This window comes from Scardinius erythrophthalmus (genome assembly GCF_964197995.2).
Source record: "Scardinius erythrophthalmus genome assembly, chromosome: 19".
Classification (NCBI taxonomy): Eukaryota; Metazoa; Chordata; class Actinopteri; order Cypriniformes; family Leuciscidae; genus Scardinius; species Scardinius erythrophthalmus.
Window position 1 is genome coordinate 24,034,550 of NC_138239.1, and position 72,089 is coordinate 24,106,638.

Sequence of the window (72,089 nt, forward strand, 5' to 3'; positions counted from 1 at the left end):
TGACAACATGGTAAATGAAGTGTGTCCAGATTACATTCACACTACACACATTCATACTATATAGAACATACTTTTTAGTGGATGTGAAATAATTTAAAACAAGTACCTAGTATGCAATTTCGGACGCAGCCACTGACTCGACCAATGGCGTGAGTTGGGGGCGGGGTAAGCCCAACTTTTACATTTCCACTAGGTGGCGCTAGTAAACGACATACTTCAGCTTTAAAAAAAAATAAATAATAATTTCTGAAATCTGAAGGGAGGTAGGCTACAGGTGATTTTTTTCCTTGCAGCAAAATGAAATGTTGTACACATTAAAATAAATATGTACACATTTGCATAGCCAATTGCAAAATGATATACACCCTACAGAAAATATCACAAATTAAATTTTTATTTAAAGTGATTTGAATAGTGATTGTCAGTTCCTTTTGTCAAAATCTTAATTGTTTAACAAAATAGCCTATTTAGTAATACACTTTTCATGTAATAAACATGTGTTTAAGCTCTTTTAAGATAGAATGACCCATAGGAAAGAAAGACATTAAGGGTTTCTGGCTAAAATATCAAGAAACGGTCTCTGGTATATGCAAACAATGTGAATGTGATATGCAATCATACAAAAACAAAAACAAAATTGTCTATAATGTTGCATGTTTCCACTAGTTAAAGTAAAGGTATTGCAAAAATGTATTTGTTGAATCCTTCCAAAATCAATTTCTTACAGCATAAAAATGTAGGTAATAATGTCATTGCATTAGAAAAGAAAATCAAACCAAGTGGAATCTGAGACTCCACTAATGTCCAAATCCAAACTTGTTTGTTAAAATCTTAAACCTAACAAACTTCTCTTTGTTTGTGCTATATGTTTGGTTAAAATAAATTCCACATGACTTGATTTTATTATCCAATGCAATAAATTTAATTATAGAATTTTAAGTGTGACCCAACTAAATTTTTGGGCCCACCTGTAGCACCTCCCTTCGTTAAAGTGACAAAGTTACTTTATTTATATAAAATTACAAAGTCATCATAAAGTGTGAGCGTATTACAAACTGGTGTCAGCAGTCTCAACTTTGGGCACCGCGGGTTCAGTGATTGTATCCGGATGCGCGTCTCTGCAGAAGAACACCGCCGGGTTTTTACAGGCCCACATGGCCACATCTCCCCCGTTGGCCGGGCTGGAGGAAGACAGGCGGCTGTTTGCCCCGTGCCGGCTCACGTACCGGTCCCGAATCCGGTCGGCCCGAGTCCGGACCGTGTCCCTGCGCTGCGTCTGCGTGGACAGGTACGCAGCGATGTTTCTAGTCCTGTATCCCTCCTCTCTGCTCCGGCCCAACAGCATGGATATATTCGGGTTCCTTATGGCATAAATCAACGGGTTGATGGCACCGTTAGCCCACGCCATCCAAATGGCCAAAGTATCCATAGCGGGGTTGAAAGAGTATCTCCCGAGCGCGGTGATGATGCCCATCAGACAGTAAGGGCCCCAGCAGAAGATGCTGAACACGATCATGATGAGCACGGTGGTGGCGGTGCGCATCTCGCTGTAGAAGCGCAACAGGTGCGCGTAAGTGGTCACCGGCCGCACCCTGATCTCCGACAGCCGGACGGTTTTACAGATGTTATAGTGGCAGAAGCACATGAGGGCGAAGGGAAGCAGGTAACACACTACTATTAAAGCGATACTGTAGGTGGTGCCCATCCTGGAGGTGCCCGAGTGGAACACATACATGCAATGGTAAAAGCCCTGTTTGTGCACCACCAAGCGCCCGGAAGTCTCCATAAGCAGGTACCAAGGAAACGAGAAGAGCACAGCGGAGAACCAAACGGCCACCAGCAGCTGGATCGCTCTCCTCCGGCCGATTTTGGCTTGCGGCTGCCTGACGATAGCGTAATACCTGTCGAATGAGATGAGAGTCATGGTCAAGGTGGAGATAATGCCGAAGCAGGTGTTAAAGAAGCCGTTGGCGATGCAGAAGGGCTCCCCAAACATCCAACTGCCATCCTTGCTGAAGAGCATCATGAAGGAGAAGGGTAAACAAAGAACAGCCGTGAGAAAATCAGAGAGGGAGAGGGACATGATGAAAGCGTTAGTGACCGTTCTCAACTGCCTGTGTTTGATTATAACCACCACGACCGCTGAATTACCCAGACTGGACAGTAAGAAGATGGCCAGGAGGAGCAGCGCCTGCGCGGCCACCGCGATGCCCTGGAGAACCGAGTTCCCCTCCGAACTCCACACTGGGGGGTTGCGGGTCATCTCGGCCCCGGCTGTATAGTTGCTGTTTACAACGGGTTTGATGCTCACAATCTCTAAAATGAAGCCCGAACCTGACATGTTGTCCACGGTCGTGTTGCTGATGCCGGGGAGATCCATTGGACACGGTTAGGGCGCATCCACAGGGTGGAAGAGAATTCATCCCTTGTCAGTATCTCCCGTGTCCGTATCACAGTAAAATGAGTATGCGTTACGATGTCACGGATGGTCCCTGTGTAGTTTTTTGATGCCATACACTGTGCTTGGAGTAGCCTAAATAATGCTACCCCGTGCCCTCCCCTGTTACAGACTGAGCTGACAATACCGCTCTCTTGCTGTTAATGCGAGACGAAACGCGGTCACTCCGCTAGGGGGCGCTGGGAGGCCCAGAAAGCCAATTCACCATTGAGACGCATTCAGATTTTACGATAGTTTGTGTTTCACTGGAAACATGTTTGCTCTAAAGTTTATCATCTTTTTTAAGAAATTTTATTCAATGGATTGATATCGGAAATGGACACGGATATCGGTTGTATCAATGTCTATCAAATACATTTTAAAATCGAATGTCCACCAGCATCTGTGATTGGTCGATTCTGACAAGCGCTGAGAAAAGTAATAGACACCGCTGATAAAGCATCGTTTGCTCTACATGTCAACCTGATTGAAATTCTCAATTGAATCAAAATACTTATTGTCAGACGAATTAGGATTAGTTTACTTGCATACCAGCCTACGACTACTGATTCTGCCTAATAAACAAAAACAGCAGCGTCCTAGAACATATTTTACACTTCAATGAATTGTGAGACGGTGAAACTTGATCAACCAGCGAAATAAAAAGGTGTTTTATTTTTTTTCTGTCCCGTTGTACCTGACAAACGCCAGCCCATTTTTAGACTCCGTTTCATTGTAATCGCCGCTCTACATACTTGTTTTATTTCTAGTATACAGATGCAGGGCCCTGCACCTCCCCGTGACGTTTGAAGCCGTTGCTATGACACCGGACCAGACTTTTTTCCAGCTGAATTACGCACTTTCTGTCTGTCTGTCTGTCCGTCTTGCATTTTGGGTGTGTTTAAACAGCCATTGAAGATGGTTGAACCCTTTCAATATTAAAATTCTATAATTAAATAAGTGAAAGACGAAATCATTCCACATAAAAATACTGTTGCAGTCATGGTGATTAAATTAAATAATGGTGATGATGCATATACAATACACTACAGTCAAACACTTCAAACATTATCACAGTTTATTCACTATAGTTTAGAAATTGGTAATAACATATGTCAATAATTTAGAGTTATCAAATCAGTTGATATTTCACTGTTTTTGGCCATCCTTCTGTTAGACTGTCTCATAAATAATACCAATAACAATAGCAATTAAAAAAAACAAACAAAAAAAAAACACTTAAGCAAAACATGGTCAGGTCAGTGTCTGAATAATGTTTGGTCTCAAATTTTTATTCATTTTACTGGTCCACTGTATGAAAAATATTTGGGTATATGACACAGTTTACTTTATTTTGCTATCCTCACTTACATAAATTAACCATAGTGTCCTGCACCCACTTGTAAAAAAATACCAAACATACATCTGGTGTCTGGATAATTTTTGAATGACTGTCAAATGCATTTACATACTATCTAGACTCAGTACATCTGACCAGTGAGTGGCGCTGTCAAACAATTCACCTTTTAGCAACACGTCTCACATTCGCTTGAAGAAGAAGAGTGTGTTTATTCTTCCGGTTTCTGTTGCGTCGTTTAGATTGTTGAGGTTTAAAATCACTAACCAACAAACTGGGCTTATCGATAGCTTTGTAATGCTGCATATGACATGGGTATGTTAAAACGAAAAATATTTATTGCAAACAACTAATGACAATATCGTATTGGTTTTCTGCTGTTGATAGAATCGCTAGTTTACAACAACACACTGCAAATTATTACATGTCTAAGGTTATATTTTGAATTAAAGGATGTCTTTTAATGATGTTTCTCTGGATGTAATGCAGCTGTATCAATGAGCTCCACTTGTCCTGGGCTGTACTGTGGAAGGACCATCATAAATGAATCTATTGAAGGAGAATGTGGGGTAAGTGCATCATATTCATGTAACTTAATCGGTCCGAATAAAACACACAGATTGCGTAACTGCCTGATTGCAATGGGAACTCATGCAAGAGGTCATATTGACACCACAGTGGTGTATATATGTACTCTGATGTGCATTTTACTAGTTCACACTTGTGTATTTCTGTAACACTGCATTAAGGTTTCATTTATTAACATTACTTAAAGATTCCCTTTGGTCAGAAATCAAGCTTTTAATGTTGTTTATATGTCTATGTGGTGTTTTTAAATATGCTTTAAGACAAACCATGTATAAATTCATAAGTCAACACCATTGCAGAGTATTTTCTCCTTAAAACTGCAGTGAACCAAAGACAGTCTCAAAAACGGTTTGAAATCTCTGGTATTTCTGACGTCACAAACTACCTTGTCAACGAGTGAATCTCTGAGCTGGTGTGAGTGTGTGGAGGCGGGGCTAATTAACATATTCATAGAACGGCATATACTAAATGAGGCAAGGGCGTAGTTATATTCAAGCCATTTTAAAGCATGAAGAATTTGTTGTCCAGGAAAAAAACATTTAAATATGTAATTTTCGTGATCAAAGATGAGTTTTAAGGGATAAAATGACTACTTAAGGGGGACTTTATTCTAAATGAGTTAACATGCACTAACAATGAACAATACTACAGTTTTTATTAAAATTAATGTTAATTTCAACATTTACTTATACGTTATGAAATCAAAACAAAAGTTGTATCTGTAAATATTAGTTGATGCACTGTGAACCAACACAAACAAACAATATAATTGTATTTCTATTAACTAGTCTACCATTAATTAACCAATATTTATAAATGCTTCAAAATATATTGCTCATTGTTACTTTGCTCAGGTTTTTCAAACTGGGTTCACAAGGGAGTGACAGGGTGTCCATTGAAAAGTCTAAAGAAAAACTGTTCTAAATAAATAATAAAATAAAAATAAATGACTATTAAAAATAAATAAAACATTAACAGTACATTCTTAATAGTGAGTAGAAAATTGTATGATAATGTAACTTAATAAAAGCCATTTTTAGATTTATAATATACATTTTTTAGTATAGAAATTGGGTGTTTATTAAAGATATTTGCCTTTTTTTACACAAGGATGATCATATTTATTGGTCCATGGGATCTAACATATTGAAAACCATAATGCATTAGCTAATGTTAACAAATGAGACCTTTTTGGAAAGTGAAAGTGTCACCTGGTCATTCGAGAACAGTTCTGCTTGTACTGATATGTATGATTGCAGTTAGTGGTGTTTTGCGGACTGTATGTATTGTGTTCATATTCTTTACCGTTCTCATTATAAAGGTCTGTCCTCGTGGCCAAAGGACAAACCTAGAGAAGATCTGCATGAGATGCACTGGCTCTCCTGAGCTGTATGACTGGCTGTACCTGGGCTTCATGGCGATGCTGCCTCTGGTCCTGCACTGGTTCTTCATTGAGTGGTATTCTGGGAAGAAAAGGTAGTTGGCAAATTTTCTTGTGCTAAACAATAGTAAGATATATGAGGCAATATTATTGTGTGGATCTGATTTTGTTTTGCAAAGCTATGCCTTAAACTTTGATAATGCATCTTTCCAAACTAACCGATGCTCTCCTAATGTCATCTCCAGTTCCAGTGCCCTTTTCCAGCATATCACGGCCCTGTTCGAGTGCACGGCAGCTGCCGTAGTGACTCTGCTGCTCAACGACCCCGTCGGCCAGCTGTCTATTCGTTCCTGTGAGGTTAAGATGCTTTCTGACTGGTACACCATGTTGTATAACCCCAGTCCCGACTACGTCACCACGCTGCACTGCACGCAGGAGGCTGTGTTCCCTCTGTGAGTGCCCTTTACATTTGGTTTGATTTGAGGCTCCAGTTATTTCTGTTGGTTTCCAGGGGTGTAACTAGAGCTGCGTGATTCTGGATAGTTTGAGAATCACAGTTTTTTTGTTTGTTTGTTTAAAACAAATCACGATTCTGAATAGACAACTAAACAATAACATGATTTACTAGAGGTTCTGACGAAATTGCTGCAGTCTATTTACATTTTTTAAATTCATTTTTAAATCAGTCTGAATGAATGATCCATTTGCAGACTTCATTTGCTTCATTACTGGATGAATCAGTGTTTTTGAACAAATCTCTTGATTGAATGAGTGATTCAATTAAATACGCCACCTACTGGTGTAACGGTGTAATTGATACAATCTTTATTCGAAACCTCAAGTTACTTTTAAGGGTGATTTACTCTATTTTGATACGCTACCGTAGACATCAGTGTTTATTTCCGAAATATAAACGTTTATCCCAGTACTTCTTTGTTAATGTGAATTATTGTCACAGAGAAATAATGTTACTGTATGGCTGTTTGTGAAGCTGTTTCATTCTCACACATGACCACTGCGCTCTCTGACTCCGAGGCATCGCCGTACTTCTAAAAAGTTTTAAAAGACATGGGCAAATTGTTGTCATTTAGGAATAAGATTGTGATTGTGTGGGTGTTTGAATTGAGATTGCGATCTTTTAACGATTAATCGTGCAGCTCTCGGTATAACAGTACACTCATGTCAAGATTCGGTTTGATACAATACTGATCTCACGATACTCTCATGATATTTAAACAGAGCCAAAATAGTTCAAATGTTTTTTTTTTTTTTCAAAGACATGATAAACGGTTAAGAAAAAGTACAGTTCATTATGTTAGACACATATTCTTATGTCACTGACAGCATATATTTAAAAAGTATATATATTAATGTATTTAATTTTTTATTTACTAATAATCATTTATAAATATGTAAGCTCAAATGAGTGAACTTCTGTGTTTACCATATTTAGCCCCCCCCCCTTAAAAAAAAGTAATTAAATAAATATATATATATATACACAGTACTGTGCAAAAGTCTTAGGCATGTTAATACCCCCCCCCCCCAAAAAAAAGGGTTTTAAGTCAGTTATTTATATCTTTTGCTCTAGTGTGTCAGTAGGAAATATCAGTTTACATTTCCAAACATTCTTTTTACCATTAATTGTAATAATCCAGTGAGATTTGTGTATGCACAAGGAGTCTGACAACAGTCGGTATGATCTGATCTCACCATCATTGAGTCCGTCTGTGATTACATGAAGAAACTGAAAAAACTGAGACAAACTAAATCCGAAGAACTGCGGGAACGTCTCCAAGATGCTTGAAGAAACCTTCCTGCATAAATGAATTTAGTCTGATATTTAGTCATTTAGCAGATGCTTTTGTCCAAAGCGACATACAAATCAGGACTAAGTTAAGTGAGTCATAGCAAAGAGGCAAAAAACAACGCAAGAAGTGCTCAAAATACGAAGTTCAGGCATTGTTCCAGTAGCATAAGCCCGATAAGCGAGGAAATAAAGGAAAAGAATTTTTATTTTATTTTATTTTTTTTATATGAGGTTAAGTGCTCACAGAAGAGAAGGGTTTTCAGTTGTCTTTTGAATGTTGCCAGGGATTCTGCAATCCAGAATATTAACATGCCTAAGACTTTTGCACAGTACTGTATATATATTCATTCTTGATGGATTCTGAAGTGATCACAGGAGAGGCATTTGAAACGTGTGTTAGTACCTGGTGTAAACGGTAATGCGTCTTGCCTGACCACTTGTGATCGGATCATCGAAAACGCATGTTAATACCAGGTGGAAACGGCTTCTCCCACACTCGCTCGATTTCCGGGATATTGTATGTGATTTGAGGGCATCAGGCAGAAGCTAAAAATATGCGGGAGACTCCCGGAACGCCGGGGAGAGCTGGGATGTCTGTATTGTTGCATTTTTTTATTGCAAATTTACAATACATTGTGACACAATACATTATTACAACCCTATTTCTTTCTGATTCCCTGTTTTTTTTCTTCAGGTACACCATTGTGTTGATCTACTACGCCTTCTGTCTGGTTTTCATGATGCTTCTGCGGCCACTTTTGGTTAAGAAGATTGCATGTGGCTTAGGCAAGACGGATCGTTTCAAGAGCATCTACGCAGCGCTGTACTTCTTCCCCATCCTCACTGTCCTGCAGGCGGTTGGAGGAGGACTTCTTTGTGAGTGTGTTTTTGCTCTTTTTTTAATGAACATTTGAAAATGTACCTAGTTGACATTTGTGTTTTTATATCTCCCTCTTATGTTTTCAGACTATGCATTTCCATATATTATTTTGGTGTTATCGTTGGTCACGTTGGCAGTTTACATGTCCGCTTCAGAGATACAGGTAAATATATTTATGCACTATATGTTTTTTATTTGTGTCGCAGTGCTTTTTAGTTCACGTTCTTAGACAAATATGTTAAAATATTTGTGGCTTCTCTCCTGCAGTCTTTCAAAAACCTTGTGGCTAAGAAGAAACGCCTCGTGGTTCTCTTCAGCCATTGGCTCCTCCATGCATACGGTATCATTTCCATATCCCGACTGGATAAACTGGGGCAGGATTTGCCTTTGTTGGCTCTGGTGCCCGGACCCGCTCTCTTCTACCTGCTAACGGCCAGGTTCACAGAGCCGAACAGAATTCTGTCAGAGGGTGGGAATGGACACTGATGTCACTTCCTTTGTAGGAGAATCATGCATGTTAGAGCTGCATGCCGTGGAGCAACTTTTAATTAAGTAACACCTTTGGCATGGACACCGAAAAGCCATAAATTAAACATTCATGATATCTTGCCATAAAAGTTTTCTGTTACGTCTGTGAATATGCTTTTTTGGGGGGGTTGCTAGACTGAACAGAGATTTCACTTTTTCTTTACTGTTTTCCTTTGAATCCTGAAAACGAGTTTTGGAAAGTAGTCAATGTTTTTGTAAATTGATTGTAACCTAAGTATATATTATTCATTATAATTTGTATCTATCGTCAAGAATAGTTACAAATCAACAATATTCAGCAATGTATTTTTTGTGTGATTATATATATGAAACAGCTGGTCTGTGAATTTCTTGAGTGCCCTGAAGTAATGTTAACCATTTTCGTATGACAAACTTTCTTGTGCCAAATATAATTGTATGTATTTTCCGGTTTCTTTTCATGTGCGGTTAAATCATAGCTTAACACTATAAAAGGAATATCTTGACAAATCATATTTGCATGTTATGAATGTTTTGCTGCTGAATATGTAAATCTGCACACACATTGTATTGTGAGAAGAATTCTATGTAGTTTTCAATGTTCTCAGACACATCCTCACCACTTGACTAAAGATTTTTTTAAACGTATATTTATAAGTTCTATAGGTATTTGTGGAATATAACAAACTGATTAGAGACATTAATGTTTTAAACAGTTTTATTGAACGTCATTTAATATGGAATAATGTTTTACATGTTGGTGGTGAGTTATGTGCATGGCCATCAGATCTATGAAAATGAACATTTGTCAACCGTGTTTGACTTGTTGAATAAATTATTGTGACAGATTTTTGCATAGATGTGGTATTTTTTTAACTACTAACAAAGCAAGTGTTAATTTTTTTCAGCTTTCAGAGTCATGAAAATTAATAACATGTTACACTAGTTAACATGAACTAGCAATAAACAATACAGTTTTTTTAATCTTAGTTGATGTCACGCATTTAACTGTACATTTTTTAAATCAAAAGTTGTATTTGTTAACATAAGCAAATGCATTGTGAGCTAAAATGAACACGATGAACGATGGTATTTTATTAACTATCATTATCAAGGATTAACACAAACTGTACAAACTATTTGTACCATTTTTACTAATAATCAATATAAATGTTTCTAGTAAGACTGTTCTAAGACATTTCAAATCAGCTAGAAGTTGCTTGTAAAGATTGAAATCTAGGTTGGAAATAGTGGAAATGCTGTTCCATATTAATATAAAGTGTAAATGTTTATTTCCTGGCTTTTCTAGTTTGGCTTCTCTAACATGGAACTCATCCCCACTAACTCTTTCTCCAGCCTGTTGTTGACGTCACTGATGTGATGTTTTCTTTCTTGAATCCTTACTATGAGACTGTATATGCTCTCCACAATCTTCTGGTCTTTATCTGCAGATTCCTAATATAAAAGACTTGTGATTAATTCATTTATTGTAAAGTAAATTTCATCAAAACATCAAGGTCAGACAAAACGTTTCAATAGCCACAACATAAACATGCAAGTTCATCAGTTAAAGGAACATTCCAGCATCTGTCGTCGTCCTTCAGTTTAAAGGAGAGCTTAAATGCAGGAATGTGCAGCTCTTCCATTAGACTTTCACTGTATTACTTTAAACACAATTTTGTATTTTTGTAACAAATGGAGGGAGAAGTCAAGTAATAATCGACAGCATACCAACAGTGCTGTTGATTGAGCTTAATTTGTATATTTTGCTTGTTTTCTTGTACCTCAGTAAGCAGCATATCTGTAGTCCAGGTGTCTATTAGACTCTCTAGGGATGGAAAAGACACATGATTGGTCCTGGATCATTAAACTAAGAGCACTATACTTTAAAATGGCTAAGTGATTGTCAAAAGACTCACTAAAGAGGGACTGATTTCCCTCCGTCATCCACTTGGCCTCCTGCATATACTTTTCCTTGTCTTTCTCTGCATCCAATATTTCCTCCTTCATTTGTTCAATGCACTGCAAGTACAGAGCTGTTAGAAAGCACTGTTGCAAAAAATCTCAAGCGATGTGCTGATTAGCGCAAGTTTTCACCATATGCAGACGACTGTTTTCCATCTGAACTTGCTCAAGCATGACCCTGTTCTCATAGATGCTTTTTTCCACTGCACTGATCTCTGCAGCGTTAGAAGTTAACGTCTCCATATGCTTGGCCCTCAAAGTCATCAATTCTTTCTTCAGATCCTCCTACATGGCAGCAAACATACAAATAGACTCTAAGGCAAATAGACTCTACATACACTAATCCAGATACATTTGAAAACGCATATTTTTCTCTACGGTTTAGCCTTGCGTACACTAAGATGTTGGTTTAGTCCTGCAAAACTTTTTGAAAATGCTTTCCCAAGTGGATACATTTGAAAACGGCATTGTAGTGTGAAAACAGACGTATTTGAAAACAATTACGTGTTTAGTCATGTGATGCACACTGAGATCTCTGTTTATACCAGTATGTGCCTAGCCTGGTAATACCAAACTCTGCTACTTCACTTTGCTGAAGTTTATCACAAAATCATTGGTTACCCGTAAGCCAATCACATAACGTTTGGTTATGACGTGTGTTATGCGCAGGCTCAGCCACATCTAACTTCCGCTGTAAACACATGTATGATGCGATAACAAAACCATCAAGCGAAATACTGGAGTGAACATGGCTGTGAACGACTTTTGCAGATTATGTGAAGTAAATCTACGCATCCACGGTACAATCAGCGTCTACGTCACGGCTCTCAGCCCGCCCTCTGTTCGTTGATTGGCCGGCTGTTTTGAGGCGGGAAGATAGGTCGCTATCTCAGACTGAGTACAGAAGCGAATTGAGCGGAAGTACGAAGTCTGACATAGTCAGGCTAGTATGTGCCTGCTATCCCAGACAGCAACATAGTATCGGCCCAGATCTGTCCCTCATCTGGTACATGTGGAACCCACAAAACATACTGTTTTTCGCCTACTATGTAGTATGGAAGGCATAGTAATCATATTCAAACACAGCGTCAGTGTGGACGAGAACATTTTGAAAAACACATGAAAATGCTAGAGTCGTTGAAAAGAGATTTTGAAGCGAAACCAGCGTTTTCAAATCTATCCGGATTAATGTAGACGTAGCCTAAAACCATCAATTTAGCACACAATTTGGAAATGTGAATGCTGAGTAAATATGAACCTTTGGTTGTAGGAGAGCCGCACTCTGCTCTGTGACCTTCTGAATAGAGAGCTCAAGATTTTTCTTTTGGGTTTCCAACTCTGGTAAAAAGGGAAAAAACACAAAATCCTTACAAAAACATCTGAGTTAACCTACAAGTGCCATTAAATTTGACCAAACATCAATTTACTGTGCTATGCTAATCTCTATTCTTTCTCATTTCAATAATTTGCAATTATAGACCCAGACTGCAACATGTTGTCGGCCTAGATCCGGGCCACATCTGGTACATGTGGATTCAACGCCTACCAGATATGGGACGGATCTGGGCCGACACTATGTTGCTCTTTGGGGAATGACCAAGTATTTTAAATACTATCTCATAAAGAAACACAACACTAGCTGAGAAACAACAGGTGGCCGGTTCATGACTCCATAGTTCAGTGAAGTGTTGAGCTACATGAGAAGAATTGAAATGAAGCCAGTACCTGTTATGAGGTTCTTTAAAGTTTGATGTTTGAGATGGTCAATGTCCAACTGAGACTCCACTGCCTCTAAAACCGACTCCTTGACCTTGAGCTCCTGCTCTTTCTCCATATGAGCTTGAGCGATCGGTTCTGCATCCCTCTTTTGAATCACAACAAGACATGCATTTTTAGTTTGCAGATGCAGCTATGCACGCTTAGCTAAACCACATCCATCTAAAAATGTTTTATTGAGCTTATAGTAAGTATACAAATATGGATTTTCTCTTGTACAGTGAGCTGTAGAATTTCATGCTGGTAGTTCATTTCCAGTTGTTTTCCCTCTTCCTCAGTGTTGGACAGCTCTTCTGTCAGATCCTCGATCACTGAATTCAATAATATATGGTCTTGGAGTTTCTTTTCCTGCAAAAACAACAGCATGTTTAGATACAACTATGTCTGTTTGTATTGCCACCACTACTGATAAGTGATTCTGTCAGACCTCCTCGAGAAGCTCTCCATATCTCTTCTCTGTTTGTTCGATGGATGCATTCATCTTCCTTACATACTCCTCGTGTTCCTCTTTTAGAGTTTTGAGAGACTGCTTTATTTTCTCTCTTTCAGCTTCAATTACAGCCCTGGATACAAATATGTTAATGTCATAATAATGACCATTTCCCAGCCATTGATGGAATTTCCGGCAATACATGCTTTCACTGTTATATGGTAGGGGGCGCTATAAGGCATCTTCTGAAAGAGTACAGAATCTCCGGATCAAAACACAGACGAAGAAGAAGCATGTGTTGTAGTCTTTGACAAAAAATGCGATATTCTCAGTTTGCTTTTGTTTTTTTCAAAATGTTGTGTTTTTATGGAAATTATGGAACTTTTTCTTGTTTAGAAGCAGAGACTCTATTCTTTCTTTTTATTCATACAACACAATTTTCTGAAATGAAAGTTTTGTGAAAATGATCAAAAACGCTGGCTGACAACTAAAAAAAAGGAAAGAAAAAACGCTGGCGGGGAAAAGGTAATGATGATTTGAGGAGATAACATAATTTATTGATTTCTCATGGTCAGCTGTCTAATGATATTTAACTAAATTTGCAAATCATATTAAACACTTGCAAATACTATTGCAGTATTGTTGTCTTTTATTTGTCCCAGATAAAATACCTAAATATCCTTAAGATCAACTGACGTGAGAATCAAAATAAGAATGCAGAAATTAATTTATAAACCCCAGATAAATGGAGACAAAACCCACTGCCAATTGCATGATAAAGAGAAGCTTTACTCAAGATAAACTGCTTCTTCTATTCAGAGAGTATATCGGGTTTCTCTTTATTATGCAATTAACAAATTTACCTGGGTTTTCTCAAGTATGTTTTTCAGGTTAGTCTTCCATAGAAGATAGATATAAGTATATAAGAAGTATATTATATCATCATAAGTAATATTAAAATAACATGTTAGACAGACCTGATCATGTTCTGTTTGGCCAATTGACTTTCCTGTTCCTCAAGAGTTTTTCTGAACATATCTGCACTGATTCTGAGAGACAACCATTCAAATAAAGGCATGAAACAATTTAGTTGTAATGTAGTAAGACAAAACCATAAAACACAAGACTGGGCCATACATGTTAGCGTCATGAAGCTGTATCGTCTCTTCTTTCATGTTTTTCATTTCAAATCTGCATTTGGCAATGGATATAATGTCTTCATCATGTCTCAGTTTATTCTCCTCTAACCTGGAACAAAACAATCATTTTAAATATACATTTCAAGTTAGTCATCAGGATGAAGCAAAGAAGAAAGAGGACTAAAGAGACAAATGTACCGTTTGGACAGACTGTGTTTTTCAGCAATCATGTCATCTTCCTTTTTCCTCTGAGTGCTGAAGATGTCTGACAGTTTAGCGTGCCGTTCTGATAGAGCAATTTTCACTTCTTGTTCCTCCTTGATCTCATTTTCAATCTGAGGAGAAATCACAGTCTCAGACTTCACCCTGCTCTTACAGATGGCTTAGATGGGCAATCCAAGTCACCCCAAAATCAAACCATTTGAAAATCTATTATATTAAATATTATATAAAAATTAAATATTAAGTAATATTATATACATGAAAAATATTATGTATTAAAATAATATATCATTAAAAAAATATTTTTGCATGACAATCAAGCACCGCACCACTAAAATATCAGTTTTATTACTGTAAAATTCAGTATACACCTTACTGATGATGTATACAACAAATAGACGTACAGATGAGCCCATAAAATGAACGCAACGGTTAAATGGCTAAGCGTTTTCTTTATGGTTTTCCATGGGAAAATGCTTAACGAGAAACTGTGTTGCAGTTATCTGCCTATATATGCTTCATCAATAAGGTGTATATTTAAATTGGTCTTTTATCACTGTCTACTACATTACACTACATTAAAAATGACTGGCAGGCAATGAAGGAAAGCTTTGTTTTGCCCTCCAGGTGATTGCTCATACACTAAATGTCGCCTTGTCTACGGCAGTTCATTGGAACGAATGTCTTTAAGGCGACATCTAGTGTATATATCTATGCACCAGTCTGTGTACACGTCACACACCAGGATGCGCGAACGCCCTCAGATCACTTGGACGTGGCTGTGTTACAAGAGGTATAAACGATATAAATACTGTTCGTTTTCTCACACAAACCGCTCGTTTCGTGTCTTAGGCCATCAATGTGTACTTACGATGGGGAATTGTTTAATTTGGACGATGGGGAATTGTTTTAATTTGGCCTCTGTGCATGCTCTTTGATAGCATGACTACGTCAGACTTCGTAATTCCGCTCAATTTCATTTCGCTTCTGTACTCAGTCTGAGCCAGCGTCATAGCTTTCCGTTTTCCTCTGGCCTGAAAACAGCCGGGCCAATCAACGAACAGAGGGCGGGCTGAGAGCCGTGACGTAGACGCTGATTGTACCGTGGATGCATAGATTTACTTCACATAATCTGCAAAAGTCGTTCACAGCCATGTTCACTCCGGTATTTCACTCGATGGTTTTTGTTTTCGCATCATACATGTGTTTACAGTGGAAGTTAGATGCGGCTGAGCCTGCGCATAACACACGCCATAACCAAACGTTATGTGATTGGCTTACGGGTAACCAATGATTTTAAACTTCAGACAAGTGCCCCCCCCCCACGAGAGAGAAAACACTTCTCTATTATGCCATTCCAGACTCTGTCTACGAAGCAAAGCGAAGTAGCAGAGTTTGGTATTACCAGGCTAGCTCTTTGAGACAGTGACCATAGACCTGCATTATATGACTGACAGACAAGAACGGTTTGACCTAAAAATATAAAAATTTAAACTACTGCGGAAAAAAAGACATGCTTGCTGCCCTTGAGGTAAGCTAAAACATACCAAAATTTAATTTCAAAGTGAACTATCCCTTTAACGAAAGTTTTCGTTTTAGTTAAAAACAGTACACTGGCAGCCTTTTGCATAACCAGTGTCACCATATACCGTTGCAAGGTAGGTAGGTAGATAGATAGATGGATAGACAGATGGATGTTCAAATATCCAGACCAGGCGCACACCTATTGACTGCTTGAACTATATAACATCTAAGGGCAGTCCAGCACTCAGCTGTATTAAAGGTCATCTATGCACATTGTGTCTTTGAAGAAAAGCATTATAAAAAGCTCAATGTGATGGCTGCTCAGCGGGACCTGCCAGAGGCAGGAAATCGATGCTTCAGATCTGACATCTAAAGACTGAGATTTGAGGGTTTTGATCCCTTTACGAAAAGAGTGCATTAAACACGGAGCAGCCATTCGTTTATTGTCAGGAGTTTTACAAAGATGTCTGGCTCTACTTACCTCTAACATCTGCTCCTGAATGGCCTGAACTTTCTGTTCAAATGCTTCTTCCAATTCAAGCAGTTCTCGCTCATGAAACTCCCTGTTGATCATTAATAACAAAGCTGATTTCTGTTGACCAGAGGTGAAGAAAACAGAAAAAGACAACCGTTTTGCAGTAAGTTACTTTTGTCGATCAAGTTCTTCTGTCTTACTGCTCTCCTCATGAAGCCATTCTTTGCACTTTATTTTAGATGCATTCAGTCCAGCAATGTTCTTCTCCAAGTGGGCGATGTGCTGAAACCAGATAAATGAATAAAGCCTGCCATACAAATCATCCCATACCAACATTATTGTATTATTGTTTTGGCATTTTACAACATGTGTAGATTCGTTTACATTTTCACACTGCGTGACTGTCTCCTCCTTGTCTAGGAGTTCTGATGTAATGATATCCAGTTCCTTGCGTGTTTCTGCATTGATTTTTCTTTGTCCTTTAATCTTAAGAACAGTTTCCTCAATCTAAACAGGGAAAATATGAATTAAATCCCAGCTTTTGAGTGAAAATCTATCCTGTTTGAAAAAAAATGCTCAGTCTACCTCCTTTCCTACAGTGCGTTTGCTTTCAGCAAATGTTTTCCTCTTCTGAATCATGTTTTCTTTTAGGTCCCGTTGGGCTGTTTCCACCTGGACAATTTTGTCCTTCAGTGACTGGATCTCATTCTGTTTTTCCGTAAGCAGTATCTTTGTACCAGCTTTTTTTGACAGCTGCTGATTCATCTGATCAACAGCATCTCCATAGTTTCCTTTAATGTTTTCTTTCTCCCGACTGAAATATAATGAAAAGAAAAAAGTGACGTGAAGGCCAAGTATGGTAACCCATACTCAGAATTTGTCCTCTGCATTTAACCCATTCAAGTTAGTAAACATGGATTTTATCATTTTTTGTGAGTTATTAATGCTAAAGTGTGTCATTTCTATAGCACCAAACAGAATTGCAAAAATAATGACAAATGCTCATCATTGGTCAGACAAAAAAGACAGCCCCGGATTGAATGCCCTTAGGTGTGTTCGACTTGATATGATGTCTTATTAGCAAAGTTCGGGAGAAGCACGCTCAGATAATTAATATACAGCATAGTATATATACAGCAGTTTTTACCGCTGTTCTATGACAGTTTTCCAGCACCCCCACCACCCCCCACCTCCTCACTTACTAGTCCTATCCCAAACCTGCAGTAGCACCTCAATGCAGTACATGAGATCCGGGGGGGCGGAGTTGGATACAGATATAAGGGGTGGAGATTGGTAGGTTTAGGGGTGGGTTTAGGGATCAGGGGGTGGAGACTGGTAGGTTTAGGTATATATAAGGTGGGAGGAGTTGAATTTTATCCAACTCCTCCCCGTGGATTTCATGTTCCGCAGTGAGGACCATCTCCAAACCTGGGATGGGGGAGTACTCTGGGTTTGGGCCATATTCTAAGCTCGGAGCCCTCTCCCGGACAGCACGCCAAATACGCATAAATTACTACATCTGATTTCATGTAAGTGTGAACTCATGAAGTGTCACTTCGCAGACCAATCGACTTTCTAGAAATTTGGTCTAACTTAAAGGGACAGTTCACCCAAAAATGTCTGTCATCATTGACTCACACTCAAGTTGTTTCAAACCTGTATGAATTTCTGTCTTCTGCTGAACACAAAAGAAGATGAAGGATGTCGGTATACAAACAGTTGATGGGCCCAGTAAATGGGGCCCATAAACTGTTTGGTTACCCATATTGAATACCTATTTAAAATTTTTGGTGAACTATTCCTTTAAGATGGTACAGACGCCATGCGACTATGACATATATGTCATCAAAGTAACGCAAGAGCGATTCGAGAGCAATTCTGCGCAGATTCTCCAGAGCGGCTGCACAGGCTCTGAAGAAGACACAGCTGTTTCATGATTGGCCGGATTCACAACGATCATGTGTGTTTTGTGTTTATTCTGATACATTCAGGTCAGATTATGCTCACAAATTTGTGTTTTCATACCAGTAAAAACTCTTTTCATGTAACTATAATGTTTTATTGTGTCTTGTCTAGCAAAATAAAACCAATACAAATATATATGGTATTTTAATAGTATAGGCTTATGTTGAACTTTATTCTTGCATATGGCGCTTAAGCAGTAAAGTACTGAATGAACACTGTTTCTGCTTCATGAAAACACCCGAAAAGGCTGTGTATTTGACAAATATTATATCTTATCCACTTTCTCTGTGATACAGTACGCAAACACTGCGCAAGCACCACTTTCCGGCTGTCCAACTTTATGTCTCCGTTTTCAACTCCTCCCCGACTGCAAGCGATGGGTTACATGCAGCCAAAGCTGACGTCGAACACACCTATTGCTTTTACAAGAAAGTTAATGTTGAAAGAAATGTGCACATGCATTTCAGCTTTAAAAATGGTACAAATAATAATGGAAACTAGTACATTCCCATGATCCCCATGGGTCAACATGTTTGAAGACTCACAGCAGAACAGCATTTTCTAGTTCAAAGATTTGTTGCTTCTCCTCCATGGATTGTATGTCATCTACTACAGATTTCAGCTCAGATTGAAGTTGATTCAACACCGCAGCATTGTCTTCTCTAGCTGCAGCTACACAAGCTTTAAAAACATCAACAAACATCTTTAGGAAGTTACAGTTTCCCATTAACCATGAGTTGTTGCCACAGCATTTAGACTTTTATTTCATGGATTCAACAGGTTGCCAAAGATTTGTGGATGAACTCACCTGATATTTCATTCTTGATTTCATCCTGTAGGTTAATTTTTTTATGTCGAAGCTTGCTCGTCTCAATGGTTTCAACCTCAAGTTTCTCGCGTGATGTTTTTCTAGATGATTCCTAAATAAGATTGCCACAGTGATATGAACACCTACTACATTGATCATTCCTGTAATGCAGTATCTGAATTTTATGTGTAACTTTAACAGGATGGAAAATTATATTGAGGTTTGATTGATTACTAAGTAAAATGATTTGTTTTGTTTGAAGCATTTGGATTGGAGAAAGGAAAATAAGAAGAAACACACTGATTTTTAATGTTAGACGGTATGATGGCAATTAAAATTGCGACATCACTCAAACTAGTCATGATGAAATTATGTGAATTCACCCTTATGTTGACTACATTTTGACAAAAGAAAAAATCTGTTATTAATTCCATCTCTAAAAATTGTGAATTTGATCATTTATAGCCTACTATCTTAAGAAAATTATTACAGGGCATTAAAATACTGCAAAACAGAAATGACACATCGGATATGAGCCGAATATACTGACCCTTTTTTTGAAAACCACAGTAAAGAATGGACCAGTTTAGACGAGGACTCAGTTAAATGTAAATACTAGTAAATACCAGCTCTTTAATGGCTTCAGCTGTCTCTCTCAGGTGGTGACTTGCTTCTTGACTAAAAGAAACCCCTTCTTCCCTCAGTCGTTTATCTGTAAGGTGTAAATGAATCTACATTTATTCACTGAACAATTAAAACTCGATTCTTAATATGTAACGTTAGGCTATTATATAAAGACAGGACATATTGAAATTGGTGTGACTGAAGCGATCCTAGTATTTAACACCCTTACAAAGACAATTTCTTACCTAACTCGCCCAAATGTTCTAAGGCAATTCTTACAGCTGGGAAATCCGGTACCAAACAAGCCGCCATATTATTAAATATTATTTTATTTTTAAACGGGAAAAGGACGACAAGCGATTGGCAGAAGAGTTGAAAACAGCAGTTTGACTCGCACGCAGTTCATCTGTGTAGTGTGTCCTGCACACGTTGGCATGACGACCGTCACTCACAGCAAGTGCACGGACCCCCTGTGTGATCTGAATTTTCCTAGAAAATCGCAGCTTTGGAGTATGTAGAAAGATTATGACGTAAGCAGATCTCAAAGTCTTACCCTGAGGGGTGTGTTCTACATGAAATCCATTTACTATTCCTTATTTATTTATTTGAAGGAATATGTTCAGTTTGTACAAAGGCTATACTATTTCAAGAAAAAATATCCTGGCTAACGTTACTTTTTTATTTAGTTATTTATTGTAAAGTATCCTGTTTTAATAAGTATTTTTTTCTTATTTTCTTAAAAAATAATAAATAAATATGATTTTTTTTTATTTAAAGTCTTACAGAACGTACAGTTCTTACAGTTCACACAGAACGTGTTTTTTTTTTTTAACCATTGTCTTTCAATGTAAACACACACTAGACAGACATCTTTAACCTTTGCACTTGTTCTGCAGCGTCTCGCACATGAGAGGACATTCTAAAAACGTGGCGCTCAAGTAAAAAATAAAAAATAAAATTCAACTTTTAAAGTCCCCATGAAATTAAAATTGAAGTTTTTTGACATTTACTGTTATATAACAGCCTTACTGTTATCTATGAGGTAGCCTAGTGTTTCAAAACAATGACAAAAAGCGTACCGCCCACATTATAGCAGGCTACAAATTACAAATTACTTCATAAAAAAAGTATTCAGTAACGTAATCCAAGTACTATAATATGAAAGTAATGTAACTGATTACTTTTGGATTACTTCAAGGTCACGTATATAAATAAAGTCAAGCAAGAAGAAAATTTATATAAAAATATGTATTTATATGTTTTTTATTTTTTTATTTATTAAGAATTTGGTCCAGTGTACAGTATTTGCAAAATATACACACAGGCCTGAATATATATTCATGTAAAGGGCTATACAGACATCTAGTGGCTAATGTATGGTATTACAGGTTATTTTGTTTTATTTTTAACAAATTTTTAACTAAAAAATAAAAACACAACATTTAAAATTTCTAGACAATCTACATATTAATTTATTTTAAAATAGGCCTACATGTTGACTAAAGCCGTGATCTTTTTTAATTTGCCTGACTGAACTTGGGGCGTTGGCAGTGGGAGTTTCCCTACGTTACCTAGACAGCGAACATCCCGTTAAGTGAGAAAAAATTAAGAAAGGACGTTTAGGGTAGCCTACTAAAAAAGCCACTCTCCTAATTTCTACAAAATAGCAGCGGAATTTCCATGAATTAAAAGCGATTTTACCCGCAGGCAGCATCGTTTCTACCAGCAGCAGTGATTCAATCTGCGTCTGAGGAGATTGTAGAAAGCTGTTATTTGCGCATGCACCAGCGCGTGGCACACGTGAGTCATTACTGGCAACAGAACCAGGAACTACTGTATAAATAAGCAGCACTTAATATAGTGTTATTATGCCAAAATACTTATTTATTTAGTTTTAAATGAAACCATTGTAATCGTGAACGTATTACCTTTTATCAAAATGTAACTATAATCTGATTACTACGTTTTTTGACATGACTAACGGATTACAGTTAGGCTACTGGATTTTTGTATCCTGATTACATAACGCCGTTACATGTATTCCGTTACTCCCCAACCCTGTAAATATGGCACATAGTGCTCTATATAGGGGATTGGGAACGATTCAGACTATAAATATGCTTTCCATTGGGGTGAATGAAGTCTGGTTTCATGTTAGTGTCACGCTAACACACAGTCTGCTCTGGTCCAGAGACACGATAGCACAGAGCGGATCATGTGCTCGAGCTGGCGATATGAAAAAAAAAGCTGGATTTTTTAAAGCGATATGGAGGAGATCTAGCCTAGAAATCTAGACGCACCCTAGCGGCAGCAAAATGTATTTTGCAGCCAGGGCAGTCTAGCAACTCTCCATTGACTTTCGGAGCTGTAAAAACCTAAATTGGGTCAGGCCAATCACATCATGTATAGAGTAGGCGGGGCGGGCTTAACATAATGACGACAGAGTTGCGACGGTTCCCTGCTACTTAAAAACAAAGAATGGCTGCTGCTGCTGGCGAACAGTCTTTCGAATCGGCTTTGGCCGCGACTCTGGAGGACTTGGAGTTAAGTTTTTCTTTGAGGAAAGAGCAAAGAACGGCACTTAAGTCATTCTTAAAAAAGGAAGATGTGTTCGTAGTTTTGCCGGCCAGATTCAAAAGTTGAATCTATCAACTAACGTAAGCTCCGCTGTTGGGAAAACGCTCTGGTTTGTTGAAGCGCTGTCCTATTGCGTGCAGAGGGAATTTGAAAGACAGCCGTTTATCCCGCCCCTCGGATTGAGCCGTGTCTATGGTGAGTTGCCAGACCTAACATCTTGATGTAGGTCTGGCTTGCCAGGCTAGAGGAGATCAGGAGGAGAAACGGTTAGAGATTAGGAGGAAACTGCAGCTTTACCAAGCTCAACAGCTCTGGCCAAGCTGTGATATAAACAAAATGCTATTGGCTATTTTTTTTAAAAAGGGGAGGAGCTAATCAATATGTCAAGTCAAGTCACCTTTATTTATATAGCACTTTTTACAATACAGATTGTTTCAAAGTAGCTTTCCAGTTATGACAGTGGAAAAAAGTATTGTGGCAACCAGTTTCCACCAAAATACTATTGTTGCTATTGTAAAATCCATCTACTGTCTACAATAAACAGACTATAGAAGTTTGGCTAAAACTATGGTTATGGTACATTTTTGTATTATTTTTCTCATGTGGAAGCTGGTCAGGATATCAGTCCAAGCACCGTCATTGATATGATTGCTAATCCTTTGTATTACAGCACTGTAGACAGGATGTGCTTTGATGGATCACAGAAGTAGCTGAAGCAGTGCTTCTTTTGAGGGCCTGTCTGAACCTGATAGCCTTTTGTAATCTTCTGAGACAGTGAAAGGAAAGGAGGTAGTTTGATGTGGTTCATCAACTCTTTGAGAGTCTGTCCTTTTTAAAATGTCCATTAGAGAGCACTGTTGGTCCTTGTAAAACAGTAGACAGTGAGCCCAACGTCCCTGACTTGAAATGCAATTAGAATGGGCTGGAACTGCAGTGTTGCTATTGATTTCCTTACCACAGCATCTAGAAAATATTGTGTGTATTTTTTATTTCTTTTCACAATGTATGGAGTTTCTGTCTCGGTCCAAGGCTGTGGATTTGAGTCTATGAGCTAATACGCTTAGGCCAGAATACTATCAGCAAAAGTCTATTAACCATACACCTATAATTGATTTTCACAAGATAATGTTTGTATTAGTGCTGAGATGGCAATCCACAAGCTGCTACAACACGTCTTTGTACACTGTAAAAAAAAAAGTTGCTGCCTTAAATTTTTAAGTATAATTTCAACTTAAATTACATTAAACTGACTTGAAAATTGCTTACATTTTTATGAGCAATGTAAAATCAAATATTGTCATAACTTATTGATCATATAATTTTGTTTTACAGTATACCAACAAAGGATGATATTCAAAAACATATTCAAAAACATACTCTGAATCGTGCAAATAATTTGTTTCTGAAAGACGAGTGCTTTGTAATGATCTTCACCTTTCAAATCTAAAAAAAAAAGTAGAAACATCAATTATGCTAGTCTTGCTGAATGAGATTGCACTCGTTTTCATCTTTCCCAGTCTGAAAGTTAGAGCTCCCTGCCAATGCAGTTGAACTGGGAAACGGTCCAAGCAGAGTGATTTTAATTGGACAGAGTTCCAACATACTAGCTGATGTGGGCAGCAGAGTGAAGGGAAGAGCCGAGGCCCATAGTTTAGCTTGTGATGGGACCTGCTAACCGTCTGCTGCCTCTTCACAGCAATAGTAGCCTTTTTGGAGGACTTTAAAAGGGATCACTGAGGTCTTGAGTAAAGCTCTGACTCGTAATAAAGCCTATCTGATGGAACATATAAAATCTTCCTTCTTGATTCTGACCCCAGGGGCCACAAAAAGCCTCTAAAGGGCCCCAACCTGTAATTTCTGACAGCTGCAGCAGTTGCAAAATGGACCAGGCCTGCTTCTAGCTTGCTTTTTTTTTTGTTGGTTCAAGCACATCTCTCAAATTACAGTCATCCCTACACATTTGTTCAGGTAGGCCTTTGCCACGCTGTTAGGATCGTGTGTGTCCTTCCCTTTTGTCCTTGTATACACCTCTGGGGTGCCACATCCAGGCCAAAGAGTGTTCGGTGTCACACGTGGCTGTCTGTTGTTTGCAGACAGGCCCAGGCTTGATTGTGCATAATGGAACAGGTAGCCTATAGTGCTGTTACGCTGTTAAAAATTACTTGGCTTTGCTTCAGACCAGGGTCAGGTTACGATTCACGTGCATAATTTATCTACGATTCAAGGTCAAAAGCCACTGCAATGGTATGACTTTTAACATACCATACGTGAAGTGGGTTTAATGTTTAATGCGCAGACAATACTTTTTTGCTGGTTTTGTGAAAAAGAGGAAATAGGGAAAAATAGATTACGGTGTAATTGTTGCATGTAATGGGGCTTAGTTCTCTGCCTGATAATGTAGCAGGAGGATTAACTCGATGGTACAGTAGGCTGTATTAAAACACATGACTCATATTGCATAATCCACTTATTCAGTATTGCACATTCTGTTTTTATAAAAGCATTTAAATTTTCTTGAATCAGCATGCAAACAGTCACACAAACTAATGTATGAACTAGGGATCTGTCAGGACCACTATCGTCAAATACAACTGACAGTTAGCATTAGGATTGGCGGTCTGGTTCTGTTCTAGGCAAGAACTCCTTGCGTATCCATGCAGCCTGGCATGGATAAGAGAAGGGAGAGCAGCAATAACCTCCTTAGGGTAAACAGAACAGAACCAACATAAATGTATTGCAGAAATCATTAATTAATTTTAAAGTACAACATTAGAGAATTTTAGTCTGATTCAGGGGGAATCATAATGCCAAATCCTGGCTGACGAGAGGAGGAGCTGGGGATGGAGGAGGGTAATTCGCTCCTGAAAAATGCTATAGCTGTTGATAATACTGATGAGCTTATATATGTATACAGTGATAGGCGTTGTATTCCTACTGGTTGACGAGTCAGCTGATGCGAGTTGACTAACATGACCTGCCAGAACTGACGCTATGCTTAATGTTTCTTTCATTTCTGAATAGAATGATTTTTGAATTTAACAGAATGCAAAAGTACATTTTCAATTTTATTGTTTTTGTCAGCATTAATATCAACATTCTTTAAATACAACATTTTATTGGTAGATATTTGAAGGAAGGCTCTCAGGCTGCATTTATTTGGTCAAAAAGACAGTAAAAATTGTAATATTGTGAAATATTATTACAATTTTGAACAACCGTTTTCCATGTTAATGTATTTTATAATGTAATTCATTTCTGAGCTGGAAAGCTAAATTTTCAGCAGCATCAGTACTCCAGTCTTTAGTGTCACTGTCACTCTTGGTAGAAGATGAAAAAAGTCAAACTCAAAATAAAACATGAAAGGACAATGAACTGAAAGAAACACAGAGCTTAAATACACAAGGCAAACCAATCAACAAAATAGAGAACAGGTGCAAAACTTAATCAATCAATGAGAAATCATAGAAACCGACTGAAACACATGAAACTGAACAATACGTTTATACAACAATGATGTACTAAAAACGGAGAATTTTTTGTGTACAGACAACACTATTGTCAAAATGATCCCCTTTCACAAGGATCCGTGAAAGCGATTAATATGCTGTAATAGGCATGCCAGGCCATTAGTTGGCGTTGTCACTTTGTAAAGAAACACTACGAGCCTAGTCTTAAACATGTAATACACATGTGCATGATGTCTCTGTTTTCACAAATTCGATAACGGTATAGGTTTCAGAAACTAGCACTTTGAATCCCGTTTTCAAAAGTTTTTTTCAGGACCCTAAAATGCCGTTGTATACTACCAAAACGCATAAAAAGTTTTACGTTTTTAGTTGAAAATGGTGTCGTGTAAACAGCCCCTCAAGCATGTGTCAAAACAGAAACGGGCACAGATTACCTATAACAGTCACATGATCCTTCAGAAATCATTAATTTGCTTGTTAGGTGCTCATGTATTTCTTATTATTAATGTTTAAAAACAGCTTTGTGGAAACTGTCATGCATTTTTTTTTAGGATCTTTGATAAATCCAAAGTTCAAATGAACAGTCTTTATTGAAATGTAGATCTTTCGTAACATGATAAATGGCTTTACTGTCATTTTTGATTGATTCCTGTCATTCCAATTCAACATCCAGTGGGGCATTCAATTCAAATGTATATGGTTCGAAAGACAGAAATTTCTTAAATTCTGAATTTCCCCATTCCTATCATGCCCAATGTGCATTGCATTGTAGCTGACACTCTATTATTTGTGACTGATGTGAATAAAATATTACATCAAGGCAACGTCTCGATGCAGACAATATAGAGAGCTGAGACTGTACAGGGATCTTGAACTGTCATCGTCTCCCATCTGCTGTGCCACGGTGCTGCAGGCAAATTAGAAAAACCCTTTCCTCTCCGTATTGACTTTCAATACAGCTATACAAATGAGATACTTAATGAGATTGTAGGGAAGGGTTGGTTGTTGAAATCAGATTCTGGGTGAAAGGATGTGTGGAGAGGTTATGTATACTAATTATGAAATCATTACGATAGGAATAATTACACAGAACTATAGGATGTTTAACACACATGGCACACGAAGATGTTTTGGGAACACAGAAGTGTTTGCCAGTAACCTTTTTGCTTTAGTAATTTTTATTGCTCCACAGATGGGTTCAAACAATTAGCATAAATGTCAGTGCAGCAGGTGAACTGGTGCTTTCGTCACTGTGCTGTTTGTTCTCTATACAGCTCTCAGTGTGTGTTGTTGTTTTCACATTATAGGCACTTTAAAGGCTTCCTGTATCAAGAACACATGGATGCAGATTGATGCAGCATGCATGTGTAAATGTCAAGTTCCAAGCTTTATCAATTAGTATTTTATCAACAAACCTAAAAAGGTTCAGTAATATAGCTTTTTTTCCCCACTTTCTAAAACAATGTGAGTGGTGCTTTCCATTTCTTGGTAGGCAGTTATGAGGATGTTGCCAGTCCATTGCATTGCGGTTGCTAGGGTGTTTTGGGCAGTCACCAGGGTGTAGCTAAGTGGTTGCTAAGGTTTTTAGGGTTGTTGACACTGATCTATATAAAGACTGGATTTCTCATTGTGTTCTAACTTGCCAGCAGAGGGAGGGAGGGTATTGACTTACAGCCAAAACAGTGAGGTAGAACCACCAGATTTGATGTGTATTAGTCGCACATGAAAACATGTATATACGTACATTATTGATACTTCAAATGCTATCTGTAATGTTTATGGTCTTTTTGGGCAGGATAAGCGATGTATAGAAATCATTGATGAATGTGTCTATTGCACACTGCCGATACAGGTAGCTGAACTAACACAAAATATATTTCTTTATGTATGTAATTATGCAGGAAATATTAAGCATGAACATAGGATTATTAACAGAAATGTATTTGAATATACATTAAATATTACAATAGGCTACTTACAATCCCCTATTACTAAATTGCACTATCTTAGTTTAATTAAAAAGGCACCATTTTGCTCGGAGCGACAGTATAAATGCTTGAAAATAAAGCTTCATTCCTTTAAATCCATACGCAGTCAGCGTCATTTCTCTGAACAAGTTGTCAAGCGTACATTATTTTCTAATTTCTTTTTGTTGACCAACATCCACTTCAGACTCTTGGAGATCTTGAAAATTAATTGTTAAAAAGCCACAGGACAGCTCAAATATTATGGCTTTTTACTAGCATGACAGTTTTGCATATGAATTAAGTGTTATTTTTTGTATATTGTTTAGGTAATAATTCATGTAACCAACATTTAAGTCATTATCTTTACTGCTTCAAAATACATGCTGTTAACGAAAACACTGTTGAATCATTTACAGTTACTATAATAAAAACAGTATTATATTTACACAACATAAATACATAACCACAGTGAATAACTGTACGTGATGAATTAAGTTATATGTGCATGCCTTATAAAGCATAAATTCAGATTTCAGAAGAATCATTGTGAAATTTGTTATACAAATGCTGTCAGCTGATCTGATATTCGCTATTGTAATGTTGAAGATGAACGTTTTAATAAGCAGTGGAAATTCCGGACTTTAAACAAATGATTATTTAAATGTTTAGGACGTTTGCATTGCAAGAATATACAGGGAGACTTCAGATATAAAAACACATTACTTAAAAGACTCAAAAATCAGATGATTTCCTATTAATTCAATAGAATGTGAGGGAATACAAGGGAATACCAATATGGCGGTGCGGCGGCTTTACTTTTTATGACATCGTGAGCAATCCAGTCAATTATATAGATCAGTGGTTGTTGCAATGGCATAGCTAAGGGGTGTTAGAGTGTTTTGGATAAGGGTAGTTGCTTACTAGTCCAAAGTCAATATTCTATTGATATGAAAAGACTTCTTTTGGTGACGTATGCCGTACTTCTCCAATCATTTCGTCCACAAAGACAAATAACAGTCCCCCTCCAACATTTTTTCTTTTTTTTTCTTTTTTGTGATTAAGTATGAGCAATAGTAATAATGTCACTTGCAGCCATAGTAAAGAAAAAGAGTCTCAGTGTCCAGTGTGTGGCATGCATCAGTTAGCATGTCAAATTGCTAATTTGTTTTTCATGAATAAACTACTTCATGTGAAACCATTGCACAGTTTGCTTGAGGCTTCTAACAGGAGAGAGAAGTAACCCTTGTAGACTTGTTTATCAGCTTCTGTTTCAGATGCAGGCCATGTGCAAATGTGGTTCTGGGAAAGTTAGACATACACAAGGCTGTCTTATATGACATCAATAATCACTAGTTCCGCTTTCCGCAGTCACCGGGAATGGCTATGTGGGCTTTGCCGTTTGCTACCAGATATGCTGTTCACTTGATACATTATTGAGCCTCTTTCTAAAAATGGGGCCTGCATAATGCATGATGCAGTAATAAATACCACACTTCACATAAACTGCAGATTCCTTGCTGAAGAGACACTCTAGTCCATGGGGAATGGCGAGTCATTTTGTGATCTGTTTGGTGAAAGGGAACGAGAGGCGACGACCGGGGAAAGAGTGATTGCGAACGATGGAGTGAGACGACACGTGAATGAGTGGACAGATTGGGGAGTGAGGGATTGACACGAAGCTTTGTGTGCGTTTCGAAATGGCAGAAGCTTGAATGGAAAAAAACCCTGCTGGCAAGAGACGCTCCCGAATTGTAATTGTTGCTGGAGGGGGGTGTTGGAAGTCTCTGTGTGCCTGTTGCCAGCCTAACCCAAGCACCAGAGGTAATACATCATCATGTCTCTCGCTCGGGTAGCAGAGCTTATTCGTGTAAAAGCCTTTCGTCCGACGTCCCGTCTGATCAGAGCTGGATTCGTCCCTTCGGCCAAGTCCTACTTCACCTTCGCGGAGAAGATCACTGGACTTTGACATATACCACAAAATCACAACTCAATTTATTCCTTAACGAGTTTGTTTGACACGCTTTTCTTCACGGTGCATGGTCGAGATTTATGAAACGTCTTGTATAAGTGAGGAAGTACTTGCTGACAGTGAGGTTTTGCCTACTCGTGTTAGTACAGCAGCTAAATCAGACATGTTTTAGGACTTTTTCTGTCAGTAAACCCTGTCACCCAGAGGCACAATAAATGACCCGGTCTGGGAAGGAAAGAACAAAGTTGTCTTCCTCTTTGAACACACTTTGTGCGCTCACCTTACCTTGACCACATTCTGCGCCGGTCTTATTTGCTGATGCTTGCTCTTCGGTGGCCCAAAAAACACATTTATCACGTTGCAGATGGTCCCCCTTGCCAGATCGAAAAACCAACTGTTCTGTTGTCCTTAGAATTTCCGTGCTAGAGAACTCTTCAAATCAAGGGAGTCTTTACCTCGGACTTGTGTTCATCTGTTAGTTTTTTTTGTTTGTTTTTTCAGCATTTTGATGGACAGCAAAGTACACCAAACTCCAAGCGCCATGCTAATGTCATCTTGTGGGTAACGCAAAATCAGCACCGATTGATTTTCCGTCCTTCTGAGAGCAGACCTTGAATACACCTGGTTGTCAGAGCTGGTCGAATGACTGGAGAGACAGCACATAGCCCATAATCGATGTCTTACACTTCTGTGTCTGCGCAACTGAAAGCCTGTTACAAGCAAACAATGGCGCTGTGAGGGAAAAGCTTGGGCCGTCAAAAGTGAACTGTCAAGCTAGTTGTCCTCAGGAGCGTAGCCATAACAGTTCTGCCAAGTCTAATCCTGTTTGTGTTTACCTGTTATACAGCCAAGTGTGCAGCTGCTGTCTGATTGCGCTAATAGCCTCACAGAACAACTGCACAGCCTGAGAGACTGAAAGAGAATGAGAGAGCGATTGTGTTCGAGAGAGAGGGAGAGGTTTTAAAGGGTGGCAGAGAAAGCAGATCAAATCCTGTTCGTTTAAAGCCTCTGTACACGTTCTTACCTTCGGTCCACCGTGTGCTGTTAAAAATCGATCCTCTACCTGATTCCAACCCTACAAATCCACCTAAAACGAATTCCTTTTGTCATTCTCAGAGTTGCCATTTTGTGTTGAAAGGAGATGAAGAAAATATTTGTTCACATAAAGGGGTTTCATGTGGGAGTTTTGACCGTGATGTCTGTGAAACCAAAGGTTTATTAGAAACTAATGACCTCGATATGCCTCCCCATCGTTTAATTATGTTTGGCGCCACAGTACATGAAAAGTAACTGTATGGAACCATTTTCAAAGGAACAAGCACATTATTTACCCTCACGGGGCTGGGTTGGTTAGGTGAGAAGATATTGTGTTGGCTTGAACCATTTTCACTGTATTTTGTTGAGGAGTCTAAAATGTGTCATGCTTGTAAGACTTTTTATATATCATCTTAATCATTGTTTGTGAAAATATGTATTCCAGCCATCACATGACGTATAATATAATATTTTATCGCACTTATATACTATCATTCAAAAGTCTGGGGTCAGTAAAATATTTACTTTTATTCAGCAAGTGACAGTATAAGACATTTATAATGTTAAAAAACATTTCAGTCATACTTTAGATTAGGGTCCAATTCTCACTATTAACTAACTATTAACTACGACATTTGCCTCAATAAACTCCTAATTACTGCTTATTAATAGTTAGTAAGGTTGTTACATTCAGGTATAGGGTAGGGATATAGAATATGGTCATGCAGAATGAGGCATTAAAGGACAAGTTCGGTATTTTACACTTAAAGCCCTGTTTACAGATCGTTTCTGATGAAATAGAACGGTTAAGATTAAAATTTGGACACATGCTGCTGTCCTGAGAATTTTAGGTTTATTTCGCTTTCCCCCCCACCTACAGAATGGCTGCATAGGTGCACTCGAACATATCCTTCCTAAAACGCATTAAACTTTCGTTTACAAAGAGATGAAACTCACCGAGTGAGTCTTCTTCTGCTTCTTCTGTGTATTCAATGACATGCCAGTGGTTTGCTTGCAATTGGCAAAGGTGCATTATCCCCACCAACTGGGCTGGAGTGTCTATTATTCAAGCTCTCAACGGAAGAATCTACGGGTGTGAGACGTTTGGAAAAATAGGTCCACAGTTTTACAACGAATGGTAAAACACCTGTTGGAAAGCATATTTTGCAGCGATTTTTGTATGAGCATATCAAGTGAACACCCCTGACCACTCGGTGAATTTCATCTCTTTGTAAACGAAAGTTTAATGCGTTTTAGGAAGGATATGTTCGAGTGCACCTATGCAGCCATTCTGGAGGTGGGGGGGAAAGCGAAATAAACCTAAAATTCTCGGGACAGCAGCATGTGTCCAAATTTTAATCTTAACCGTTCTATTTCATTAGAAACGATCTGTAAACAGGGCTTTAAGTGTAAAATACTTGTCCTTTAAAAGGTGCTTTATAACTATTAATAAACAGCTAATAGTAATATGCATGCTAATAAGCATGTTAATAGTGAAAATTGGACCCTAAAGTGTTACCAAGATTTCTATTCCAAATAAATGTTGTTCTATACTCACCAAAGAATCCTTTAAAGATGTATCATGGTTTCCACAAAAATTTTAAGCACAACAGCGTTCAACATTGATCATAATAGGAAATTTTACTTAGCACCAAATCAGCATATTCAACACGCTGTCTGTTACACAATCCAGCTGTTTAATCAGATGGTTGCTTGGAAAATATATACAGTTGCCCATCAGCTAAAATTGCCTGAGTAAATGGAGATAAATGTCCCTCTCCTAAGATTAATTATCCATCTTTCCATTTAACAGCTGATCCAATGTGAAAAGATGAAAAATAAAATCAGAACTGCAGGTGCGCATCAGTACAAATGCAGAGAGTGGCGCATGATTTTACCATGAACAGTTTTTGTAGACATCTGCTTTGCTGTTTCCAATTGCAATTTACGATTTACATGGTGATAATCTGGTAGGGTTGTCAGTGGAGTCACCAGATCTTGCAGAAAGTAATGCTTGTTATAACTGGGCCTATACATTTTCAGATAGTTCTTCCTGAAACATTTCTCAAACCTGCTTAACTGAGTTTGTGTTGGCTGCTGTTTCCTCTCTTGGTTATGGACCAGGTTTTTATTAGATTTTTCCCTCATAAGGTCCTCACCAGTGCAGCGTTAGATTTAAAACCTTACTCTGAGTGTCTCCGAAGACACAACCTGTGGAGAATGTAGATGAAAAAGCTCAGTGCTGCAGCTGCACATGAAATAAAAGATGTGCGGTTACAATCTTTTTGGCAGTGTATTCAGTCTATGCAGTTCACTCAACGGGTAGATTGGGAACACCTCCGGGCAACTATTTTCTGTGTAGGTGTGGTTGTACAAGTACAGCTCCTATGTACTTGAATGGATAAAGATGGAAGTCTAGAAAACAGCTCGTCAAGATTGTTTCAATAAAAAGTAGTTTAGCTTCTTGAGAGCTCAAATCATGTTGCAAAACAGATTGTTTTTGATGGCTTGAACATTCAGTACATTCAATAAATGAGTTTTTCACACATTTGTTCTCAGTGTCCTTTTTTATTCAATGAAATTTTCTTTATAAGTAAATCAATACCTTAAACACACTGACCTCAGTCGGATATTGACTATGAGCTGGGCTTTTTATCCCATAAGTAATAAACAGAAACTTCTATCTGTGGAGCACATTTTTACTTTGCTTCTGTCTAAACTTGCCCAAATCATCCCTCTCCCAGCAAGAGCATGTCATGCACTCCATGGAGATCTGCTTAACCTGGAGAAACAATGGCCTCTTTGTTTACCCAACAGTAACAATTCTGTTAACAAAGGTTCCCAGGGTAATGGTGAGCCAGTGTTGGATTTACAACATGTCGGCTGTTTTACCCAGACTGAAACTAGATTGGACTTTGTTCTCAAAAATATATGGTAATGAATAATGATGTGGATTTTTGGTACCTTGGTAATTCCATGAAAAATAATGTGACAATCGTTCATTAGCATGCATATTTCAAAATACCCTTTTGCATATGTCTTCTGATACCACCACTTATTATTATTTTTTTTTTGGTAAGGCACATGCAGAGATAAAATGAGCTATTACTCAAGTTAAATATTTGTTGATGTTTACTTATGAAAGCATATTCATCACCGCCATGTGCAGTCTGCAACATCCCTCCTCCGTATAGTTTCCTACAATGATTTACTGTTGTTCATATGGAATGTGAGCTGACTCAGGTTTGGGGTAATTCTACCACATGGGGGCAGAAGAACATTAATTAATAGTGTGTGAGTGTACGTGATAACGGTGGAAAGCTTTAGAGATGAAATCTTTCTTTATGGAGATCCATTACTGTTTTCTAATGAAGGGAAACTCTGTTTTGCTTCAGCACATCATTACGGGATCTTGTACAATAACCATAATTAATTCCAGAAAATGTAATCATATTTAACTTTGTTTGGACGGTACATGGCAATAGAGCAAAGACCCTTTTTTATGTGTCTGACTAGTCATTCTTTAAACTGCCTGAGAACAAATAACAACCTGTGCAAAATGAATCTGGCAATATCTGCTGTGGTGCATTAGGAGGTAATAACAATCTTAAGAGTTGAGATTTTTGCCGATGGCATTTTGTACAGATGAACAAAACATCTGACAGGCGGTGTTAGCATCTGCTATAAAGATGTTTGCCTCTGTGCGCCCTGTTGTCACGAACAGCGTGTATTTTACACGTATGCAAAATGATGAGGTACCATTAAGAATTGCTGACAAGGAAATCCATCAGGTCGAATGACATGATGGTAGCAGAAAGGTGTCAGGGTCTATTAAAGAGTGCGAGTCAGGGATGTAAAGGTTGTCAGTGTGCTTGAAGGGAAATCTGATAACCAGTATTAACTGATATTACATCTTCATGAAAGTTTTTGTCTTTCGGTTTGTGTTAAATGGCTTTGATGCAGCTCTGTGCTGATGTTCTTGCTGTACCGATGCTGAGGTGACTCCAGTAGCTGACTTTTCATGTCATCTGAGTCCCTGAGCTTCATCTCGGCCTCCAGCTGTGCTGACGGTGGCCTGTGGTTAAAAGCCTAGGCCCTCCAGTGCTGAATAATGAATAGATAATACGGTGTCACCGAACACCTGTGTTGAGCCTGGGTGATGCCACCTTGTCACTCTGAGGAAGATGTCTGATGGCCGTTCTGATTTATTCTGTCATGGCTGAGGGATAGAAGCGGGTATGTGTGTTTGTGTGTGAGGAGGACACAAACTTTTGACCATAACTGCCAACCTCATGCTGGCTGAACATGTGGCAAATGGTTTACCATCTCATCACATGTCTATATAGTAAGTTTAGTTTTCCTTCCAGTGTTGCTTTTGACTTAATACTTATTGCTTAATGCTTAATTTTTCATTGCTTGTAATCATCCACAATTATGGAAGAAATAGCATAATATGGGGTCTGAAAGTCTCAGACCACATTAAGTAACCCATTTAAAAAAATAAATCCAGTTTTTCCAGACAGAACATATAATTTTATTTATTTATTTATTTGTTTTGTAATTATTTGCTTGTATGCATTTGTTTTTATTCACATCACATTCAAATTATTGTGTTTGAAATTACTAAAAATGACAATTATTGAATGTGTTTTTAATGATTTTATGTATTTGTTTTTAATTAATGTCCCTAAAAAAATGAGATGGGAGGTAAATGTTCGGAATGAACACAAAAGTTTTGGGAGGGAACTTATAAATGTTTGCGAGCAAGAACGCAAAACATTTGCAAGAGAGCGCAAACGTAGGCTATTGACGTATTATTTTCCCTCCTATCTCATATCCCCCCACCATGTCCCCCTATAGGGTTTGTAGTTTATATTTGTTTAAAATAAATAACATTTTATTTATTTATTTATGTATATTTTTTATTATTTATTTATATGTTTTTATTTATTTACTTATTTTTAACATTTTACATTTTTTTTTTATGAATTTATTATTTCATTTTATTTTCTATTTTTCTTTTTTATGAAATAAAATTTGTATTACAATTAGCGATTTCAAACTTTTGGATCCCACTGTCCAAAAAAGTTTTAAAGTGCAATAAGTTTGAGTATCATTACGTCTGTTTGATTCTGCAATAACCATATTTCTAAAGCTATAGACTTTTCAACACTACTTTTATTGCCTTTGATATTCCTTTTAATAGTTGAGCTTTTCTGTTCTCTGTTTCGATCAGTAAATCCTGTGTTGTGTTGACTCATAGCAACCCTCTTGCATTTGGATTCCTGTTGATGTTTGCTTGTGCACGTCTTAGCTTGTGAAACAGCATAAAGGTGTCGAGAAGTTATTTGGCCAGAAATGAGGGTAAATACACAACCAGTAGTGGAAATGTTTGCCAAATGAAACCACTGGTCTCGTGTGAGAGGACATGTATATCCGGCAGGACATAAATTGTTTATTCAAACCTGTTTGTGGCCTTTCAATCATACCTCATGCAGAAGAGCATCACTTTGAAGCTCTCGGGGTTCAGAAACAGTAAAATCGAAATCCACAGGCAGTACGACACATTACAGAAAAAGACAGAAAGCCTGGCACATCCAAAGCAAAAGTTTGTGACTTCCATTTGATTTGCCAAGCCTCCCATGAGGAAAAGCAGCCCACATGATCTGTAGTCATCTATTTATCTGTCTGGGGGAAGTGAGAGGTAGACTCATTAAATCCTACGCTGCTGGATGTTCTAATTCCGCTCTATCATTTAAGTCGATGACTCAAATTTTGGACCGACTTCAAAAAGTGTATCTGTAAATGTGACAGTTGGGACGCCATTAGTAGTACTGGAGTAACAACCCCTTGCAAACAATAGCCTTCTTTTAAAGAAGCACACACATTAGAACATAAGAATAAGAATTTTAATGTAGGTTCACAATATCTATTAATATAAAAAATCTGATGATCTGACTGCTATACACAAATGACTCATCTTGGGTTGTATTAAATGTATTTCATGTGCAGTATTGCACTGCTTGCTTGAGCACTTCATGTTGGAATGTCGTGTCTGTGGGTGGACGCTGCAAATTGTCAGATATTTAAACTGAAAAACAAGACAAAGATAGTACATATCTTTAAAACTAGATAAATCTACCAACAAAGGAATTTAGACTTGTTTTCAGAGAATGTGTCTTGAATAACTTGTTTGGATAATATTGATAAAAATTATTTTTTGGCATGTGAGAAATATTGAGGGGTGGCATAATTCTACTTTTTCTGGGATGAAAAAATGTGAATTCAAGAAATTTGTACAAAGAGATTTAGAGATTTTATTAAACCTATTAAGTCATAGTATGTGCATTTTTTTTACCTTAATAAATCAATAAATATATTTGTAACCAGTTCTACTCGACCCGCTTCAAGCGGGATTCGAACCGGCCTCGCCAGCATGGGAGACAAGCCCGCTAACAAGAATGCTAAAGACTGCCGTCTCTAGTGTGCTTCTTGAGGCCAGGGGAGTGAGGTTTACTTTTATTAGCTTGCTCCCATTACACTCACCCCCCTAAACCTCACTCCCATCCGGGTCACGGCACCAAATCCAACCCCTCCGGTTCTACTGAGCGGGATTCAAACCAGCAGTGTCTCAGCATGGGAGGCTGGTGCGCTTACAAGAATACTGAAGTCTAAAGCTTATGGAGTACCCTGGTCGACTAAAATATCTCCTCATCCTATGATGAACTGGATAGATTCCAGTATGGCTTCTAGAGGTATTGTGAGTATAATTTATAAATCACTTGTGGTACAACACTACTCAAACATTCTGACTTAGGACTTCTGGGAGAGACAACTTAACACCATGGGCCCTATCTTGCACCCAGCGCAATTGACTTTGTACACCGACGCATGTATCATTCCTATTTTGCACCCGCGCAAAGCGTGCTTTTCCCTCCACAGAAGCTAGGGAATGAACTTGCGCTCCCTGGGCGGTTCAGCGCAACAAAGGAGGCGTGTTCTGGCGCAAACGTTCCTTCATGCTATTTTGCAGGTTTAGAAAACAATTGCGCCACTAACCAGGAAAAAATAGTTTAAAGTCAGTGGCGCGTTGCGCATGTTATTCATATGCTATTTTAAGGGCGCATGCTTGGCCATAATCAATGTAGCGTGTGCACAACGCGCATACACTTTGATTCTCTCATCTACACAGAAGCAGCAGTTTTCATTTTTGCAAATCATACATTATTACGATAGATAGATAGATAGATAGATAGATAGATAGATAGACAATTTATTATAAAAGCATACATCTAGCTTACACATTTACCCAAATTATCATACGCCTTTTTAACCAAAGTTAATTTGGGTGGGTTTCTCCATCCCCAACGTCCCTGACGAGAGCGTTGCTCTCCTTGGCTGTGAACCGCTCCTGGCGCGTGCCTGGCAAATCCGCCGTTATAATAGGAATCCGCTTTAGAACAAGCGCGCCTGCTCTTAAAGGGAATGTGAGATGACGCTCTGATTGGTTTATTTCACGTTACGCCCAAACCACACCTATGAATAATGAAGCTACTTCAGACCAACCCCTTTTAGATTTGCGCCTGGCGCAAGAGTCATTTATCCCGCCGGGAAAATAGCAACAGCGCCAAGACCCGCCCACAAAGTTACTTGCGCTTTGCGCTTTGACACTTGCATTTCAGATCGTTAAAATAGGGCCCCATGACTTATTGGGACACTGTCTGGGGCAATTGTAATAAGGCATATGCCACTGCCTGTTGTTTACTATATAAAATGAAAAGAAAGTCTGATCCTTTTTGCCACCTGTGTAGCAGCACAAGTTTAGGTACATATATGCATATGTTCTGGGACTTTTCTCGAATTGAGCCATTCTGGTCTTCAGTCCAGGACTTACTGACAGATCTTCTGAGGACTCCGATCAAAAAGGACCCTCTGATTTTTCTTTTGCTGGATGATTCCTCGCTGTCACTGTCTGTCAATCAAAGGAGGATTCCATCCGCTGCACTTACTGCTGCTAAAAAGGTTATCCTAAAACTGTGGTTGGAACCAACTACCCCAGCTATGTCTATTTGGATGTCCTATTTGCTGGACATTGCCCTTTTGGAATGTACCACAGCTAAAGTGCACGGCGCCACCAGAAGGACAATGCAATTTTGGTTGGACCTTATTGAGATTTTATCAAAAAGTTTGAAATCTTGAGATTTTGAGACTTTGAAATCTTTCTATATATTGTTTTGGTCACCGTTTTATTTTATTTTCTTGTCATATTAGTTATTTTAGTTTATATTTAGTCTTATGATTGTGAGTGGAGCTTGGGCTTTGTTGTAAATAGTTATACATATAAAATGTTTAATAAATAAATAATCACAAAAAAGGATGCTAAAGTCCACAGCCTCTATAGCGTTGGTTGCTGGCATGCCTCTTAAGGCCAGGGAAGTGAGGTTTGCTCACACTGCTCTTTCTAGCTGGCCTGTGTTACACCTCACCCCCATAAACCCCACTCCCATCTGGTTCATGGGACAAAATGTAACCTGTAGTACCGAACCGGTGTCTCCAGCACACACACACACACACACACACACACACACACGCACACACACACACACACACACACACACACACACACTCTCTCTCTCTCTCTCTCTCTCTCTCTCTCTCTCTCTCTCTCTCTCTCTCTCTCTCTCTCTCTCTCTCTCTCTCTCGTTTAAAGGGTTGGGGTCAGTAAGATTTTGTTTTCTTATCTTTAATAAATTAACACATGAATAGATCAAACATGACATGAATCATTTTCCGAAAGATTTCTATTTCAAATAAATGCTTTTCTATGGAACTTTGTATTCATCAAAGAATCCTGAAAAAGATGCATCATGGTTTCCACAGAAATATTAAGCAGCACAAAAAGCAAATGTTTTCAACATTGATAATATTCAGAAATGTTTCTTGAGCACCATATCAGTATGATTTCTGAAGGATCATGTGACACTGAAGACTGGAGTAATGATGCTGAATATTCAGCTTTGTCATCACAGGAATAAAAAGCAATATTTTTAATGGATGTGAATAATTTGTATTGCTGTAATTTTTCACTTGTGTTATTAAAGAGCAATTACACTTTTAGTCCAATTGACATTTTTTTGCAGTGCACAATGTGGATGTTTCATGCTTATAGAAGTGAGGTCTCCATCAGAAAGACACATTAAGGTCTCACGGCTATAGTAGAACCTGTACCATGTGCATGTGAAATGACCGTTCCCAAATATGACATGAAACCCTTGTGCATTTATTCCAACTGTTGATTGCTAAAGTGCAAAATACTTAAACTCCTTACAATAGTCTCCAAAGGATAACTGACTCCTTTGTATTTGTAAAACTATTAATGAAAAATTGCCCACAGTAGTGTTGAGTGACATGAACTGCGTCCTCCTCTTGGAATAATAAAATAATGAGCTCTCCAGAGATCCAGGAGTCTCAGCCCTACTCCTTGTCTTTGTGTCTAAGGAACAATGCAGAGCAGTTCTTTGCCATACAGCCATTGAGAACCCTATCTATTGCCTCTTGATGGATGACTTTCTCCATCAAAATCCTCAGGAGAGTTGAAAATATGACATAGGCCCTGGATAGTCCATTTTATTACTCTGTAGCTCTGTAGTTCATTGATGCTGGACTTAAATGGAGAAATTTTGAATGATGTTGCTCTGGGGTTTTTCTTTTTCATCCAATTACAGTGAATGGGGATCAATGAGTGAGTTGAACTTGAGAATCAGGTGAGTCTGAATGGTTCATTTATGAATGAATTGGTTCATCGAACTGAATCAATTGAATCATTGAAAAGATCTGCCTTAAAAGTTATATTTGTACAGTGTTTTTTATCTTTATGTTGCCTTCGCTTTTATTACAATGAAAACGAGAGATTAAATTGTTGGGTACGCTATCACTTTAAGTCTTAAGTCCATTTGTTTTATCACATATTAAATGTTCATTTGGTGATTATGAAAGGCACAAGGGTTAATGAATAAAGTGAATCAAGAATTGTGTGTAATTAAGGTTAAATGTGTTTTTGTCTCTTTAAAATGAATGACTAACATTACATGGGCCACTCACAGATGTGTGCTTGTTAAAGATAGCATCCTTTGAGTGATTCATTTCATGATTCACACTGTTTTAATGCCAGTTGGGATCCGCCCACATGCTGCATTCATACCTAAAGTTTGCAAAGATGCACACACACACACCCATTATCACAGGAAGATCATAGGCTGTTTCGCTCATTTAGTTTAGATAAGAAGACAATGCTCTATAGAAGGACTAAGTGTACTGGTGAAAATTTTATATTGAAGTATGAGTAATTTTATATCATGGTTATGGTATATAACACAATACTTGTGTTTACTATTGGAAATTCAGCTAAAAAATTTTTTTTATAACAATCATATAGTAATATAACCTATTTTAGGACAATCCAATGATATATAGATATCCAATATATACTGTATATATATTATTGTTTTTGCTCAGCACTGCTAATTATGGTCTTACTTTTTCTGCATCATAGATACTGTATCATGACTTCAGTTTGTGACTGTATTGATTTGATCATCTTCCTCTGCTACAGTCCCCACAAAATATACTTTATGAATGTGATTACATTATACTGTTACAATGAGACTGTCAATGCACTAGTTGGCAAAAGCAGCTTTACACCTTGGTGTATTTTCCCATGAGCCTCCAAACAATAGAGGATGAGTAGGAGGGACAAACATTATAATGACGATGGTGCTAATCTAATTGTGCTGGCTGGCAGGAACTGCTGCTGGAGACAGTATAAGAAACGGGCTCGTTTTTTCACAGGGTTTGCCCAAACAGTGTCTGAAGTGGCTGTAGTAAACAATGACTAAGACACATTTTGAGATGAGAACAGAAGCTACCATTGTCCCTTACAGGGAACTGCTAAAAGTCTTTGTTTGTAACTAGACCTATAAGAGATCTGGGAGAACCAAGGAGGTCTGTAATAACTTCATGCTTTCATAGATTCTCCATAAGTGTACAATGTGATTGTCATCTTTGGTCTTGAGCACTCAGTTCTGGACAAAAATGTATCCAATCAGCTGACACATAAATGCCGTAATGTGAGTGTACTTTGACTAATGTGAGCTGTGACATAAGACAGCAGAAATTTTACACTACCCTATAAAAATGCCACTGATAAAGCATTATACATGTATATAGTCTAATATAACAAAGTTAGTCCGTCTAAATTAATGAATGAATGAATGCACGAATGCACACACACATGAATGAATGAATGAATGAATGCTTGGAAGAAGCTCAATGGAATTTTTTTACTTTTGGCTCACTAAATGGCGCACCCTTAAAAAATAAGTTTTTCAAGTGCGCTATATATTAGTATACTTCTTTTAAACTAAAAATAAGTAGGCCTATACTTTCAGTCTACTTTTGATGTACTTCTCAGAAATATACTTAAATTTGCAGTATACTTGAGTATACTGTTCTTGACTATTCTTGACTTATACTGACAGAAAATTCTAAGTATATTTGGCCTATACTTTTTATTGAGTAGCCTATTAAATACTTTTCCCATATAGTTTACATACTGTCTTATAAACTTACATTGTTTGAAAATATTGATTTATAAAAGAAAAGAGATATGTTCCTAATTCTGAGTATGTCAAACTACTAAACTAGTAGTTTGGTTAAATAAAAGCTTTGTTTATAATGAGGAGGACTTTGTAAGCTCTGAAACTTTTAGGATGTTTTAATGGTACAAAAACCTCTTATACGTCAAAAGATCAGGGAAAATTTGATTTCATGACTATATAAATTGCATATTGCATTAAAATAAATAACTGAGTGTGTGTGCGTGCCATTGCAGTGATTATCTGTTTATGTTAGTTAACACATGTATGTGCTCTGTTAGCTAATAGTTGGTTAATATTTTTAATGTTCAATGTACAAATGTTCATTAGTCATAAATGTAGTTCTTTGTTTATTTGCTTACTCAATTATTTGAGTTACCTTAACTTGTTCTATTCAATTTAATTGGTCATGGTACCAAATGGAGATATTTAGATTTTTTTTTACTTACATTTACTCAATTTATAATGTATATTTCAAATTTATTCATTCTTTTCTTTCCATTGAGCAGGCCTCTTTTCTTTGTAAATGTATATGAGAGTCACCAGTCTTTTGGAACCACAGCCAGGGCCACTCATTTGTTTGTGTATACCAGAGAAAGGCATTATTTTACTCTGTGTTCGAGAAGAGGTTGCTTTTAGTGGCATGACGTGTGTGTGGTGGTGAGAAGCCGAGGGTCGGAGGCGTAATGTCGAAGATGAATAAGCAAATGCGTAAATCGATGAACTCGGGCCGTGGTTCTCTTTATGAAGCTTGTCGTAAAGCCATCATTTAGGATTTGTGTCGGCATAAACAACCTGTCTTCGCTTTTTATGGGAGGTATGGAGGAATGGAAAGCGCCTATATTACCGAGACAATTTTGCGGATGACCTTTAGTTTAGTGGATGCCAATTTATCCTGCTGAGTGAAACAGCGAAAAGGAAAAAAATGTACGAGCAAATGTGCTCTGACAAGGCCGGTTTTCAGAGCAATCCAGAACGTGTTTAGAGATATCGGTCATTTAGCCAAAGTAGCTGTTTCAGGTTGTTGCTGATGGACTGACCTCTCTCGACTTTGCCTTTCAACACTATTCTCAGGGGGGACCAGCACATTATTACCACAAATTTTGGCAGGTTGGATAGAACACCTACTGTGGTTTGCAAGTGTGGGTGGAAAATGTCAAAGTTGCATCTATATTGATATTTTTGCTCCCTATCAAGTTTCTTTCAGCTTTGCCATGGCGAGATAGGTTCATTGAAAGGGTGTGCACTCGTCCCGTAGCATAGCTGATGGAGAGACAGACATTTATGGACCCCCAGGCCACTGTTAGACCTGGGAATTATGAAACTCATAAAACCAGCTCGACTCCGGGAGCTAGGAAGACATAATGAAAGAAGGGCCTTGAGACAGAGAAATCACCAGTCCGAGTTTGGAAATGTCACCCAGACTTACGATATGATCAAGAGGACTGTCTCTGGTGCCCAAGGTGTCCTCTAAACTGAGCACTCTGCATATAGAATGCCATGATAAGACAATGACCGATAGAGACGTTTAACATTTCTATACACACTCCAATTTGTGCTTAAGTCATCGGAATAGCTAATTCATCCAAATACTGTACATTCTCTCATTATTCATTCACCCTCATGTTGATTTGTATAGCCTTCTTCCTTGGATCACAGAAAGAGAAATTGAAAGAAATTCTGCTTGTTGTTCCCCCCAAACCCCCAATTATAATTGTGTTGTATATTTTTGGAAAAAGGTTGCAAAAGTGTCACAAAAGTAGTTCATTTGAGTCATTCGATAGCTTTGTGTGATGGACAATGAAATAGATGTTATCAAAATGCTGACGTACCTTGGCCTCCTTTTGTTAGAACGATTTGTTCTTTTGAGTCAGATCTTTCAAACAAATCAGTTGATCCAATTCACAAAATTGTTTTCAATTTCAAGTTCAACTCACTGACTCAATGACTCTGTTAAGCAGTTGACAGTTCACTAGAGGGGAAGATTATCAGTGAATTTCAGTCTGTTTCTCATACAATACTATTGTATTAGACTTCAGAAGACTGAAATATAGCAGACAATTTTATGATCATTTTATGGTATTTTGTTTTCTTTATGATGCTTGAAGTCTCCATTCGTTGTAATTGCATGAAAAAAGGAAAAGGAAAAAAAGAGACACACTAGGAGGAGTGATCCAGCTCTCAGATTTCATCAAAAATATCTTAATTTGTGTTCCGAAGATGAACGAAAGTCTTACGGGGTTGGAACAACATGAGGGTGAGTAATTATTGACAGAATTTTCATTTTTGGGTGAACTAACCCTTTAATATACAAAAGTAACAAATTACTTGGTTGATTCCTAAAAAAAATTCTTGTATAAATACATGCATTGTTCTGTTTGATTGAGTATCCAGACCATCCTGACACAGAAAAATTAACTGAGTTTGAAGCAGTTTTTTTAATTCTTTATTTTATTTTATTTTATTTTATTTTATTTTATTTTATTTTATTTTATTTTATTTTATTTTATTTTATTTTATTTTATTTTATTTTATTTTATTTTATTTAGAAGTTATGCATACATTGTGATTTGAACAGGGTCTCCTTGAGAGAAATGAAACTTATTCCAGTACATCACACATCTTCCCCTAGGGCACCGAGTGAGTCTAGACGGCCACTGAAATGACTGGTGATTATTTTATGAAGGCAAAATTGTGTTATGTTTATTAAATTTAGCACTACAAGGAATCACTGTGGTAGAAAATCTAGGCCAAGTTAAGGGCCTCTAGTACTTTTTGGCCCCGGGCAGTAGTTTGCAAAAAAAGAGGTTTACATTGGAAATATCCATTTATAAGATAAAAGGGTTTCGCGGATTTGATCGGCAAAGAGAAAATACATTTCATGCTTTTCATGTTGTAAGCGGAAGTTGGCAATGGACAGATGGGCATTCCCATTGAAGTTGGGAAAGAGCTCAGTTTTAGTGCAATAGAAGTTTTAATGACAGGTCCATGATCTTTGATCTGAAAGCCATACCCCTGGAAGACCACAAGGCTGAAGAGATCAAGGTAAATTCAGTGGAGAGAGAGGGTTCTCTGAGATCACCAATACCGTACGAGAACAGAAAGAATCATTAAATCACCCAGCTGTTAACAGGATGGAACAGAAAAGCCAACTCCAATAACAATCAGCCTTCTGACACTTAACACCAGTGTTTACACCCAGCCAAGCAGCAGGATGTAATGAAAGATAAGCGTTGTTGTGGCAAATGTGTCAAATTCTGTGGTGTATTTTTGGAGAATAGGTTTAAAAGAATCCGTCACCCTCTCCTGTGGACAGATGAGAAAGAAAGAAACAAATAGGTGGTGGCTTCCAAAAGAAGATTGATGTTTAACTGATGCACTAGTTCATCTTTAGCTTGCCACGAGGAACTGCCTGAGCGTAAGAGTGGGTATTGGTGAAGACTTTATGAGCATATCAGTCATTTGAGATTGGATAATTAGGGCCCAAGCACCCAGCGTTTCTTTTTTCTGCTTCTTCCAACTAGCAGCCCCTAGAACCATATGGCAATCTAATTTGAGCTCAAATGTTTTCTAATGTGTACCTTAACCAAATTTGTTCTTGAGACAATGCTTTATAAAAGCTATGTAGCAACCAAATGTCAAGTGCACCAAAAGAGAGCTCAAATTTTTGCAACACTTCACTGCATTGATGTGTAAAATATGAATAAATAAAACATGAACGATTTGAACGTGAATAAAGACAAGAGCCATGCTATTATGCTTGATATGTGTCTAGAAAACTGTAGAATACTGATTCATTTTGCATGATTTTTTTTCCCTCTCAGAATTTTTCCACCATTTCAAATCAATTCACATATAATTTTTTTTGCTGCTCACTCTTAAACCCCATATACTTACAACAAAGTTATTTTTTGTTCTTCGCTTAGGGGTAAAAAGTTTTACCCCTTTGCATTCATATACTTTGGCGAATATTCTGACACAGCCCACAGGTACCCCATCTGGGCCAGGAGCCTTTCCACTATTCATACATTGTACAGCGTCCAATAATTCCTCATCACTTAAACTATTTACCAAATTTAATTTAGCATCTTCTGTCAATTGGGGGAATTCAAGTTCATCTAGAAAATTGTTTTGCTCTTCTGAAGTATCCAAACATTCGGAACTAAGTTTTCATAGTATAGGCTAATTTTAAAGCATTATTAATTTCCACTTGGTCAGTCAAAGTTTGTCCATTATCTAACGTTATAGAGTTTATTGCTCTTTTCATTTGTATCTTTTTTATTCCTCGTGCCAATAATTTCCCAGGTTTTAACCTTGATCATTGTATGATTGTTTTAACCACACCAATTTTTTTGCTATTTTATTACTAGTCAGTTTGTTATACTGAGCTTTTAATAAAATAAGTTGTCTTTGTTTCCCGGGATCATCTCTAGTAAAGAGTTGTTGTTCTATTTCTTTAATTTGCTTTCCCAACTGTTTATAGTATTCTTTGGATTTAAATCTTGTTCTCATTATTTCACCTCTTATATAGGCCTTAAAGGTTTCCCACCTCACTGAAGCACTTGTCTGATCTAAAAATTCTACCAAATCGGAATTTTGAAGCCAACTTTCTTGAAAACGAAATGGAGCAGGGTTTAAACTACTTATCTGTACTATTGTTACGATGCAGAGCAGGAAGCAAGAAGCAGGATCCAAGTGCAACGGTGTTTTTATTAAATTAACTAGAACTTTGACATAAACTCAGACTTCAGAACAGAACAAAGAACATGCAACCTCACAACATCAATAACTCACAATGACTGAACTAACACACAGGGCTTAAATACACAGACAACCAAGCTAAACAAGATAACAAGGGGGTGTGGTAAATAAGAAACACCTGGGAAGACTAATCAACATAACAGGAGAAAGCTAAACATGCAAAGACAGGGGAACACATGACAGACAAGAACAAGACACAAAACCCACACCGTGACAACTATAAGCATTATTGGAGCATGATCGGACAGCAGAATGCTATACCAACATCTTCCGATTTTGGATATCAAACTACTAGAGATTAGGAAGTAGTCAATCCTTAAATGAGTTTTATGGGTATATTTGATAAACATGAGTACAAAATTGTATTAGGATTGAGATGTCGCCAAATCGCTGTTAAATTTAGATTGTTTATATATTTTTAAATTATTTTCCTTGACTGGTGCTGAGTATTTTCTATACCTGTGGAGTGATCAAGCTGAATGTCCAATACACAATTAAAGTCACATCCAATTATATATTGTCCAGGATATGATGGAAATGTATAAAATAAATGTTGATAGAAAGAGTGATCATCTTCATTGGGAGCGTATAAACTTATTAGATTAATTTGAGTATTCACAATCAAACCATTAAGGATTATAAATCTACCCTGTGGATCTATATGCTGTCTATCCAGCTGAAATGGGACTCATACCACCCCTAGCATAAGAGGTGTGGGGGAAAGAAAAAACTGCCCAGGCCACCTCTTTGACACTCGGTTTGTGTCATCCTTTTGCAGATGAGAAACTTCATAACAATTGTTCTGGGACCAGAAGGGTGGTTCGGATTGATTTGGCCCACCCGTTCAATGATAGGAGTTGTTGGCTAAAACTTTTGGGGAGCCAGTCTTCCAGAAAAGCACACATATCTGCGCCTTCTACTTTTTCAGGTAGGCTGACTAACCTCAGGATTGAGCGACACCCTTGATCTTCCAGGTCTTGGATTCCTTAATGTCCTTAATGTCTCGACCGTCTCCTCTAGCCTCTTAGTTTTCTGCTGGAGTGTTGCGATGTCTTCTTCCGCTTGAGTAATTCTGTCCTCTGCTTCTCTTCGAGTGAGATAGCAGCTCCGTTTTGAAACTGTTAATGGCTTCTAGCATATCAGTGGATTGTTTAGTCAAATCACCCTTTAGAGATTGAATGGACAAGAGAATGGTAGCTGTGACCATATTCCCATGAGCTTCACTATGCTCGCTAGCCGCTTGTTTGCAAGCTTGATCCGTGGGTTCAGAGTCGTTTTGAGATTGCGATTTCAGCTGTTGCACCGGTTTTATATTCTTTGGTGGCATAGTCTCTCGCAGATCACATTCCTTAACTTTAAATACCTATGGATAGGCCTTGGTCTTTTACAGGGTACTTTTTGAGAGAAAGTTAGCGACAGCTCAAAACAGCACGGCTTATCGGCTACACGTCATAACCAGCCCGTTCTCATCCTAGGGCGTCATATATTGACGCTCTTGACATTTCGTCTACATCGAATGCACATGGCACCCTCTAGCGTCAATATGAGACGCAGATAGAAATGGGCCAGAAGGCGCCTCCTAGCGGTCTAACCGTAACCCTACAACAGACCTAAACCTACCCATAACCGAACAAAGCTCTGTGCGTCTCATATTGACGCTAAAGGGTGCCATGTGCGTTCGATGTAGACGAAATGTCAAAAGCGTCAGTATTATGACGCCCAAGGATGAGAATGCGTTGTCATAACCGGAAGTCACGCACTTTCTTAATAATTAAATAAATGCAAGACGCTGCTGGCAAAACCAGCAATGCAAGTTTGAGAGGTGGCACCCCGACAAATCTCACGGGAATCACGACTTGCTTTATGGCACGACGTCACATGCATCAACAACATATGAAGCAGCCTCTATGGAAGACACTAGCACGCATTTCAGACGTGAATCATGGCGACGAAGAAAACAAAGAAAGCGCGGTTGGAAGAGTGCAGAGACGGCTCTGCGTGAGTGGTATTTACGACAGTAACGTTAAATACAAGTACTCCACAGCGACTCTAGGGGTCGCTGTTTGAGAAAAACGGAAACTGCATAGTGTGCCTTTAATGCATTATAATACATGCATAATGACTTATAACCTAATTTTAACAACCTTATAATATGTTGTATCATCTTATAAATAATCATAACAACAGGTAAAATACATTAGCTATTTGTGGTTATAACTTTTAAGAGTACAAAGCATTATAACCCCAGATGAAGCCTGCATTTATAATGCATCATAAGGGTATTCTGCATTATGCCTCATAAACAACCTTATAATCTGTTGTATCATCTTCATGAATAATTGTAGCATCAGTAATAATACTTACTTATTTGTGATTTTTAATATTAAGCGTATGATGATTTATAAGTTCATAGAACTTTTCCGAAAAGCTGTTTGAACTCCAGAAATGTACTCCAAATGAACATTTTTGGGCTGATTTTGTTCAACATGACATTCATTCTTTGAGTTTATCAGTTTATCAGGGCCTTTACAGTCTCTGTTTAATCTTTACCACAATTCCCGATTATATCTATTTCAGAGATTGTTACTCTGGCGTTTCTGCAGGAACTAAAATCAAACATTTATTAGTGCTCAAAGCAGACAGTGTTTCTAGACATCAGTGTTTAATTTGTAAATGTGTGAGGTCCCAGAACAAGAGCACTCACTCGACAGTGCAAGTAAGCAGCATGACATGATGCAACAAAATTAAACTGCCCACATTAAAGTCAATGAAGCTGTGTACATGACGAACATTGGGCTCTTACGGTGTAGATTGTTTTGTTTTTTTTAATGGTGGGAGCGTGTTGATGCATCACTTTCAGTGTAGAAATCCATTTCCAAATCATTAATATTGCATTATAGCAAATTAATGTGTAAATATAACTTTGTTAGCAAAGATTTCTTTCTAAAGCATATGAGGTAGGGGGTCCACTTAGATGCCCAATCCAATAAGTGCTAGACATCAGGTAGACATCACTTCATTGCTGTAAGTCAAGATGATGTGGTCTGTACTTCAGCAGGCAAACACAAAAATACTTGACATTTAAGCTGTAGTTGTAGGTTTGATAGCTTCTCTAAAGTGTGATAGGTGAGTTTGATGTCCAGACTGCCATGTTTGAGGACATGTAAGTGCTAAAGGCCATGTCTCTCAGAAGTGCTCTCGGGCATGATAAAAATCTCTTATTTAGACTTGATTCAGAGGACAGTCATTCATGGATGAATCATATAGCACAAAGAAGTCAAGCTAGTTGTATTTTTCTGTTAAGCTGCAAAAGTGTTATTGTAAAGCCAAAGCCTATATTCTGTAACTCCAGTCTTATTTTCGTTGTGACTTCATTGAACATTTCTACAGGTTTTGCTCAAGATAAAAAGTAATTTGTAAATGCTTTGTAATTTGTAAAATAAATGCTGACCTTTTCTGTCCAGCTATAAATGCCTGTTGTTATAAATACATTGTTCATTGAATAAATGTAACCTTATTATACCTATATAAAATGTTAACATAATATGATATTGCAATTTTAGTTTTAAGTAGTGTTTTATTATTATTATTTATGTTGTTATTATTATTATAGTATATACTATTATACTATTTATTCATATTTAAAATGACCTTTTTATATTTTCCATGTCCATTTTAATTTTAGTAATTTTATTTTTGTTTTTGTCATTTTAGTACTTCAATGTAAATTTAATTAATTAATTTCCGATTTGTTTGAACAAAATTTTTACGTTTTCATCTAATATTCTATTCTATTTTATTTCATTTTTGATTCTATTTCAATCACTGAAAATGAGATTTTATAGTTTTAATTAGCAATAACAACACTGGTTTGGAGGACAAAATTGATGAATTTTATTTGAATATTTTTAACATTTTACCTAGCTAGGTATTGAAACCAACATATACATTCACTGCTAAAGTAAACACAATTTTGTATCACAGAATTGAATGCTTTGCATTCAGAAATTCTAGTGTTCTGAAACAACCATAAGCAGCCAGATTTATTTTATTTTTTTAGCACATTCCTGTTTGTTCAAGTCCTCCCCTGTGGCGTGTGGAAATGTAGATACTGGTCGGCTGACAGATGAGTTGTGTTTTACTCACAGAATGGCCGTGAGTTCAAAATCTACTGAAATATTTGAGGTATAGACAGAAAAAGTGCCATTTTATATTGGCCTTCCACTCACTCACCTCTAATTACAAGTACTCTCGATTGCTTATTAATTCAGTACCTGGACCCTTAGCAGGGGAAAAGGGAACTGCAACTCCAACTCCATTACTGCACTTGGCCCATTTTTCTTCATGAAAGTGGTTTACAGGTTTGAAAAATGCATGCCTTTATTGCTGCGGAAAAGTGCATCTTTCTGTTGAAGGTAAAAAGCAACAAAACAAAGGCTGATTCTGAAAGAATGGCTTTTGTGTTTCTATAAAAAGACTTAAGGGCGGAAAGGCTGATGGGTTGGATGGCTTGTGTTTACTGCATATGTTGGAGGGTACCAGTGTCCCCGTCAGAGAGGGAGCACTAAGATGAATTGCTGTGATAAAACTCTCTCTCTTCTTAAAGAAAGCAAACGAAGGAGGATCTTTCAAAGCCTCTGATGGTGAGGATTTTCCTCACTCTAAAGAGACGGATCACTCTGGAATGAATGGTGTTGGGAAGAGATAAGCCAACCTGGCTTTTGATGGATATCTTTTGGCATGAAAAGCTGTAGAGTTGCTTGTTTCCAAAACTGATGTCAATGACCTTTTAAGGCCCATTAGGTCAAGAGTAAAATGTGTCCCACTCAGATTCATAATTGTGTGATGTGAGATGTTATTGCTGTGAGTCAGTATAATCATAGTCAGTACTACTACAGCAGGCGAACACAAAGACATACTTGACATTTAAGCTGTAGTACTAGGTTTAATGGTTTTAATAAAGTGTGAGAGGTGAGTTTGATGTCTAGACAACTGTATTGGGGGACAGGCAAGTTCTAAAAGCCATTAGCCTGGCTAACGTCAGACCTCTTCTCATTGAGACGTGGTCTGGGAACCACATGTTCATTTTTCTCGTATTTGAGGTGTGGTTTACGAATGCCCAGAGCCGTTTATTGGGCGCTACGAATGTCTATCAAATGCGCCTGTACGTAGCTCATAGCCAGTCGTTTCAATTATACCAGATGACGTATGCAGAGCGACAGAAATTCGACGAGGAAGAAGACGAAATAAACTTGCGTTCTAAACTACTTAGAACACTATCTAAGGCTGCATCGAAAGGTAACCTTCGCGTCTGCTGCCATGTTGGATCCATAGATATAAACAAACTGATTCGGTGTGTCACATAGACGTCGTCATCGTCTTGCTGCTCCCTCCCCGTTCTGTGATTGGTTCCCTTTTTGAGGGGAAAATCTGGTCCATGGTATCCATGCTGCCTAGCAGCATGAATAAAATCGCGCTGCGCGCAAGGCATGGGGAAACCCAGGCTAAAAAGCCATGGCATTATAGCCTTTTTCGTGGATGCCATGGACTCTGTGGACTCAATTTTTTTTTTTACCATTGTTCACATTGCACTTAATTGCAATTAGTTTCTTATGTTATCTTATCATAATTTTCCATTATGGAGAAAATAAATGGGATTTTTACTTCCATAACCGATTGTTGCATTCTATTAAGAAAAAGTTATTACTTCTGTTTCAGTTGTCATACAGGAAATTGAATCGTTTCCTCTGAGGAGGCAAGGGAGGCAGTGCCTCCTAAAAAAATTGGATGAGAATATAATCCACATTACAAAAATAAAACAACGCAAATATTAGTGACATTAAAACGTGTATAAATCACTCGTTTTTCTAAAGTACCACTGTCCAACAGCGAGAATGTAACAGAAAGTTACAGCGGGACGCTGCGTCTCTCTTGCCTCATCTGAGTCCACTGACTTTTAACAGACCTCCTAAAGCTTGCGCTGGGTTTGTTGCCGGCGCCGCCCATTGTTTTCGTACGCGTTTGCAAATCTGAATTAACAACATATGGCGTTAAAGGAATAGTTCACTTAAAAATTTAAATTCATCAGTTACTGAATTTACCTCAAGTTGTTTGAAATCTCTATGCATTTCTTTCTTTTGCTGAACACAAAAGAAGATATTTTGTAGAGTGTTGTTAACCAAACAGTCGATGGACCCCATTGACTTCCATAGTATTTTTTTCCTACTATAAAAGTCAATGGGGTATGTCAACTGTCTGGTTACCAACATTCTTCAAAATATCTTCATTTGTGTTCAGCAGAAGAAATTCATACAGGTTTCAAACAACTTGAGGGGGAATAAATGATGACAGAATTTTAATTTTTAAGTGAACTATTCCTTTAATGGGAAGACTATTAAGCAGTAAACTCACCCACTTAGATATGACTGCTTTATCATGCCAAAATCAAACTTTAAATGGCAAATATTGAATGTGTGTTTTTTTTAGTGAGCAATCAGCTTGTTGAAACTAATGTTAGGCATAGTGTCTGTGACCAGTCAGTGTTTACTGGGCTTGATGACTGTATGGAAGGTAAAGTTGAGTGCATTGCATTGTAGTATATGTTACTTTTATAAGTAAGTGGTATATGTTATTAGTGCTTTTGTATAGTCAATCATACCTTACTCTTGAATAGATATAGTAGGGTAGTATGGTGTTCTTAACATAGCTGTGACGCTGAGGTGTATGAAATAAGGTAAGCGACATACGCTTTACTGTATTGGCATCATTGTGTATGACAATAAATGCTTCCTTTTGCATATTCAGAAATCAGATTTTATTGTTTGTAAAAATGAGTTTTCACACTCTTTGAGGCTACAAAGCAATTAAACAGATCTAAAACACAGATTTGAGTTTGAATAAAATTAAATTTGGCTGTCTGTCTGAATGCAGCCATCATGAGGCTATAATACCGCAGAAACAAAACATGTTTAATTAGTAAAAAGTTACTGAGGTGATTATGTCCTCTGTTGAGAAATGCAAGTGCCCTTAACTAGCCTGGCTCTATTTTAGGTCTAGTTCTTCCAAATGAGTAATGATGTCTGTGCCAAAACTGGACATTGTGCTGTTTTGTATGAGCTTCCTGTGTTCCTTTGGGGCCTCTATGTTGTAACGTAAAGTTGCTCAGCCAGCACAAACCCAAGCCCGGCTGCCTCACCTCTACGGCCAGCACTGCACAGATGCCACTGCACCCTGGAGAACCCACGGGCAGCATCTTGGACAGTGCATCTTCATTCTCGTGCACGTATGGATCACACTGCTAAAAAAAAAAAACGAGGTCAGCGATCGAAGAAGCAGAAAGGCCAGCGTAATATCGACATGGCGATAACGCATTTATGTGCATTGCAGGTCTGTCAGTAGCAACACACGGCGTCCTTCATCCTCTTTGATTGCTTTACAGTTTAATTGGCCGAGATGGGTTCTGATGGCTTTTTAAATGAACTGCAAAATATCTCCATCCTCGTTACCCCTGGAGGTTCGACATGACGAATGACAGAGTTCTTGAAGTGGAAGAAGGCACACCCCCAAACTGCAGTTTTCATCTATCAGAACGGGCTCTGCTGGATTCTCTTAAAAAAACGGACAGCCGCAGTTGCTGCATTGATCTGTCTGTGTCTCCTCTCAACACTGTGTATCGATTGCGAGCAGAACGGCTGAGATATGAGTTTTCTTTGTACCGCTGCAATGCAAGAGCTGCTCAGCAGCATAAGCTAGAAATCAAAGACAGGGTTATTATATTTATCTGCATGGGGAGAATGGTGTCATTAAAATACTATAGGCTTGACCCAAGTCAGGAGTTTTCAAAGGACCCCCAATTATGACAATCCCCTAGTGAGGGACCCTATTTCTAAATTACAAAGACAGCTACATATTTTCACATAAATCAACATATTTATCCATATAAGCATTTAGTATGATATTGACATTTTTTTAATTCTTTAAAATCTATGTAATAAATTTATCGATATTGATCAATATACATAATATATACATTTTCTCCCAAAAATGCAGAAAATAATATATATTAGTAATATATTTTTTCCAACACAATATTATTGGTGGGGGGGTGGGGGGACGGACGGACGGACGGACGACCATGCATCATTTTGAGGAAACCATGCATCATGGTTTCCTCAAAAGCATTAAGCAGCACAACAGTTTTCAACATTGATAATAATAAGAAATCTTTCTTGAGCAGCCAATCAGCATATTAGAATGATTTCTGAAAGATCATGTGACACTGAAGACTGAAGTAATGATGCTGAAAATTCAGCTTTGCCATTACAGGAATAATTTATATTTTAAAATGTATTAATATGGAAAAGTTCTTTAAAAAGTCTTAATGTTTTACATTATTTTTCTGTATTTTGATCAAATAAATGCATGCAGCCTGGGTGAGCATTAGAGATTTCTTTCAAAAACATAAAAATATATCTATATTTTGAACGGTCGTGTACATGTTTTTTCTTTTCTTTTCAAATTTTGAAAACTCCAGTGGAGGAAGTATGGGGTTTAGAGGCCAGCACTTTTAGTTAGACTCAAATGTCACCATTTCCTGCAGTCTAATATGAGAAAAGTGCACCATGGACAATTTATAGCAGCACACTACGTACTTACTCAGGCAAGGACATTCTCTAATTAACTATCCAGTTATGTAGCAGATGAACAGACAATTTATTATGAGGTGTCTGTATACTAGACTATATGACGACACCTCAAGCTGTGCTTTTCACAAGGATGATATTTCTTATAAATTAAGGTTATTCTTCTGCTGCTCCTCACTGCAGGTCTGAGCTAATGTGCTAAGATAAGGCAAAAGGTTATTCATGAATCAGATATAGATCACTTCATATCTAATTAAGATTAAAGAACGTTATCTCTTCTAAATGCAATGAAACAATATTTACGCTGCATCTTTATGTTAGCTTCTTTGCATTATACATGAGTATTACGAAAACTGAAATTGATGCAATGAAAAAGAACCACGGCAAGAATATAGTGCTTTTTTGAGCTGCTTTGATGAATTTGCACAATTTCAAGCTGTACGTACACTACATACGTTTCTGTAATCTGCTTTTCTTGTTCACAACCAGGTAATCATTCCAATGGCTCAAAATAATTCAGATGGCTGGAGACAATCTTGTACATCTACTTGAAAGAGATTTGTGCAATATCTTTTTGTAATTAAAATGCTGTTTCTTATATTGTCCCAGTCTAAGCAAGCAGTTTTATATATAATTTATTGTACTTATATCTAATTTGGTACAGTTGAAGTTGCATTATTTATATATTATCATTAAATCAGCCATATGTCACGGTGGGTTGCAGGAAGGCAGACAAGACGATCAAATACAAAGTTTTAATTACAATCTAGAAGACAGGCAAACAGGTTTATCCACACACACTTACTGGTGATCAGATAGAATGGATGTGAGGGACCAACTTAGATAGCAAACACAAATGAGGATGATTAATAAAACACAGCTGAACTCCTAATGGTGACCATGGTAACAGGAGTGGCGGGAAAACTGAACAAAGGAAAACATGTGACTAATAAAAAACAAACTGACATAACGCCCCTCGAGTAGCCGCAACCTCACGCCGTAAGAACAAACAGATGGAAATTTTGGAGGCGGGCGAGGAGCTGGAGAAGGGCAGGTGATGGCAGGACGACGATCCCCTGGCGGTGACGGTGGAGATGGACTGCAAACACAGACCCAGAGCTCCCCAGTGCCAACAGACCACGGTGGAGTCGAGAGAGGGAGGAGTCCAGATGGTGACGAGGCTGACGACTGACAGCCGGTGGATCCGCAGACCGAGGGTTGAGGGAGCTGAGCGACATCGCTGGTGCAGGAGACCCAGGCGATGTCTCGGCGGCGAGCGTCGAAGGTGGAGCAAGAGTACCAGAGGGCTGGGGCGGTGACGGTGTGAGCAAGGACAGAAGCGATGCCGACGGGAAGGAGGAACCTGCTGCTGCTGAAGGGATGGATCGGAGTGGATGGCCCAAAAGTCCGTGCTGGAAGTGGTGACATGACTGACCAAGGGGGAGCCGGTGGGACGAGGGAATATGGTGGAGCCACTAGACTGACGGTCTCTGGTGGAGCTGAAGGTGCGGGAGCAGCCAAGACGGAGCCGACATGTCGACGGACCGAAATGGACGAAGAGATCCAAGGCCGGAAGCAGAGCCGAAGGATCCTCCTGGATAGGCACTGCTGGTGGTTGCTCGACGTCAATGCAGGGACTCCCAAGAGACGGCGCAAGGCTGCAAGCATCCAGCAGCGATGGGACTGGAGAACTGGCTGAGATTTGTAGTGGTGGTGATGAAACGAGACATGAGATGACTAGGGCTGGGTATTGGCAAGGGCCTCACGATACGATACATATCACGATACATGGGTCACGATACGATATATCATGATACGATACAATACAATACATATTGCGATATATTGCAATATATATATTTTTTTAAATAAAAAATGTAATAAAAAAGAAAGAAATAGAGCTGAATATACAACTTTGTTTGTACCACCTGGGGTATTCTGGTATGTGTATCACATTATATTGATAACTCAGCAGACAAAAACTTAAATTCCAATTTATTCGCAAAGGTATTTGCATTGTGTCGAGTGTGTCTGCGTGCGCGAGCGACAGTGCGCGAGAGACGGAGTGTGTCTGCCGCGAGAGAGACCGAGTGTGCCCCAGCATTAGTAGCCTAATTGGTACATAATATTATATACTATAAGAGGCATGGAAGTTCGATTAATGGACAGCAATAATCAGTACTACAAACGTCTTGTTTTGAACTATTGTTTATAATAATTTAATTGTTGTTTTTATTTATATTGTTGTCCATTAATCGAACGTCCATGCCTCTTATATAATATTTATATATTATTAGGCCTACTACATACATTCAATCTTATTTAATCCTCCATATGGAAGTTTATGTGCTCGAATTATTTATATTAAACAATAGTTCAAAACAAGACGTTTGCACTGATTATTGTTGTCCATTAATCGAACTTCCATGCCTCTTATATAGTAATTATATTACTATGTATGTACCAGTCCAATACTAATGCTCGGACTCGGTCTCTCTCGCACGCAGACACCCTCGGTTTCTCTCGCACGCAGACACACTCGGTTTCTCTCGCGCGCGGATACACTCGGTCTCTCTCGAGCTGTGTTGCTCGCTCGCGCAGTTCGCTTCGCTTTTGTCCAGTCCGGCGCCTCATACAACTGGACAGTTGACAACTGTCGTGAGTCAGCGACAACTACAGCAGCGGCGGAGGAGGTCGTTTGACGCACACAGAGGGATTTGATGAAATTTTTTTTTTTTTTATATCGATACTAGAGGTTGAAATATCGATACACTATCGTGAAAAAAAATATCGCGATAGTTAGCTGTATCGATATTTTTGCACAGCCCTAGAGATGACAAAGGTAATCAAGACAGTTTACACCGGATAGAGCAAAAAAAAAGTTCCCAGTTCTCAATGCTCTCTCTGAGTAATATAGAGGATTCAGATAGCGGGTGGGAGTTGACAATACCCTATCGAAATCTATCAGTCCTCCGTCTCAGTTCCCTCGGCCACTGGTGTCTCGGGCTCACACCAGATCCACGCTGGGGCACTGCTTCCGGGGCGATGGCAAGCTCTGTCCTCTTATCGTCGCGGCGGGTGGTGCCGCATGGTCTGCGGGGGGCTCACGTGACTTCTCCACAGTCGATGGTGTGAAACGAGCCCTGGGTCTGGCAGCGCTCTGGATCAGAGCGCAACGCTCTCCAGACACCTCACGACAGCTTCCCTCCAACTAATTCCAGTGGTGTCTGGAAGGTTGATGGTGTTGTGGAGGTACGCCCCAGAACAGTTTCTTTAGGGTCTCGTCAAACAAGGAGCTGGTGACGGCCAAACAAACAAAATCTCTGAAAAAAGAAAAGAAACGATGGCTCTCCTGAGCCAGGACGATAAACTGCCGATTCGTCCATATTGGGCGGCCCGATCATCTGTCACGGTGGGTTGCAGGAAGGCAGACAAAATCCCTATAAGCACTGGATTAGTATTATCCGGGGACCTCGTGTGATTTAGAAATTACCCACCCACATCTGAATTTCGTGTGGCGCATTCGCACGGGATAAACAAAGCCTGTGATTTTACTCGAAATTACTGACTTATCTCCCGGATACAGTATGATGTCAATAGGCTATTGCCTGGAAATGTCTTGTTATTATAGGTCTAGCTGTATGATCATAAACAGAAGAATGTTCCTTACCACATGCTGCTATATGTCATCCATCTCCATCTAATCATTATTTTTGTTTCGCTCTTCTGATGGTTTTCAGCTTTCTCTTTCTGCAAATTGTATAGTTATATCGACCCAGCACCCAAAATACTATCAAAACACTCCAACGCAGCCTCCATTCTTCGCGAAAGATGGATAAAAAAAGCACACAGGAAACAAAAACCTTGAAAAAATTATAAACAACCCCGCCAAATCACAGAGATGCCGATTCGCACAGGATTAATATTATCACAGGACCTCAGTGTTCGGCGAAATATGGTAGGTCATTTGCGGGGGAATTTTTACTTTACAAATTACAGACATGACCGATTCGCACGGGATTAAGATCACAGACAACCTCCGCAATTATTACAAATTACTAGAGGTCACCAGGTAATACTAATCCCGTGCGAATAGGGCTATAGAAGATAATTTCAAATACAAAGTTTTTATTACAATCTAGAAGACAGGCAAACAGGTTGATCCACACACACTTAACATAACAGTGATCAGAAAGAATAGATGTGAGGGACCAACTTATATAGCAAACACAAATGAGGATGATTAATCAAACACAGCTGAACCAAATAAACTCATAATGATGGTGACCATGGTAACAAAGGAGTGGCGGGAAAACTGAACAAAGGAAAACATGCGACTAATGAAAACAAACTGTGACAACCCTATTATAAAATATAAAATTATTATTATAAATATGAAATATAAATATAAAAATAAAATAAAAAAATATAATAATTATTATTATAAAATATAAAATAATAAAAATATATAATAATTAAAAAACAGTGTCAATTGACCACTAGGGAATTATTTGTTCCACATGAAGGAAAATTCCTAGTGAATGGGCTTCTTTTTTCTTTCTTTTTTTACAGCCAAATCCTTTTGCACAAAATTATTATTATTTTTTTTTTAATTGACTGCATTAACATGACAACATATTGCTCTGATTAGTTTTGCTTGCTTTTTAGAAAGACCCCCTGGCCATTAGTAAAATTAGGAACAGCCAACAGTCTCTGCATGCGGCTAATGTGTATTTGTGATCTAGAACTATTTGCTCTCCAGCATGAGGTTTCTGTCCACAGTATTCAGTGCCAGTTTTTGATGTCAAAGCTCTGATGTATTTGGCCCTGATCTGAAGGCTTTGGTTTGAAATATTTATCATATACAGTGATATTGGGTCTTTTAATGATGTTTGTCTCTCGGTTGGTCACACTTGCTGGTGACATTGAAGACACAGAGAGTAGAGGGTAGAGAAACTGGGAGGAATAATGGATTTTAAATGAGTCTACTGCGAATAAACAAAGGCAAATTTCAAAAGGTCTCATTGTGATTTTTCCAACAATGCCTTTGAAGAAATTACACACAGCAATGGAGAGCCAGTAATTGGCAGCGGGGATACAGAAGAAAACATTTGAATTACCTCAAGATACTTTGAACACTCTTTTGTTCCCTCAAGGGTTTCCTTTGTATGTCTTCTCATCAGTAGCCTAAGATCTTTTGGGATTGTGGACTGCAAAATCAGTGTGAATATGACTGTTCTGGATGACATTAATGAGCTATTCAAGATTAGCCTAATTCGTTTACCGTTTGTGAATTCAGCAGTACATATAGATTGCAAATCATGTTTTGTTTTCAAACTGGGGACCGAACAGAAAAATAGAGAGACATGTTTTAAAAATGGCAGAATGTGTTTTAAAAGTAGTCTATTTAAAATGTTAGTATAATCTCGGGCAGAAGAAATAAGTGATCTGTTTACCTGATACAAAATAAGTATTTTGCAGGACATATTTTAATTTGTTTTGCCTTTTGTACTGTGTACAATGACAAACCAAAATGAATTTTTTAATTTTGGTTTTAATGTTTTCTTTATACATGCTCAATTATTTTTCACACAGAGTGCAAATTGGTCTTATGCATGAAAATAACATAGCTTCCTCACATAATATTGGCATTTGAAAACCCCTGTTCTCTTACGAGAGCCCTCTCGTACTGCGTTTTATCAAAACGCTACGGGAAAAGTCTCTTTTCACGAAACACTGAAGCAAAAAATTATCCTTTAATTTTCATATATGTAAAACGCGTTGCGGCAGCAGCAGACAGCTATGGCGAGACGGCTTGCTTGCTCATTGGCTGCTCTGCGGCAACTGCTTAAGCCTATCGAGCGAGGCCTGGGATGACATCAGGCCAATGAGGGCGCTTCGCGCCCTCCTCGCCACTTCCCACCGAAACGGGCGTGGCTTACCTCTATAAAAGGAGCTCGAGAAGGCTGACTCACTTGATTTTAATCTCTTCAGCGAAGCGCACGCATCGCTGGATCACGGAAGCAGCGTCGTTGAGGCAAGCACATCAGCGGGACGAGCCCTCGAAGCCGCTGGCCAACGCCGCCTTCTACAGCCGTACCTGCTGCGCTTTCCGACGCCTATATCCTTTTCATATTATTGCTTTTCTGTGTGTGTGTGTGTGTGTTCTTCGCAACACTCACCCCTAAGAGAGCTGCGTCTTTTTCAAGATGCCTTCCTGCGGCTCGTGCCGAGCCCCACTCACCGAGGGAGACAAGCACGTCATCTGTGTTTCCTGCCTGGGTGAGGACCATGCAGCGCTCGCGCTCGCTGACGGCGGATGCCCTCACTGCGAGCTTTTGCCGATGGTGACTCTGAGGACTCGCCTGGCATCCTTTTCCAAGCCTGCATTCACCGCCGCGATGCCGCGCCGTAAAAAGCGCCGCTCGCAGCGGGTCCCGGAACCCGCTCCAGCCCGACCAAGCTCGCCGGTTCGCCCGCCAGCTTCACCGGCCTCTCTCGAATCACTTCCTGATGCTCAGCGCCCGCAGTCTGCCGCCGCTTCATCAGAGGAAGTCGGTTCAGAGGCCGCGTCGGGGGAGAAGGATTCCTGCTCTCTGCTAGCTTCAGGCAGCGAGGATTGGGCGAGCTTTGAGGATCTCGCGCCTCCTGCCCGCAAGCCCTCAACGAGAGCCAACATTGAGACGGAGCTCATGCGGGTACTCGCACTGGCCGCGGCGAGCCTCGGCCTCGAGTGGTCTGCACCGGAGCCCCCCTCTCGAACCCGGCTGGATGGTAGTTTCCTCCCTGGTGAGCGCACTTCTCCGGAATCTAAGCCCGCTCCTTTTCTTCCTGAGTTACACGAAGAAGTTGCGAAGGCTTGGAACGCGCCCTACTCTGCGCGGACGCGCTCATCTGTGTCACCCGCATTTTCCTCTCTGGATAATGCCAGTGACCGAGGCTACCTCTCTCTTCCGCCGGTGGAACAGGCGATAGCGACCCACCTTTGCCCGCCCTCTGCTGGACGGCGGACTAAACCGGTGTTGCCTTCCAAAGCCTGCCGCATGACGTCGACGCTGCTCGCGCGAATCTTCTCCGCCGCTGGGCAGGCCGCGTCATCGCTACACACCATGGCTACGCTGCAGATTTACCAGGGTGATCTCCTCCGTAAGCTGGACGAGATGGGACCTGACGCTATCTGCATCGCGGATTTAAGGAGCGCTTCAGATCTCACGCTCCGAGCTACTAAAGCCGCCGCACAAGCCATGGGACGGTGTATGGCTTCCGCCACTGTCGCTGAGAGGCACTTATGGCTGACGCTCACGGAGATGGCCGATTCCGAGCGCACTGCGTTTCTCGATGCCCCGCTGTCTTCCACCGGCCTTTTTGGTTCTTCTCTCTCCGAGTTCGTGGAGAGATTTACCGAGGCCCAGAAAGCGTCTCAAGCCTTCAAGCACTTCCTACCGAAGCGCTCCGGTTCTGCAGCGGTTCGTGACAAACGGACCCCGCGGAGCTCTCAGCCTCAGCCCCCGCCTTCGGCCGCCTCTTCGCAGCAGCCACAACAGCGCAGCTCGAGGCCCCGCTCTCGGTCCAGCGCCCGGCGCCCCTCTTCGCGCGGGCTGCGATCGAGGGTTGTGGTAAAACCGGAAGTGCCGAAGAAGTCCTAGCAAGCCTGGGAAAGCGCAGGTGTGTGAGTCCCGTTGCGGCCGGCCTCCCACCCAAGCGCCCCGCTGTTTCAGTCCCAAGGTTTGCGACTGTTCCAGTGTTTTCTGCAGAGAGCAAGCCTGCACTGCCGCCCGCTTGCCTGCACGCAAAAGCCGTTCTCACGGCTACCCAGATAAATCTCGAAAAGAGTGTGTTTTCTGGTGTCCCGGCCACGGCCGATGGTGCTATAAATGTAGTCTCGATGCCCACTCCTCAGTGCCCATCACTACACATAAGCACAGCCCTACACGTAGGGCCCGCGCACATAAAATCGACTCAGGTCGGTTGCGCTTCCAGCATAGTGAGAGTGCCCACTTCCCAGTGCCCACGAACACTATGTCTAACACATCACAGGCTCTCTGTAAAAACGAGAACTGTGAGCGCGCGCTCTGCTCAGGCAGACGCCGCGCCCAAAGCAGTAAATGTGCCCGCTCCCAGCCCACATCTACTCGCTCACATGGGTCCTATGAGACTTTCTCAGTCCTCCCTCACTCAGCTAAGCACTGTAGTAAGGTCGAGGACGAGCGTCTCGCCCGCTGTATTAAGCGCGCGCCCCGCCTCAAATGCCACAGGCATAACGCCTATGTTTGTATCCCCCGAAGCACCTCTGTCGCACGGCGATCAGAGTGCGCTCCGTATCCAGCCCCTAGCCAGCCATGCAGAAGCATGGGCAGCGCTCCCAGGGGTTTCGGACTGGGTGCTAGGCATTATAAAGAGAGGCTTCTCGCTACAGTTTTGTCGACGCCCTCCCCGCTTCATAGCGCGCGTCGAAACTACGGTCTCGTTGGAAGTAGCTCACCTACTTCGAGCCGAAATATCAAAACTGATAAGCAAAGGGGCGATAGAGCGCGTTCCCCCAGCTCTAAGCGGAGGGCTATACAGCAGATACTTTCTAGTCCCCAAAAAGGACGGCGGTATCAGACCCATACTGGATCTAAGACGGTTGAACAGAGTATTGGTGAAACGCAGTTTCAAAATGCTCACAACCAGCAAAATTCTCGCGCATGTTCGCCGAGAAGACTGGTTCATGTCAATAGATCTGAAGGACGCGTATTTTCAAATACAAATAGCGTCACACCACAGGCGATACTTGAGATTCGCCTTCGAGGGTCAGACATACCAGTATACAGTCCTGCCATTCGGCTTGTCCCTAGCACCCCGTACATTTACGAAATGCATGGACGCAGCGCTCGCTCCTCTCAGACTCAGAGGCATGCGAGTGCTGAACTATTTGGACGACTGGTTGATCCTAGCTCAATCACGATCACAGCTCGTGGAGCACAGAACCATTTTACTCGATCACCTCGAGAATCTTGGTATCACAGTCAACTGGACAAAGAGTTCATTGAACCCCAGTCAAACGATTTTGTTTCTGGGCGTCGTTCTGGACTCACAGTCTATGACAGCGCGGCTGTCACTACAGCGCGTGTTGATCATTCAGCGCGCGGCGAGGTCTTTCCACCGCGGCGCTGTCACCCCGCTCAGGAAGTTTCAAAAGATGCTGGGTCTCATGGCTTCAGCATCGTCAGTTCTCCGGCTGGGCTTGCTCCGCATGCGCCCGCTGCAGTTCTGGTTGAAAACGCGGGTACCGCGCAGAGCGTGGGCGACCGGTCGATTACGCCTCAAGGTCGATCAGAGCTGTGTTTCAGCCCTGGCGCCTTGGACGGCGGACGACTGGTACCAATCAGGTGTAAGCCTGGGGACTTCCTCGAGAGTGAGGATGGTGTCGACAGACGCATCCACCTCGGGATGGGGAGCTCTGCTCGAGGGCAGACCGTTCTTCGGCCTGTGGTCGGAACGAGAAAAGCTCCTACACATAAACTGCCTAGAAATGCTGGCAGTGCACAACGCGATGACACGTTTTTGTCCCCGCATCAAGGACGAACACGTCATAGTCCGTTCGGACAACATGGCTGTGGTGTCCTACATAAATCGCCAGGGCGGTCTGAAATCCATATCCCTGTACAGGCTGGCGAAACGCCTCCTACTATGGGCTCAGCACAACTTACGCTCGCTGAGAGCAGTGCATGTACCTGGGCTTCAGAATGTGGGCCCAGACAGACTGTCCAGGAACAATGTTCCCCCGGGCGAATGGTCTCTACACCCACAAACAGTCCGGCTGTTGTGGGAGAGATTCGGCAGAGCGGAGGTGGACCTTTTCGCGTCCCGCGAAAACGCGCACTGCCCCGCGTTCTTTTCAAAGACCGACAGCGCGCTGTCCCGGAGGTGGCCGCGCTGCCCGTTATACGCTTTTCCCCCCGTCTCCCTCCTGCCACAGGTGCTGGAACGGGTCAGGGAAACGAAATGCCCAGTCCTGCTTGTAGCTCCGTTCTGGGAGAACCAAACATGGTTCCCAGTTCTGATGCAGTTGGCAGATATCGCTCCATGGCCGCTGCCGTTGAGGAGAGATCTCCTCTCGCAGGCCGGGGGCTCGATTTGGCACCCACACCCGGAACTGTGGTCCCTTCATGTGTGGGTGCTCAACGGATACCCGTTGGTCTCACAGAGGGAGTCGTGAATACCATCACTCAGGCTAGAGCACCGTCGACACGGCGGCTTTATGCTTCGAAGTGGTCGGTTTTCTCCGGCTGGTGTGCAGCTCGGAGCATTTCACCCCTCGAATGTGAGGTAACGGAGGTTCTCTCCTTCCTACAAGAGCTGTTGGATAAGGGCAGATCCCCTTCTACGCTCAAAGTGTATGTGGCGGCTATTTCAGCGTTCTTTGGTTCAACGCTGGGTCAGTCGCTGGGAAGGAATGATTTAGTCATCCGCTTCCTCAGGGGAGCTAGGAGACTGAATCCACCCAGACCTCCTTCAGTTCCTTTGTGGGACCTTTCTACGGTCCTAGCGGCCATGAAAGGTGCCCCTTTCGAGCCTATCCAGTCTATTAGCCTCAAACATTTGTCTTTCAAAACAGTGTTTTTGATGGCTCTCGCTTCAGTGAAGCGCATAGGCGACCTGCACGCGCTCTCTGTGAGCCCGGCGTGCTTGGAGTTTGGTCCTAATGACTCTAAAGTCATACTCAAACCTAAGCATGGCTATGTGCCGAAATCCCTCAACACGCCTTTTCGGGCTCAGGTTATATCCCTGGCTGCCCTGCCGGCATCGAGTGAGGAAGGGGACTCGAGTTTTCTTTGCCCTGTTAGGGCTTTAAGAGCTTATATGTCCCGCTCTGCTGTCTTCAGACAGACAGAGCAGCTCTTTGTCTCGTTCAGCGGACGTTCCAAAGGAATGGCTGTTTCGAAACAAAGTCTATCCAGATGGATAGTTGACGCCATAGCGCTGGCTTATACTGCCAAGGGCATTCCATGCCCTTTGGGAGTCAGAGCGCACTCTACGAGAAGCGTTGCTTCTTCGTGGGCTTGGTCCAGCGGGATTTCCCTACAGGATATATGTACGGCGGCAGGTTGGGCCTCGCCGTCTACATTTATCAGGTTTTATAACCTAGAGGTTCCCGCCTTGCAGGCTAAGCTTTTGTCGGTGTAATCTGTTCAGCCGTCTAATCAGACCGCTGAAACTCATGCGCTATGCGCTACCGACTATCTTGGGCAGAACTGTGTAAGACCTACATTTTCCACATTAGTTCAGGTTCCCTACCCTGTCTATGTGATGATTATACTTGCGTCTGTGGACATGTTTTTCTACGACGCTAAAATTTAGGGATTTAAGGCTCTCACCCTTATTCCCTGACTCTGTGTGAGTCAATCTGGTGATTATGCACTGTATGCCTGAAAAAGCTTCCGGTGATCAGTGTTTTTATCCCAGCACGCACGGCGTTTTGCAAGGGGTTCCCGTAGCGTTTTGATAAAACGCAGTACGAGAGGACTCTCGTAAGAGAACGTACTCGGTTACTAACGTAACCTCGGTTCTCTCTAGAAGAGGGAACGAGTACTGCGTTCTCTGCCGTGCGTACGGTTCACTCTGGTTCGCTTCGGCGATCAAAATCAAGTGAGTCAGCCTTCTCGAGCTCCTTTTATAGAGGTAAGCCACGCCCGTTTCGGCGGGAAGTGGCGAGGAGGGCGCGAAGCGCCCTCATTGGCCTGATGTCATCCCAGGCCTCGCTCGATAGGCTTAAGCAGTTGCCGCAGAGCAGCCAATGAGCGAGCAAGCCGTCTCGCCATAGCTGTCTGCTGCTGCCGCAACGCGTTTTACATATATGAAAATTAAAGGATAATTTTTTGCTTCAGTGTTTCGTGAAAAGAGACTTTTCCCGTAGCGTTTTGATAAAACGCAGTACTCGTTCCCTCTTCTAGAGAGAACCGAGGTTACGTTAGTAACCGAGTACGTTTTAACAAATTAAGGTTTAATGATTTGGGGTCCCTTAGGATGCTAAACAGATTTAACATCTTTTTAGCATCCTAAAGGACCCAAAATCAATAAAGGCTTTAGAGGAAATTTCATAATAATAATCTAATAATAAAAAACAAAATCTAAGAAACATTTTTACAAGCAATAGGAATTGTTGCACATATTTATGTGTGGTTCACATAAGCAGATTTTAGTCTCTTATTTACACATCACACTAAGAGTTTTGTTTTGATAGAAGTCGCTTGGTTATTTAAAAACTGTCAGATTGCAAATATTTGATGCTAGGCAGGCCAGGCACACGGTGATAAATTAAGCTCTGAATGGGAGAACACTGCAGTATTCAAATGAGTTTTTATAGTGAGCCTGCTATCCAAGCCTGATATAAGAGAGTGGTGCCAACTCAGTAGACCTCAAAATAATGTCCTGGAAATGTTGTATTAAAACAAACAGATGCTGTAAAACAAGCATCTGCTTGGCCATGTGAAAGCTTTTTTCAGTAGCTGTAAAACGCTTTGTATATGGTATGCCGTTTCCAAACCTTTTAAAGAACTGTAAAGTGCTATTTACTCTAAATCTATGGCACTGATGTGGATAAATCTCAATGGAATGTGTAGTTTCCTAATAATAGGGCTATGCAGTCTCTGCAGACCTGACTAAATTGCACAACTTTTAGAAGATTTGATACAATTAGGTTAACCCATTTTGATAAGTTGCAACAACCTTTATTAAAAAGGGCCAAACATTTTATGAAGTGCTTTTAGAACCATATGCTTATGGGAGGCCAGTACTAGATTTCACAAGGGGGTTTTATTGTTAAAGGGTAAGTTCGGTATTTTACACTTAAAGCCCTGTTTACAGATCGTTTCTGATGAAATAGAACGGTTAAGATTAAAATTTGGACACATGGTGCTGTCCCAAGAATTTTAGGTTTCTTTCGCTTTCCCCAAAACCTCTAGAATGGGTGTATAGGTGCACTGGAACAATCCTTCATAAAACGCATTAAACTTTCAAAGTTTACAAAGACCTGAAACTCACCGAGTGGTCAGGGGTGTTCACTGATATGCTCACACAAAAATCGCTGCAAAAGATGCTTTCCAACAGGTGTTTTACCATTCCTTGTAAAACTGTGGATCTATTTTTCCAAACGTCTCACACCCGAACATTCTTCCGTTGAGAGCTTGAATAATAGACACTCCAGCCCAGTTGGTGGCGATAATGCACCTTTGCCAATTGCAAGCAAACCGCTGGAATTTCATTGAATACACAGAAGAAGCAGAAAAAGAAGCGACGGAGTAATACCGTACCTTACACAGCACATTCAATACAAGTCAATGGAGTTGGACAAAAACTACGATAAAACCTGTTGGAAAGCATCTTTTGCAGCGATTTTTGTGTGAGCATATCAGTGAACACCCCTGACCACTCAGTGAGTTTCAGGTCTTTGTAAACGAAAGTTTAATGCGTTTTATGAAGGATTGTTCCAGTGCACCTATACACCCATTCTAGAGGTTTTGGGGAAAGCGAAATAAACCTAAAATTCTCAGGACAGCAGCATGTGTCCAAATTTTAATCTTAACCGTTTTATTTCATCAGAAACGATCTGTAAACAGGGCTTTAAGTGTAAAATACCGAACTTGTCCTTTAATACAAAGATTGTTTAATAATTATGTTATAAAAAAATAAAAAAAATAATTATCAGTCAAAAGTTTCAAACATCCAGTCTAAATTAGAATAATTTTATAGGATTTTATCAGGCGAAATTCTAAACACTATAATACAATAAGCCAAACATGTAATGCAGGTAGATGTAAACCATAAAATTGAAATTTGTTCTCCTGACAGCGATATTTTCATTTAAAGTGCCCATATTATGCAGGTCTCCTACAATTGATTTGCATAGTTTTATCCGATAAGAGGACATGTGCATAAACTTCGATGGAAACACATTTACCGAACGAATCCCTCCATGCGCATCGAAAAACTATCGCGACTTTGCCTCAACAGTGATTGGATAATAACCAGTGGACCAATTTCATTGCACAGCATCTCAAATATTGGTTTGATCATTCTGAAATGTTTGAGCAAAATTATTTGGTTAAACTCCCACATAGAAATGACGTGGGATAAAAGTGCTACAGTGGCTTCCCCGATAACATTTTTATCACAGATATTTATAATTTCCCATGAAGTGATTTATTTGCAAATGTTTTATGCATCATTGCAATTGTGCACATAAGTTAAATTCGCAACTATGGATGGAAACATAGCTACTGACAACTCATTTCAGGCAGTTCAGAATCAGATTCCATCAGGGTGTCAGTCAGCCGGGCACAGAAATATTTTGTTTTTTTCTGTCTTTTCTTCTTTCTGCAGGACTAAACCAAACATGCCATTTTAAGCAGGGAAATAAAGAGCTCTACAGTTGTCCCTGGCAGTTCACCATGCATGTTTGGCCAAAAATAAGTAGAAATATGAATTGCCTCCCTTAGGATTTCTTTAGGGCAGGTTATGCATTTGTATTTCTCTTTGTGAAGGAAGGTGTGGAATTTCAAACAGACCGTGAATGCCTCACTGCATGACTTTCTTATGGACCAGCATCAATATTTTATGTTTACTGAAAAGCACTTCACAGAGCTTTCACCTAACATATTAGCATATTCCTCTCGGAATTCAAAATGTTTATAATGTTGTATAACTATGTTCAAATCAAGAATCTTTGACAACAGCAAGTTAAGGCTAAAGACATTGTGAGCTAAGACATAACTAGCCGAGCGCCATGTCGACTATATTTACATTAAAGCAAGAACAAGTAAACTTCCTACTGCATGGAAGTTTTGCTGCAGTTTCCAAAATCTATCACTTAGAAGCACCTGGCATTTTGATGCTCCTCAGTCAAAAGTTTCCATGCGATCAAACAGCAGTGTTACAGCCGTATGTTATTCAGAGAACAGCCAGAATAGAGAGAGATGACTTTGACTGGCAGAATTCAGTGCCACTGTGAGTGGAAGTCTCTGCCGTGCAGTGATAAATGAACATTCGATCTCAAGCCCACGTTCGAAATGATCAGATATGTCTTTATGCATCCCGGCAGCGCACCAACCATCTGAGCTTTGATGGTGGGCGTTAACGGTTCTTGATTCGGTTCACTTCGTTTGCTGGAAGTCTTGGCTTGTTTACACTGTCAGAAAAAAAAGTGCAAAAGTTGTACCTTCAGCTACTCTTAAATCTACACCTTTCTACTTTATCTACCCTTTAGATTTTCCTTTTGATGCTGTTGTATCTCTAAAGGTAAAATGTTTACTGGGGCAAGGACAAGACAACCTGTCACTCACATCATGAGATCTCAGCAATAGCAAACCACAATCATCATCGCAATCATCATCAAAAGTAACTTTAAATGTCTTAAAACTGTATTTTTTATTGTATTGTTTTTGGTAGCACTTTATAAAAGCATAAAGTCACTTGAGGCCAGGCATTACTGTGATTTTACAATGTATAAGTGAGGTATCCACGTTGGGTCCTGCTTGAGAACACGTTATCATGGTAAAATCACTGTAATGTGAAACCTCTTGTGGCTTATTACTTTAATATGGGGTTTATAAATAACTTTGTATTTATAGCTGCTTTTCTAACGTTAGGCCAAATGATTCTAAGAACGGTAAGGAACGTTTACAGTACAATTTCCACTTGAGCCTGGTTCGGCACGGCACAGCACAATTACTAACCGTTTTCAGCCTGTAATTCAACTGTGCTGGCAGAATGCATGTAGTGACGTCGCCACTCAGGATTGGTCACTTGTCACATCTTATACGTCTGTACACTCTTGCATTACTAAGGCAATGATCTACATTTTGTATTAAATTCCAAAGAGCTCTGTTATCAGCCCCACATTGGAAAATGAAACCATATCGGTACCAGCTTGGATGGATCGGTATGGAATGGAATGGTTTAGCAACAAGAACAGTTTGGCCTGATGGTGGAAAAGTGACTTATGTGTACCCACCCCGATTAAAATAAAAAACTGGCAGCTGTGGTTGCTAATTAATACAATGACAATGTTTCAGGTATTGTGGGATGGCATATTGGTTCCTGTATATTTTACAACTTATAAATAAGTATTTCATTAGGTCACATAATG

General features: G+C 39.6%; 3 protein-coding genes across 3 annotated transcripts; 1 reads left to right on the forward strand and 2 right to left on the reverse strand.

The window, feature by feature from the left end:
• Positions 1 to 1,043: 1,043 nt before the first annotated feature.
• Positions 1,044 to 2,538, reverse strand: gpr135 (G protein-coupled receptor 135). Its single transcript, XM_081393781.1, has one exon. The coding sequence runs from the start codon at positions 2,378 to 2,380 to the stop codon at positions 1,049 to 1,051; it is 1,332 nt and encodes a 443-aa protein (XP_081249907.1). The 5' UTR covers positions 2,381 to 2,538; the 3' UTR covers positions 1,044 to 1,048.
• A 1,390-nt stretch (positions 2,539 to 3,928) lies between these two features.
• Positions 3,929 to 9,809, forward strand: jkamp (jnk1/mapk8 associated membrane protein). Its single transcript, XM_081394026.1, has 7 exons — positions 3,929 to 4,109; positions 4,284 to 4,363; positions 5,704 to 5,858; positions 6,009 to 6,215; positions 8,268 to 8,449; positions 8,540 to 8,616; positions 8,721 to 9,809. The coding sequence occupies exons 1-7, from the start codon at positions 4,106 to 4,108 to the stop codon at positions 8,937 to 8,939; spliced, it is 924 nt and encodes a 307-aa protein (XP_081250152.1). The 5' UTR covers positions 3,929 to 4,105; the 3' UTR covers positions 8,940 to 9,809.
• Positions 9,810 to 11,024: 1,215 nt separating this feature from the next.
• ccdc175 (coiled-coil domain containing 175) lies at positions 11,025 to 20,200 on the reverse strand (the record flags this gene model as incomplete). Its single annotated transcript, XM_081347825.1, has 16 exons — positions 11,025 to 11,210; positions 12,184 to 12,263; positions 12,651 to 12,789; positions 12,921 to 13,049; positions 13,129 to 13,264; positions 14,109 to 14,180; positions 14,269 to 14,379; positions 14,469 to 14,605; positions 16,498 to 16,579; positions 16,664 to 16,773; positions 16,876 to 16,998; positions 17,077 to 17,305; positions 19,002 to 19,137; positions 19,265 to 19,376; positions 19,891 to 19,976; positions 20,134 to 20,200. 16 exons carry the CDS (start codon positions 20,198 to 20,200, stop codon positions 11,025 to 11,027), a joined length of 1,935 nt encoding a protein of 644 aa, XP_081203951.1.
• Positions 20,201 to 72,089: the final 51,889 nt, after the last annotated feature.

Bases quoted from the DNA above. Each gene is read 5' to 3' on its own strand.
- gpr135 (XM_081393781.1), bottom strand. From the start codon at position 2,380: ATGGATCTCCCCGGCATCAGCAACACGACCGTGGACAACATGTCAGGT.
- jkamp (XM_081394026.1), top strand. The intron at 6,216-8,267 runs GTGAGTGCCCTT...TTTTTTCTTCAG, and splicing joins CAGGAGGCTGTGTTCCCTCT to GTACACCATTGTGTTGATCT. The intron at 8,617-8,720 runs GTAAATATATTT...TCTCTCCTGCAG, and splicing joins TGTCCGCTTCAGAGATACAG to TCTTTCAAAAACCTTGTGGC.